Source organism: Sardina pilchardus, chromosome 5, assembly GCF_963854185.1.
Source record: "Sardina pilchardus chromosome 5, fSarPil1.1, whole genome shotgun sequence".
In the NCBI taxonomy this organism is placed as follows: Eukaryota; Metazoa; Chordata; class Actinopteri; order Clupeiformes; family Clupeidae; genus Sardina; species Sardina pilchardus.
The window spans coordinates 31,932,805-32,004,893 of NC_084998.1; the positions used below are offsets into that span (position 1 = coordinate 31,932,805).

The 72,089-nt window shown below is 40.2% G+C and overlaps 3 protein-coding genes across 5 annotated transcripts; 1 reads left to right on the plus strand and 2 right to left on the minus strand.

The window, feature by feature from the left end:
• The first annotated feature begins 1,252 nt into the window (after window positions 1–1,252).
• Window positions 1,253–6,868, plus strand: serpina10b (serpin peptidase inhibitor, clade A (alpha-1 antiproteinase, antitrypsin), member 10b). 2 transcript variants are annotated; one of them, XM_062537258.1, is made up of 5 exons: window positions 1,253–1,377; window positions 2,016–2,626; window positions 2,931–3,204; window positions 3,350–3,497; window positions 5,355–6,868. In XM_062537258.1, exons 2-5 carry the CDS (start codon window positions 2,035–2,037, stop codon window positions 5,544–5,546), a joined length of 1,206 nt encoding a protein of 401 aa, XP_062393242.1. In that variant the 5' UTR covers window positions 1,253–1,377; window positions 2,016–2,034; the 3' UTR covers window positions 5,547–6,868. The 2 variants fall into 2 exon arrangements, with proteins under 2 accessions (XP_062393242.1, XP_062393241.1); XM_062537257.1 differs by lacking the exon at window positions 1,253–1,377 and having other exon boundaries at window positions 1,597–2,626.
• A 3,085-nt stretch (window positions 6,869–9,953) lies between these two features.
• On the minus strand, window positions 9,954–51,806 carry atxn3 (ataxin 3). Of its 2 annotated transcripts, none has more exons than XM_062537260.1 (11): window positions 51,657–51,806; window positions 50,906–51,070; window positions 50,774–50,818; window positions 50,588–50,673; window positions 38,866–38,932; window positions 34,496–34,583; window positions 30,902–31,037; window positions 28,586–28,746; window positions 18,659–18,813; window positions 17,242–17,296; window positions 9,954–11,125 (listed from the first exon to the last, which is right to left on the minus strand). In XM_062537260.1, exons 1-11 carry the CDS (start codon window positions 51,678–51,680, stop codon window positions 11,109–11,111), a joined length of 999 nt encoding a protein of 332 aa, XP_062393244.1. In that variant the 5' UTR covers window positions 51,681–51,806; the 3' UTR covers window positions 9,954–11,108. The 2 variants fall into 2 exon arrangements, with proteins under 2 accessions (XP_062393244.1, XP_062393245.1); XM_062537261.1 differs by lacking the exon at window positions 9,954–11,125 and adding an exon at window positions 13,438–15,502.
• A 5,429-nt stretch (window positions 51,807–57,235) lies between these two features.
• LOC134080697 (serine-rich and transmembrane domain-containing protein 1) lies at window positions 57,236–62,336 on the minus strand. The gene is made up of 2 exons (XM_062537262.1): window positions 62,100–62,336; window positions 57,236–57,645 (listed from the first exon to the last, which is right to left on the minus strand). Exon 2 carries the CDS (start codon window positions 57,600–57,602, stop codon window positions 57,273–57,275), a length of 330 nt encoding a protein of 109 aa, XP_062393246.1. The 5' UTR covers window positions 57,603–57,645; window positions 62,100–62,336; the 3' UTR covers window positions 57,236–57,272.
• Between the last annotated feature and the right edge of the window lie 9,753 nt (window positions 62,337–72,089).

The following is a 72,089-nucleotide window of genomic DNA, read 5'->3' on the forward strand; positions in this document are numbered from 1 at the left end:
CTTGCTAGGCAGAGACGTGTGAATAAACAAATCCCCGTCATCTTCTGAAGGCAGATATTTCCCTTCAGAATCACTGTCAGTGAACAGAAGACCCAACACTTCATTCCTGGTAAACTTTTTTTTTATGTGTTTAGACAATTATCTAATGCTAATACTCGTTTACGTTCACAATTGTCGACTATAGTCGCCTGTGGCGCTTACACCGTGTCCTAATTGTAAGCGACTGCGCGACTGTCGGATAGTTTGTGTCCACATTGTATGCGTTAACATTCTTTAATGAACCTTTGTTACGTCGTGAAGAAGTTAATGTCAAGGCGACGCGACGCGACTAAAATAGAAACGGACAGCGCGACAAAACAGGGTTGAAAAAGTCGCGCAGCAAAGCAACTTGTCGCGTTCGATCGCATCGCATTCAGTCAGGACATTCCAATTGAAAATACAGGGATGGAACTGATTTTGTCGCACGCATTCGGTCGTGTCGCTTGCAGTTAGGACACGTAACACCTTGTCCTAACCAGATCCAAGCGAGCGACTGTCAATATTGTCTGTCTACACTGAATCCGTTAAATATGCCATTGTGTTGCGTCACGGGATTCCATATTTCTCATTGAAAATAGCAGAGCAATGCGAGCGTCAAAAAGAAAATAGAAACGGGGCGTCCGACAAAAGTTCTCTCAAAACGTCGCGCTGCTCGCGTCGCTTGCAGTCAGGACACTCCAATTGAAAACAATGGAATTTAACTGATTTTATCGCTAATGTTCGCTCGCATCGCGTTCGGTTAGGACACGGTGTAAGGCAAAATGGCTAGCGCGATAAAATTGCAGTGCCCCGACCAATACTGTCGTTTTCTACACAAATAACACGTCTGATGAGGGTCTTCGAACTTCCCTATGAACACCTAGACCCGTGAAATTATGTTCCTAACACTGACATTGGGCAAAGGATCCACGTTTGTGCAACTCAGTATTGCAAATTGATGAGGCCATCAGGTCTCAATGGAGTTTTATATACAGTATGACACTGTACAGGTTAAAGATTTTACCCCAAAAGGCTGTGAGCTTGGGACATGCCCAAAAAAGATGACCCAGGGTCCCATCACTAGCCTTACATTTATCACAAGTGGCAGAGACAGAAGGGGAAATCCTATTCAGTTTGTTTTTTTAAATATGCAGGCAATGGATGTGTGGTGCTATTTTGAGCATTATTTAGCAAATAGCCCTTGGGGTTCAAATTGGGTTCAAATTATTCCGGAATTACAGAGTAATACAACTCTGTTAATGAACAACACCAAAAGCACACTTGTACTTTGTCTCTCCAAACAGAGAATGTTCTGTCTGTTTGGCTATTTGTAACAGGAATCTGTCAAGGCAGTAAAGGGTAAGTTTGATCGTAATATTTTATGAGTGATATACTAAAATAAAGCATATATGTATCTTTAAAACAAGTCTAATATCATTGCCACTGAGATTTGCATATACAGTGTTTTCAGAAAAGGATTGGATTTTATCTTTGAAGATCATACTATTCATTTGGTAACACTTTACTTTTAGGTATCTATAAGAATGACATGACGCTGTCATAACCCTAACATCAAATGACTCTAACCCTAACCTGTCCTGACAAAAAACAAATGACACTTAATAACAGAAACATTGTCATATACGTTTTTGACTTGTCATGTCACGCTTATGTAAATACTTTCAAGATACTTTTAAAATGTAACCATATATTTATACATGCACTTCGTTAGTTAAGTGTTTCTTATGAATTATGATTTGTAGTATTTAGGGTTTTTTTTCCATTAGGCTATTAATTGAACTGACATTGTTTATTATTGCTATTCTCCTTAATATAGTCTTGCCAACATTTCTAAGTTGTTCACCGTTCATTTTAACTATTGTATTGTTTTTATTTGTATGTCTGGACAAAAGCATCTACCAAATCCCATAACCATGTTCAAATGAAAGATAACCTTGTGTGTAGATTAAAAATATCTATTTTCAATGCATTTAAAGGTAATTTGTACAAGCAGCAATGATGACAACAGTACTCTTCCTCATGGTTTGGACAATCTTGCTCACCCCTTGCCTCTTGGTTCAGGAGGAGCCTTCACCTAATATCACACACCTTACATTTAAAAATATGAATTTTGCCATGGACCTGTACAGGAAGATCTCTAGCTACCATGATAACAACATTTTCTTCTCACCACTTTGTTTGTCCACTGTGTTCACTGCCCTCTCCCTGGGTGCTCGTGGCTCTACCCGAGATCAGATTCTTAAAGGACTAAACTTGGATCTGTTAGAACACCAAGGCACAGGTGCTCTTATAGCGGAACTTTTTCAGCATCTCCAAAGGAACATAACCCAAGATGATGCATTAATGTTTCACCAAAGCACAGCCCTATTTGTGGGACAGGACTTTGAGATTGAAATGGCCTTCAGTGAGCAGATCAAAACGTTTTTTGGGGCCGACATCAACCATGTGGATTTTGCAGACCCAAAAGTTAGCATGGCTACCATTAATGAGTATGTGAGGAAGCAGACAGGAAATAAGGTGACAGAAATGGTGGCAGCAATTGAGCCTTTCACAAAACTCATGCTTATCAACACAATTTTCTTCAAAGGTGAGATATTGTCTATCAAGACTGTTCAGTTCTTTTTATTTAAAGCAATTTGCCTTATACATCCAGCAGGCATTGTAAGCCAGCCATAGCAAGATTGTTATAATAGACTGAGGTGTGATGGCAAGTGTACAGTAGCCTCCTTCTGGCTTACAATGGCCTGCCAGATGAACATAGATTTGCTCCTTTTATTTCTAAATGCTACTTAGAAAGAAATATATTAGGTTAAAATTGCCTTCTTTGTGATAAATACTCCTAACACCTGCAACATTTATTTTTGTCCTCATGCTATTTTTACATCACAAAGGTACCTGGGAACTTCCTTTTAGCCCAAATGACACAGAACATGCCCGCTTCTATGTTGACAAATACAACATTGTGCAGGTGCCCATGATGTTTAAGCATGATAAATTTTACATGACATATGACAAGGAATTGAAAGTCAAGGTGTTACATCTTCCCTATGTGGGTGGTTCAGCCATGCTTATTGTTCTACCTGACACTGATACTGACTATACTGAGGTTGACGAAGAAATTACAGCCACAAGGTTCATTAACTGGACACAAAATCTGAAGAAGACGTAAGTGAAAATTAATTTCCATTTACATAAATACACTATGATACGGTTAAAATTATGTTTTAAGAAGGAATTTGGCGTAATTTGTCATTTCAATGGCAAGGCTATTGATATTTCAAACCTTCATTCTTTCTTGTCTCTTTGCAAGGAAACTTGATGTTTACCTGCCCAAATTCAAGATGGAACAGTCATACACTGTGCAGAAAATACTCCCAGAGCTTGGCATTTCAAATATCTTTCAAGACACTGCAAACCTAACGGGGCTGAGCAAAAGTCCTGGATTGAAAGTGTCCGAGGTGTGTTCATTCAAAATTTGTTGAAAACCAAATCTAAAGGCATTTTATGGACCACACTTGCCAATTTCATCTCATAGCAGTCATTGCATAGCAGAACTAGAAAAGCACTCCGAGAGTGCAGATCTCCGCCAAGCAAAAACATAACCGCCTCCTGGATACGGATCAATAAAAAAAAAAAAAACGTTTTGAATTATCTTGCTAATAAACAAACAAACCCAGATGCAACCAATCATGTCTTGGGTCTACCTGTGCACTTAAAGAGAAACTATGCAGGATTGGCGATTTCATCTCCGGTTTTGTTTTCGCTCGTTTTATGCTTGCATATTTCTCTTCAGAGCTTCCCCTACAGCTTTAGCGTGTATATTTGTACATATAGGCTATATATATATTTATAAATTGCAAGCATGGTTCTTTTTGTTCCTTACGCGTCTCAGACTTCCAGATGTAAACAAGGAACGATCGCTTCCTGCAGAAACTGCAAGGTTGCAATAGCGGATAGGGACACTGAGGGCGGGAGGAAATATTATTGTTTTCGATGAAACTGGTCAAGCAAAACACCGATTTCTAAGCGATTTAATGATCATGAAAAAGTTGCATATGGTCTCTTTAACAGGTGATCTCATCAATTAGCTGCTCTACCTGGCTGAAGAGTTGAGCTAATTAAAATCAGCTGGTTTAAGAGAGTGGTTGGCACGGATATGTAATAGGACTTTTATTTTCTGAAGCTGGACTTTTCCACCCCTGCTAATCGGGAGCTTCGGGAGGATTCCCAGTGGGCAGTTAACGTTTTGGGCCGGTCTGAATATCATGAGCTTAAAGGGATATTCCGCCATTTTTTTTTTAATTAAGCTAATTTTCCACCTAATTTTTCACCTCCAAATGGGAAAACTACCAGAAATCTTAGTCACTTTTAAACATGAGGCTAGCAGGCAAGATGCTAATGGTCTAAACCGATTCAATGATCTATGCTAGGCTGAAGCTAAAAGTTGTATCACCAGACTCACCAGAATGGCTGGATGAACGGGGGAAAGGTAAATATCAATTGTTTTGCTCGAGGGGAGGCGGAAAATGTAGCTTAATTCCAAAAATGGCGGAATATCCCTTTAAATTTAGAAAAGTTTACAACAGAAGACTGTTAAAAACACTCACTTCACATATTAGCCTTATCTGTATTTTCCTTTGAAAGGAGCTGGTAAAGGGAGAGTTCTTACAGCAAGTGTTCTTAGCAGTCTTCTGTAATAAACTCCGGGTTCGCAAACTACATTGTTGGTGCTTCAGTTTATGTGTAGAGACACGGAGCAAAGCTACTAACGAGGTTTGGTGCTGTTTTGAGCAATATTATTGGTCAAAAATGCTATTTTTTTAAGCATTTGGCTCACCACCCTTAGCTAATCCACTGTTTGCAATTTTGGGCTCTAGTTATGCCATAGCTAGCACATAGTGCTTGATCAATGAAAAATACTGTCTCTACAGCTTATATGATGCATTTTCATTCAGAAAAACACCCTTTGGTCAATTTTTGCCGGAGTTACACTTTAAGTCTGTTACACAGAATGTTACAAATGAACATTACAGTATCTGATGGGCTGATGGGGCTTTATGTTTTTCCCCCATTAATGTGGCATATTACCAGACGCTAGCCTACCTTATGAATGAGACTACATTTTTAAATAAGGAATAATCACCTCGTTTAGACACTGGAGCAACACCTTCAGTTTCAACTTATCCAGCCACACAGCTTTGTCATAGGATAAAATAAACGGGTTAAACTGATTCAAAGTGAATTGAGATTATATTGTCTTGTATTGAAGAAATAAGAATTAACTGTAATCTTGTGTTTTATGTGTGTTTGTGTAGGTGTTGCACAAATCTGTGATTGAGGTGGATGAAAAGGGCACCACAGCTGCAGCTGCCACGACTGTGGGCATCACTGGTTTCTCTCTGCCTCAAACCTTCATGATCAACCGACCTTTCTTTTTCTTTATTTATCATGAGCGCACAAACAGCCTACTGTTCATGGGCAGAGTGATAGACCCTTCTAAATGTTGATCTTTGTGTTTTTTTTTTTTTTTTAGTAACTGCGTATTAAAATGTTTAAACAAAATTATCTTAGACAAATACAATGCATTAGATTTTTAAATGCTTTTGAACGCTAATTCATGACTGTCAGCTTCTTCGTTTTTCTTCAGCTATACTGCTTGACAGACTTAATCAATAAATGCAGTTGAAATGTGGGTTGAGACCTTCTGCCACCTGGTGGTTGTTTGGGTACATTGCCGTAGCCTCGAAAAAAGTCGGCTTGACAGCCTACGGGATCTCTGCGGGATTGCCACGGCAAAAGGTGCATTCTCAACCCGTACCCACCGTAAGTCTCTAACTAATACATTATCTGTGCCCCACCCCCAATCCGCATTTGCATCATTTTACCATTGTAGATGCAGTTTGTCGGTATGGTGGGCCACTGGTGTTGTGGCTTCGTCCTGATAGCTTCTCTGGCATGTACAGGCTCCCTGCCATGATCAACGCGGAGTTGATCTCACATCCCATACCGCATCACTGCAGATCTGGATTAAGGTGCAAATGAGGTTAATATGGCACTTAAGCATATTTTTTCTTACACTGAATATTAAAGCACTTTTACATAACATTATGCAAAATATTTTGAGATTTCCCATAATTAATGAGAAGCTTGAATTAGACTGTGCTGTGTGTTAGAGTGTTGTGTGTGGTGTGAGGTGTGTGTGTCACTCATTAAGTCCATGCCTGAGAGACTGCAAGCTGTTATAAAAGCCAGAGGTGGTGCAACAAAGTACTAGTGGTGCGTTGAAGTGTTCTTTTGTCAATTTGTTTTTCATGATTCCATATTTTTTTCCTTGGAATTGAGTGATTCCATATTTATTTTTTTCTTGATTTCCTTTAATGTGTCCTAAAGCCAGAAAGTTGCCATTTGAAATTAACCTAGTTTGAGTCATGTCTGTGATCTGGCTTTTTTCTAAAAAATTAAACAACTGGATTTATGCCAGGGGTTGTAGTTGGGGCTGTAGCAGCAATCATTTTATTTTTATGTTTATGTTAATGTTATGTTTTATGTTGTGTTGTTTTTTGTATAGCCTATGTTAACATAGAAAATGTAGGACTTCTTTTGGTAAGACATAGATATACAATGAAACACATAGTCACACAAATATTAGATGGAACACAAAAACATAGTTATACAACATGATCAGACAAATATATATTCACAGATATAGCAGAAGTCATTTTTGTACTTTGTGGATTGAGGACTGACTAAGCCAGACCTAGTTCTCATCCTCACAAAAACGCTTGGTTGGAATTGAATGTAATAACCAGAATACAGTAAAGTCACACAATCATGATTTACTAGTTAAGTTTTGTTTTCATCAAGACACACGCACGCACGCACGCACGCACGCAGGCACGCACGCACGCACGCACGCACGCACGCACGCACGCACGCACACACACACACACACACACACTCACTCACTCACTCACTCACTCACTCACTCACTCACTCACTCACTCTAAATACGGTTTATCAATTCAATAATCTAAAGCAAATATATTCATGTAAGCCTTACATGTGGTGCACGATTTACAGTACACCATATCAACATAGGTTATCATCTAAAATATGGATTCCCACTTAGATAACCCCATAGTGCACCTTTTGGTCTTTAAAACTATGCTACGGCTCTATGGAAATATAAAGCTTTTGTTCATATCTTTATCAGGATAATCAGTGTAGCCATTGCGATTTCAGTCATTTTCAGCCTTGAATTGTTGGATTTTTGCATACTATTTTTACTGCATAGCAGTAGGCCTGCCGATAATTTTTTTTTTCTAAAAAAAACCCCTCAATCTAGGTAATGCAATGAGGTTTCACAGCGAACAGTCATTGAATGAATGACAGCGCCTCCCGCAAACAGCGGGTGGAAATCCCTTTCAACGACATGAAACTTCAAATATAACAAAGAACCTTCAAATATAATAATATTTCAGTGCCCATCAGTCTCTACATTTAGCAACATCACCACATAGTCCAAAAGTAAATTAAACCCCAAACTAAACCGAAAACTACTGCTTTTAATAGCCTACCGGTGCCGCTAACAAAACGCATATCTCTCTCACAATAAAACGCACGTAACAAAAGTTCCTGCCTCGAAGTCTGCCTCAAATAAATGCTTTGCGCAGCCTAAGTAGCCTAAATAAAGACCATAATTGAGGGTTGATGGTACGATCTACCGTGCGTTAGGCTATTTTACGAATAGGCCTACTCGTTCTTTGTACATTTTTAGTTAGGCAGCCTACTTAAGCATCTGCTATCTTGTAGCCTTTATTGTAGCCTACTGTGTAATAAGTCCAAACTAGCCAACAGTGTGTGTATGTGTCGGATTATGAAGCGTAAGCTGTCACTTATCTAGCTATCCTGCAAACTATGGTTTAGTCTACCGTAAAACCATGTCCTTTCCGAGATTAGACTAACACGCACTAAATGCGCCCTCAAGTGGGTGATTTGAATTTCATTGAAGACACAGCAATTGAGATCAAGGTAAAACGCAGCAGCAGGTTAAACCACAGGTGCATATGACACAGCTTAAGTTGTCACGTGACTTCTTGCGTCACCACCGAGTTTAAAACCATGTTAAACTCGAAACTAGCGACAGAGCAATTGCCCAAGCTTGATTAACTCTCCACACCTTCGTAAAAATGGTGTTTCTGTATCAAACAGTAAACACAAGCCATCATTTACTAAGTAAGCACACAATGTTTCAACTACACACTGATTGTATGAATACAAGACACATCTGGCTCTTGCTTTCTCTGTGCACAAGGTAGGCTACAGTATGTCAGTTTGAGGTCATACTTTTGTCATAGTTCTGTAAACATACAGGGACCCAAACTTCAAGTATTGGTGTTCACACTCATCAAAATAAATACAAAGTCAAAACACTAAATAGTAATTTCACTGAGACAAAAAAAAAATCTGTCTACATCATGACTTCTCTCTGGGTACGGCCACAAAATTTCATCTACATCGCATGCAATGTCCTCCTGCCCAAGGCACCGGGCTCCTTGTCCTTGTTGTCCCCTCCCTCTCGCTCCTTCACCTCCTTGTCCTCTTCCTCCTCCTCTTCCTCCTACTTCACCTCCACGTCCTCTTCTTAGGCCTCCTCTAATTGTCACTCTTCCTGCTCCCTCCATTGTACACACGGATATCTTACCTGTGCCTTATTTACACTGCTTAGGCTGATTGCAAAGTGAACTAATGATCTAAAACAGTTTTCATGATGTGACAGTGTGCCATACAGTTGGTAAAACAGTGTAAATAATAATAAATGTGTGTATAATTTTGCTAGGAGTGTGTTGGACATTTGGAAATTGAGTGTAAGCAGTGAGTTGTTTAAAGTTCCGCAAAAAGAGTGCTGTGCAGTGAATTGTGCCTACAGTTTTGCAAAGTTTTGTACAGTTTTGCAAAATTGCAAACTGAGTGCAAAGCAGTGTTTGTGCTTTTAGTTTGGCTAACTCAGTGAGTGGTTTTGCTATACGTATTAATAGTTTTAGAAATTGTGCTACAAGAATCACGGTTCCGGTGGTAGATATACAGACATATGAATTCAGACAGCAGCACAACAACAAAAAAAAAGCCCCTTCCGTAAAAAGTCTGTGAACATTGAGGAAATGTATGTCTGTCTTAAAGCGGCTTATATCTCCGTTTCTAGAAGACAAACAGGGATTTTTATGAAAACCAGCCACTGTTTAGCTTGGGATTTCTCAGGAATGGAGACACATAGAAATAAACGGTTTTCACCCACTGAGAGCTCAGAGTCTCACCTTTCAAATGAGCCATAGTATGTGTCCATAACTATAACATAGAATACGCTGTGGCTCTACAAATATAGTCAAAAATGATCTAGCTTGCCGGCACTCTGGGACATAGCTTCCAAAAACAGTGCGGCAGGCATTCAAAGAGTTAATAACCATATCTACATTATCCATCTATACATTTTTGCATTTTAATGCATGGAATAGATTTATTTTCTTTCTTTTTAGGATATGTTTGGCTTTTTGCCTTTATTCGTATAGGACAGTAGAGAAAGACAGGAAGCAAGCGGGAGAGAGAGATGGGATGGGATTGGGAAATGACCGCAGGTCGGACTTGAACCTGGGTCCCCATGGGCACTTAGACCCATACATGGCAGGAGCACTGTAGCCTGTTGCGCCCCCAGGAATTGCATGTTATGTATGTTATGTTATGTAATGTTATAATTAATTTATGTTATATTTATTTTTGTTAATTCACCCCCGCTTAAAAAAATAGTTCTGATCTAAGACTTGGCATTTCTAAAATAGTTCGACTGGACCTAACAGTTGTATAACACATTATAGCTACACCTGTAGTAAATGTGTGGTGTAAATAATCAAGCACTTCACTTGGATAAAATAATTTTAATTAGCGGAAACAGTATGGAGTTAATAGAAATGACATCAAGAACCACAAAATCATAAAAATAATGACAAACATTTGCTTGTGACCAAAAGATGAATAAAGGGAAAAAAACATCCTAAATTTAATTTAAAAAAATGGTATGAACTGTTGCATTTTATCAAGCTGCAATATCAAATACATAAAACCGTTCTTATTAAAATGTCCATCTGTCAAGTTTTCCTGTGTTAACTTGAGACTTTTTCTGTATTAACACATCAAATCTTTGTAACTTGGTTAAATAATGTTTACATGCAAGCCAACCCCGTGTTCACAACTTTTTCTTCCTAAGTAGATAGATCTGCCCGTTTTATGCTTTACCCTCCAAAAAAAAAAAAAAAAAGAAAAGAAAGAAATCAGAATTCTTTCTCAGAAAAAATATTTCTGTGGTTAATCATAACAGAACCACAATGTTTGTTAGAGAAAATCATCTGACAATCAATGCTAACCCTCATTTGGTCAAAATCTATCTAAGCATCAATGCCAACCCCTCATTGTGAAGTTTCCAGTGAACTGAATGACTGACCAAACAGTAAAGAAAGGAAGAGGGATACTTTACATATTCCACAGTTGCCTCTTCAAGGTTCAACTCACCTAACACAACTGTCTAAGACTGTGTTCACTTATATCTACTCATGAAAGAGGTCCCCACAAAGTGTCAAATGTTGAGCACGGCCTGCCTCTGTGCTTCCAAAATGACTGAAGAAAGAACAGACTCAGATGAAGCAAGGACAAGACCATAAAAAATGTCTGTAATTGGGAGGATAGCATACTGTAGCAGTAGAGGTTTGAGGGACAATGGTGAAATTCCTGTCATGTTACACTAGGCTCTGTATACAGAAACAGCTCTGTATGAGAAATTGGTTTGTCCACTCCAGCTCTGTTGTCCACCGCAGTCTGAGTATTCAGCAGATAAAAAAATGCTCCCACTGTGTAGAAGTCCATCTATCCATCCTTTCTTTCTCTTGCACACACAGGTTTAAATCAAGAGCGAATCAGCTCCAAATAGCAAACATCAGTTCAGTAAAACAGGTGTAGTCATCAACCTAAGGTGTCAGCCATAACTACAACCTCTTACGTCACTCCTCGGCATTTGGTCTCTGCTACTGCCCATCTAAGCCTAACAGGACAAAGAGGGAGAGAGAAAAAAAAATTAAATCATACCAAAAAGGACAGGAATTTATCTGACTGAAAACCTGAAATGAACACATCTCATAGAAGGGTCATTCTGTGTCAAATCAGATCAGGCTGTTGCTTCATCGTCTCATATTTTGTTCAATCCTTGTCTTGATCATGAATGGGTTCCAAAACCAAGTCTTTTTCTAGCGCTCGAAATTACTGAATAGTATTATTCATAGCCAGCCCAAATTTTGTAGGGTAGAAGACAAACATGTTCTTAGTATGACTGAATCATTCCAAGTTTGTATGGCATGCTCACTGATCTGGGACCCTAGATTTGGGAAAAGAGTGCAAAAAGAGTGACATTAAGGGAAGTTTATGTACGCATTTGGTATCAACCATTATTTTATTTTTTTCCCTTTACATATAATATTTATGACCACCACTAGTACTAGGCTCCCCGAAAACAACTCTTCTCATTTGTGTTGATCTGAATGTTGAAATGGGCCTCTTTACAGAAACTCTGAAAATGTATATCATTTCAGTTTAGGATGCCATTTAGGACTTTGCTAGGGACTCTGATGGTCGCTATAGACTCTGAACAGGACGGTAGACTTAGCAAGCTAGCACTAGCAAAGTTGTTGTTAGTCTATATAGCAATATCCAATGTAAATGGATCATACCGTTCACATGTTTTCCATCCTTGATGTAAGAAGTAAGCATATTTATTTGCTGGACCACGTGCAAACTAGATCCACTGTTGTTCGATGAAATTTTCAGGGAAGGTCAGACATGACCAAAGGAAGAAATAATACAATTTTGGGACTGATCCGTAATTCTGTCGGGATTCCAGAGGCGTTTATGTATTTAGCTTAGTGGTGTAATGGCATGGTATGGCCACGTGGTGGCGATCTGAATAGTTTAGGTTCAAATGTATGACAACCTAGGAAGAACAATTCTGGCGGAGGTAGCTGCGCTCTCTGAGTGCTTTTCTAGTTAGAGGTGGGCCAGCCGTTATCGGCATTAACATGTTGCGTTAACGTGCGACTCTTATCGGGCAATAAAAAAAGATATCGGCCTTAATCTATTCTCAAAGTTGGGTTGGGAGCTGGGTCTATGCCACGTAAGCTATGATCACTTTCACATTGATAAAGCGTGAACGCCCAAAATGTTTAAGAGTGTTAAGAATCTAGGTCGCACTGGTGCACCTGATGCTGCTTTCTTTCACAAGTTTTCATTGTAGACTATGCGTGCAACTTTACCAAACTAGAGTAACCCCCCTCTCCTTGGCCCGCTTTCTCTTACTCTCCCACTCCCTCGCTCTCCCATGCGCGCTCAATGGACACCCACCCCTCGACATGCACATTTAAGAGTCATTGCATGAGAAAACCAGGCAGAGGTGGGAAGATGGGGGTCGGCCAAATCGGCTCATACTTTGTATATGTGATAAGTATGTGGAACTATGAACAGCCATATACTTAAAACCCTCCAGCTGTTTTTTGTTATGGAGTTCTGGGACCCCTCTCAGAGACCCTCAAAAATCCAACAATTCATGGCTGAAAATGACTGAAATTGCCATTTCTACCCTGATTATCCTGATAAAGATATGAACATAAGCTTTATATTTCCATAGAGCCTAGGTAGCATAGTTTTAAAGACCAAAAGGTGCACCGAGGGGTTATCTACACCACTGAAAGCAGAATTTTCCTCCCTCTAAATTTCGGTCATTTTTAAGAAGCATTCTCTCGTATTCGCAGTGGCTTTGGTGGATGGTTTTACTGTTGCTGGAGAAAGGAACATCTACTGATTCAAAAACAATTGTCGTCTAATTGGGCCACACATAATGTGTGCCGTGCCAGGAGGGTCTTTAGCAGGATTTGTCGTGTTTTGGCCTATGATAAACCATATTCAGATCGCCATCACATGGCCATACCATGGCATTACATCACAAACAGATGTAATGCCAGATGTTTGCGATGTAATGGCATGGTATGGCCACTCGGTGGCGATCTGAATAGTCTAGTTTCAAATGTATGACAACCCAGAACAACAATGCATGCAGAGGTCTGCACTCTTTGAGTGCTTTTCTAGTTAATTAAAGCTTTCTTTAACAATTTGTCATACAGTGACACAAAAATTGACCATAAATTACCCTATAGTGAGATATTATTGCCTGGTTTATTATACTCCAAAACCCGAAAAAAACCCATAAAGACCCTCCTGGCACGGCGCACATTATGTGTGGCCCAATTAGACGACAATCGTTTTTGAATCAGAAGATGTTCCTCTCTCCAGCAACAGTAAAACCATCCACCAAAGCCACTGCGAATGTGAGATAATGCCTCCTAAAAATTACCAATTTTAGAGGGATGAAAATTCTGCTTTCAGTGGTGCAGATAACCCCCTAGTGCACCTTTTGGTCTTTAAAACTATTCTACCTAAGCTCTATGGAAACATAAAGCTCATGTTCATATCTTTATCAGGATAATCAGGGTAGAAATGGCAATTTCAGTCATTTTCAGCCATGAATTGTTGGATTTTTGAGGTTCTCTGAGAGGGGCCCCAGAACTCCACAACAAAAAAGACTTCGAGGGTTTTAAGTATATGGCTGTTCATAGTTCCACATACTTATCACATACAAAGTATGAGCCGATTTGGCCGACCCCCATCTTCCTACCTCCTGTTGGTTTTGCCTGGTTTTCTCGTGCAATGACTCTTAAATACCTCCGCCAAGGAGGTTATGTTTTCATAGGGGACCGGCGTTTGTCTGTCTGTCTGTTTGTCTGTCTGTTTGTTAGCAAGATAACTCAAAAGGCAATGATTGGATTTCGATGAAATTTTCAGGGAAGGTCTGAAATGACCCAAGGAAAACACCATTCAATTTGGGAGTGATATGGATAGAGGATTCTTTTTAATTTAAGGATTCTTTATTAACATTGCGTAATATGGCTGTTATATCTTCCCCCATAGACTTGAATGGAGGTTGTGATGTCAAAATGGCCTAGTCAGCTGCGCTCGTTAAGCTCCCAGAGTAGTTCCCAGGCTAATCAGAACACATGTGAATCCAATGGTCTCAGCTTCTAAGCATACAATCTGGCTCTCCCTGAACTACACATCCTGTTGAAGTGTTTCCTGTGTGTCAAAATAAAAGTCACAGCCATATCTCATGCTTTGCGCATTACATCTCTATAACGGCTTCAAGAAATGTAATAGCATAAAACTGTTTATTATTTTTGGTGCAAACCACAAATGTGGGGGGAACTAAGGCGCTTGGCGGAGGTCTGCGCTCTCGGAGTGCTTTTCTAGTTTTCATAATTGAATGTCTGCTTTTTAAAACTATTAGAATATAAATTCGAATCTAGAATATTTGTTGACAGCCCTAATTGTATATGAGGTTGTGATTTGTCTTTTGTATTGTATTATTTGTATTATGTATTATTGTCATTTATATCTAATTATTATCATATGTATAACTTATTATCCATAGTTATTATGAGTTGCAAAGTGGATGCTTTAAAGGGGAATGGGAGATTCCTGCTTGTGCGCATTCTAAACTGCCCCATTCTGTGTCCAGTAAACAGAGTTGCAGATACCGCATCCTTCTGTGTGTGTGCACTTCATTCCGGTCCATTCAACTGGTCTGAAACGGTTTACATCTGTTACACACGCATCAGACAGCACCGACAGCATGTTTTTCAAATTTTTTCCGATCGACAGTATTCCATGAACATGATTAGCTGAGTGCCATGTTAAAATTGGCTGGAAATCTGCTTTAACGTTACTGTGCGTTCACACCGCGGGCGACTTGAGCTTCCAAAGATTCCGGAAGTCATTCATTTTTAATGGAAGCCGGCTTCTCTCAGCTGCCAGCAGCGACCAATCCGTCGGCGTCACGTTTTGGGCGTCTTGAGCGACTAGAGAAAGTTGAACGTGGTTTAACTTTATGGTAATGAGCTATGATGCGGTTCAGCGACCAAACGACCAGCAACGAACATGGAATGCTACTACGTCAGAGCGGCCAAAGCATCCAAGCTTCCCACGGCGTCCTTGACAGGGCGTCCAGAGCGATTTTGGAAGCTCAAGTCGCTCTTGGTCTGAACGCACAGTTAGCCACATTGTCATATGCTTGTTGCAACTTCCTACAATAACATACCAAGTGAAGGTTACATAAATTAGAACGACAGTAGATGTATATGGTGACAATAGTCTAACTAACAAAACAGTTAATCTAGTAACACTACATTTACCACACATTTAATGAGAAATAATGGAGACAATTCTGTACAACATACCTGTTGACTGATCCGTAGCTCACATAGACCACACTCTATGTACTGTAACACCACTTTCCATGGTCTTCTCCATCAGTGGTTGCTGGCTGCTGAGTTAATGTTGCTAACTTTATATATTAAAATCTCAACTTTAACTTTGTAACATTTTGACCTTTGTAGTATTTTTTTTTAATATATATATATAATTTTATTCTTCTAAAGTTTTCTTTTTATTGTATTAAATTTGCCTCCGGCATTGCTTGATCAGCTAAGGCTGTAAGCCCGCTGAACTCTACTCTGGACTTTGGACAAATGAGGTGGCAACATGTCATTGTATTATGCTCTACCTAGCAGCTATTATCCCCACATCGGACACAGCCAGGAACTGCTTCTGTAATAGGAAGATAGGATTTTTCCTATCTTTGAAACTTAAATGAAGATTGGACAAGCAGATGTTTTTCTGTAATGTGGCCCCACATCTCTCTCACACTGAAACATTATGTAGACAACCAAAATCTGACATGGTGCAACACACATTTTCCTGGATTCTGTCTGATTTGACATAGACTGACCCAGAAGTCTTGAAATTTTGACCTGACATTTAGAGCCCGACCGATATGGGGTTTTTAAGGCCAATACCGATTTTGATATGAGGACTTCAAAAACTGGTGACCAATATATCGTCCAATATTAATTTTTAAACACAATGTAATATTTAGCATATTGAAAAGTTTGGTAACACTTTACTTGACGGGTTCATTCATAACACATTCATAACAGCTGTCATGAACTGCACATGAAACATTCATGACTGATTCATGAAGCATGACTCAACATTCATAACAACACTTTCATGAATGTGGAAGACAAAATGACAAAAACTTGTCAAAATAAAAGTCCAACAATCTAGTAATCCATATAGAGGGTATTATGAATCCATTCCAGCATTTGTAAACATCTCATGAATATTTTATGAAGGCTACTTCAAATGTCACTTTACTATACGAGTTGTGAAGTATTCATCATACTGGGAAGTAAACTACTGACCATCTGTGGATCTCTGAATGGTTGACCATCTGTGGATCTCTGAATGGTTGAACATTCCTGTTGTATATATCTATACAGTCATTGGTGTAGACAAGTAGGCCTATGCATTCTTCAGAGGCTATTATCATAAAATCAACAAACAGACAAACAAAAAACTAAATTCTCCTGGACACTGGACTTCCCCGTTGACTAAGATGTGACATGATCAGGTTGGCTAAAACAAAAAAGACAGCAATGCTGCTTTGCGATTGTTGGACTTTTATTTTGACAAGTTTTTGACGTTTTGTCTTCCACATTCATGAAAGGGTTGGTATGAATGTTGAGTCATGTTTTATGAAACAGTCATGAATGCTTCATGTGCAGTTCATGACAGCTGTTATGAATGTGTTATGAACGAACCCGTCAAGTAAAGTGTTACCAAAAGTTTTGATCGAGGTGGGACATAATATGTTTAAATAGGCCTAACTATCTGATTATGAAATAATTGTTATGAATGAAGTAGTGTTAGGTCTTTGTTCTTTGAAGACTTCCATTGGCACCAAGTATTCAGATTTATGCTTAATGACACTAAATGCAAGGAAATGTCGGCAAATAGCTAAAATAGGCCGATAATATTGGCAAACCAATTTATCGATCGAGCTCTACTGACATTTATCAACATTTCGACATTTGGATTATTTTTTAAGTTGTCGGTCAATATAACACTTGAAGAAAGTGACTTGGGCCTGTCCCAGTCCCCTAAAGTTCAGTTAACATTGATGATGACATATTATAAAAGTGGTGATGTCTGTGGTCATACCTGTGGGTTTACTGTCCTGTTGCTGTGCTGCAGTGACTTGTGTCTGGAGCTGAGACTGCCTGTGTAGGCAGAACATTTAAAAAGGCAGAACAGTCAGACTTTTCTAGGTAACTTCCCCTTCACTTCAATGTAACAATAGCTTAGAAAGCTTGTATTTTTACATTTCTACAGCAGACAATGAAAATCCAAGAGTGATATTACTGCGCCGAGTCGAAGTGCTTGTTACGCCACACAGTGTAGTTATCCTTCTTACTCGCTTAGAAAAGCGCCACGTTTTTAAAATGAAAATACAGTTACACGAGTAGTCACACGACCAAGTATGGTCAGACAAAATAAAACGTGGTGCATTTCTAAGCAGGTAAGAGGGATAACTACTGTATATTGTGTGGCTGAATAACACTTGGGAGTACTTAGACTCTAGTAATCTAATAATATCCTCACTCCAAAGTGAAACTGAAAGTGCAAGAGTGATGATATTACTGCGCCGAGTCGAAGTGCTCCCAATTGTTATTCTGCCATAGTCTTCTTCTCTTCAATGCAGCTTCAACCGTTTAACGCAGAAACTTCATTCAAACTATGTTACGTAGGTCTTGCTTAGGGCATGTGATCAATATTTTAACAAATTAAAAACTATTAATTTTCCCCCCATAGACTTAACATTGGGCTGATGACATCACAATAGGGCCGTTAAGCAATTAGAATCCTATGCCAGGTGGCCAGAGGTGCGTTCAAATTTGGCAAAAAGTGGCGAACGTTTGTGGTGAACAGTTAAATTTGAATGATTTGGTGTTAACATTCCAATCTAACAGTAGTTGCAATGTTGCCATCATCAAACTCAGTAGCAAAAGGGCCATGAATTTAACAGTTCTAAAATAGTGATTTCCTTGTTGATAATCTGCTTATTTCTTTCATGTCTGAAACATTTGGTTCAGTGATCTTTAAAGTTGCTGTAATTTCTTGCTTTCCAACCGCGGTAAGAAAACATCCATACCATCCCAGCCCTAGTCACAAATCAGTTTTACAGTTGCAAATCATTACATACATGTGTAATACATGTGTGATCCCCAAGGTGGTGAAAATGTCTGTGTACATGTGGAAAAGATTTGTAACTGTAGAATATATTTGAATGGTAAAATATTTGTAACTGTAGGATGACCTGTAGCTGTAACACAGATCTGTACCCTTAGAATCGGTTTATAACTGAGGAGCATATTTGTAATATTAGAATATTAGCTATCCAAACATTTTCATAGTTACAAATAGTATCTTATAGTTTCAAACAGTTCCAAGTCTTGATACAGACATACAAACTTCTGATTCTGATTTGATTCCATATATTTCCTGCAGACATAGATAACATGTCAGTTTCATAGGTTGTAATTATTTCGCATAAGCAAGCACATATAAACACAAATACATGCCTGTCAAAGTAAGCTTGTCGTCTCCTGCGTAACTCCTCAGCGCTGAGGTTGTTCTCCTGGGGACTACCTATAGTCCCTGTGGACAATGAGCCTCCTGATGTTACAGGAACACTGCCATCTTTGGGTATGGTGGAGGGTGTAGGAGCTGCACCTATACGAGGGATGATGCCAAACAAAAATTAGATATGGGACTTGTGTGCTGTCATTTTACTACATTTGGTATGTTTTCACAGACAGCTTGTTTCAATTCCATTGATTCATATCAATGCAAGGGCATATATGGAATGTGAATGTTATGGTAAAAATTAAACAAAGTAATTACAGTAGGCCAATACAAACGAAAATGATAGTAGTAGTGGTATAAGCGGGATAACGAACTCCGCGCCATGCGTTTATAGGAAATGAATGCACTTATCGAAGTAGATACAGTAGTTATTTCAGACGTATTTCGGATTCATAACAAGGTCTTTTAGGTTTCATAATGTTAGACATTTTTTATCTGACACGTTTGTAGCTGCAGCTGTCTATGGTGGTAACTAGCAGAGCTGGCAACCCGGATTCCGAAACACTACTTACTTACTTACTTACTTACTGCGCTAGCCTGGCAAGCCAAACTATACATTAAATGTATACTCTAGAGTCGGACCATTCACAGAGCTGAAGCCTGTGGGTGGGATGAACCTTTGTCTTTCAAACTGCCTCTGCACGTAATAGGCCAGCACTTGTGACCAATCGTAGCCGGTCGGCAAAACGGCAAATACATCCTTCTTTAAAACAAATGACTTTGAATGCTTCTTTCTGCTCGACCTTCAAAGAAAAGCCCAAGTCTAACTGTGCGTTCAGACCAAGACGGTCAAAAGCGTCAAGAGCGCCGGAAATCATTAATTTTCTATGGAGAGTCAGCGTTACCGGCGTCAAAAGCGCTCTGGGCGTGAGCGTGGCTTCATGAGCGTCACGGACGTCAAAAAAAAGTTGAGCCTCAGTTAACTTTTTTTTTTTTTATAACTTTTATTTTTGGTATTTAGCAATGCATACACAAATACAATTCAGAGTAAACCAAGCCTCAGTTAACTTTATTGTAATGAGCTATGACACGGTTCAGCGTCAACCAATCAGAATGTGGAACTCTCAGGATTGCTGCTTGTGGTTTGTTCGAAGGTTTCACGTCGTGGCTTTGATGCTTTCGGCGCTGAACTGGGTTGAGCGTCGGGCTATGAGCTTCACCAGCGACTTTGACGCTTTTGACGGTTTTGGTCTGAGCGTACAGTAACTCTTCCAAAGTCGATGACAAAGCCGATTCAAACGAGTGTGCGTCATTAGCCTCATCCACCTTCGTTGTTCTCTATGGTTGTGCTAAGGCGGGCTCAAGGACTCGGTACAAAGATAGAGCGTTCTGATTGGACCGACTAGTGTCGGACGCAGGACTGGCCTTAATGGTGTGACGCTAGACAAACCCGCTAGGCAAAGAATATGTTTTGCCGCTAGGGTGCGTCTAGATTTCTAGGCTAGGGCTGCGCATCAAACCAAAACAACATCAACAGTTGAGGGCTGCAACTTCACTTTTAAATGACGATATCTTGGCTAGACTACTGTTGTCAGTGATATAAGTATTTGAAACTAGCATGATTTCTTAATGTCTATAGTGACCTATCAGGGCCATTTTATGAATAATTGAAATACATTTCTTACATACGGTTCCTTTAAAACAACCTGATGCATTGCACATTCAGTGGAATTGCAATCAGCATAGGCTTCAAGATGGGGAAACCAATGGTGCGTTCATGTGCATGGGGAAAACATTTGGAATTTGTAGTTCAGTGGATTGTGTTGATAGCTTGCTACTAGCAATTTGCTTTGGCTGGCCAACCGTTCGTTAAACTTTTTTGTAAAGGGTTCTTACAGGTCATGGAATTTCTGGAATACAAATATTTCCATAAAGAACTGGTGTACATCTGGTTATTAGCTTTATATTATACTGCTTGCTTGAGTAGCACCACTCTGTTTATAACATGCCCATTTATTCATCTCCTGCTCTAAAAAAACCGAAAGATTCTTGAATGCTACGTGGCTGCTCTGAAATCATTGATCCGTAAATTATATATATAGTTAGTCATGGAAATTCTTTCTTTTTGTCTGTGAAAGTCAGGGAAAAGTAATAGAATTTGACATTTGAGTGTGGGGACTCTGTTTGTAACAAGTCAAATTCAGTCAGTGTTCATGGCAGTCTTGGATAGCGAACGTTAGCTGCTAGCAAAAAACATACTGAAAACAATAACCGCTCTGACAGTTAACTGAATATGCTAGTAAACGTAAACCATACAGTAGGTAGCGAATGCAATTCACGATAACATGATAGCTAGCCTCATATGCTACACTAAATAAAAACACGAATGCACGAATCATATTGCTTAATATAAAACAAAATGTTGACATAAATGTTTGCATATGATGAAGTTTGCATGTCTGACAGGTGAGGAATGTTTAGGAGACAGACTATGCATGTGTGTTTTAGGCATAGTGCAGGCTCTAATCTCTGAAGCTTCGCAGAACTTGTGCATTTATATAATATTCTAACTTTTGTAGGCCCACGAGAAAATGTCTGACCCCTCGCAAGTTCACTAAGCTCTCGATCTCATTCCAAAAGCCTAAGGGCGCTTTCACACCACTAATTCGACTATTTGGTCCGCTTCGGGCAGTGAAATTGTTATTATGTAGCATATAGACTCCAGTGAGGTCCGCTTTCACACCAGAAAACGAACCAAAATTAGTCTGATTGATTTTTTTCTCAATGTTTATCTTCCGGTAGAAATCGGCGCCAATTTTGACTCACTATTTTGACCTACAGTCTATGGTTTGGACCCCAGTTCGCGTTCTCACCAGAGGGACCGCACCAGAGGTCTACTTTTGGTGCGGAGTCAAGCGGACCGAGACCTCCTCTTTTTGGAGGTCTCGGTCCGCTTGTTTTGGTGCGCACCCGAGTGCGATTAATGCTTTCACACCAACGAAAACGAACCAAACTAGAGGTTTTGGTACGAATGGACCGTTTGGTGCGCACCAAACGATGTTGGTGTGAAAGCACCCTAAGAGTGCCCTCTCGTGGCCGTAGACAGCAGTGTTGTAGTCAAGTCACTATGCCGAGTCCGAATCCAGGTTCGAGTCTCCAGGGTCCGAGTCCAAGTCGAGTCCACAACTCATCCGAGTCAAGTCCGAGTCGAGTCAATATTGATTCAATACGAATCCGAGTTCCAGTAAGCATAGCCTATAAGGTTTTAAACTAGAAAAAACATAGCCTAGTTGTGGTGCCGCATACTAATAGGCACATCCTAATGATGGCCGCTATGAACTTTTATACAGCGGCGTCTGCAGGAATGAATGGTAAGCACCATCTATTTAATCTAGCTTTGCTGCCTCCATCCTTTTCGTTTTCGTTGTTTAACACTTGGAGGTCCGGGGCCTTTTCAGACACTTTGAGGCAGTCAGCAGTATTGATTTTAAGTTTTTCATTTAACTAAAAACATCTATGCAAAAGTGGCACATATGGTTATATTCTAGAGGTCCTCAACAATAATATGTGAGAGTAAAGTGGATGTAATGAAATTACTTTTTATTATAATTCTGTATAAACACAACTATTTAAAAAAAAAATTCAAAGGTCAGAGGTCAAAGGTAAAAAACACACTATAAATATATCAAGCTAAGACTTTTGAACTTTGAACCTGAAAAACAACGGTGTTAGCTCCATATAAGTAAAAAGAACATTCAAAAGTGTTAAGTAGTTTTACTACAAATTGGAAAAAAGTCAGACTAAATTGGTAATTTAGTGAGTGGCTCTTTCAAATGCAAATTAAGGTGAATGGGCCTTTTGAATGGGCCAGCTGCAGGTGTGAGGACTGAAATCCTAGGATTTTCTTTTATTGTTTTTACAAAGTACCATTGATACATTGTCTTCTAAAACATATATATTTGGAAACTAGTTGATTAAAGGTTTCTAATGGTGTTTCTAATTTGTTAACTTCACGCAAAAAAGATCTTCTTGGAATGAGATGGCTAGCTGTAGTAGCGTTTAGTCCACTGTCTTTAGCCTAATTTAAAGATGCCTTTTTTTTTTTTTTTCTTTTTAACCGACTAGCAACAATTTTGGTCGGTTAACGTGGATACGGTCAACCATCGGTCAAACAGTCACCGGTTAACATCCCTAGTCCCTAAGCCACACCCTAGGCCAGAGCTCTGTCTCTGACTAGTGGCAGCAATAACACACAAGCCTACCTAATTGTCGTGGACGTATGTGTCAACCATAGTAGACAATGTGCTAGGTGGTGCTATAGAGTCCCTAAGCCGGTGTCTCTTAACTGGTGGGTCGCGGAGGTGTCCCGGGTGGGTAGAGAAGGGATGTTGTAAAATATGTATATATATACAGCGCCCTCCACAATTATTGGCACCCCTGATTAAGATGCGTTAAAAGCGGTTAAAAGCCTTAAATTAAATACAATTTTTATTGTAGAAGCATACTCTCACACTGAAAATTTAAAGTCACCGTACAGGATCTACAGTAAGCGTTACTTGAGAATGGCCATTTCACTCACGCTTTGCCTGATTCACGTTCGCCGTGAAATGTATTACAGCTGCATTACAACTTACCGCCACTAGGTGGCAGTACAGTCCGCTGTAGCATTGCTGCGGTGTGATTGATACTGAAGCCCAGTTCTACTCATTCAATAGGCGGCCAGGAAGCAACCTCCAGTGGCCCAGCCCATATAGTAGGCTATATTTCGGAAATGCCAACAGAAATCCCTAGGAGCCTAGTCACCTACAGACTGCAACAATACAACTCTTTTATTGTTTTGTTTTTTCGGGTGTTTGTAAATTCAGTCTGGCACTCTGAAAATGTTCGCAAGGCTCTGCACTTCGAAAAAGACGAGCATGAACGAACAAACTATTTGTCATAGTTCAAAATTGCCATTAACACAAGCAGCAGATTGAAATAACACTTTATGTTTCATTCGAGAGTTTGACAACAGTGAGGATGATTAGCACTATGCAAACAAGTTTTATTGAGTTAGACTGCTTCTCTATAATAGTTCCGTAATCTGACGTAGGCTATTTCCTCATGAATGTAATTCTGTAATTTCTCTTTGGATAGCTATCTATCTTTCCAATGGCGTCAGTGTGGTTTTCAGGGGACAAAACCTATGGACAAAACGCTATTTTACAGCTTGGTTTGATAAGTGCTGGGGACATACATTTTATATGATCTTAACGATGTTGAGGACTGTTGCGTGTCTGACTCTGCTGCGCTGTTGTCGCCAGAACTAGGCTATATTTAGGTTACTTTATCAGCTTCGTACTTAAATGGCTCATTCCAAGGAGAATGAAGGCTAGTTCGATGGTTTCTATCATGTCCTCAGGACTCGGCTCGCCCAAAAATAACGAAACCAGAGCCAGAGTGATGCTGAAATCGATGTAGTCATTCTAACTCCACGAAAATTACCACCGCTGGTTTGCTTTGGTTTGTGGAGTAATCCATATGAATTTGAGAAAATGTATAGGCTTTAGACCTACTTTCTCGGGGGGCAGAGACATTTTTAAAGGTGGTCTAGGCCCTCTATGAAATACAGTAGCCAAAGCATAAATCTTTTAATCGTAGTTCCGTGGGCTATTCGAAATTACGCTCTAATCAGCGGAGGACGGGAGCAGTGAATCTAAATATTGGTAGTTTATCGAAGAACAGTAGCCTACCATGCCTTACCATTATCTTTGATATTTCAGTGCATGGTTTTGAATATTTCAATAGTTGCCAAAAATATAAGGGATTCAGTCAGTCGAGTTTATTTGATATTCGCGGTAGGCTATACACTTAACGCACGATCAAAACTTCTGACATGCATACTGACGACTGTCCATCAGATCAGAGTCTATGCTCTGTCAATCTCAGACTCTCACAAAATTAAGGAAGCAAGTAAAACGCAAGATGCACGGGAAGTAGGAGTATGAATGATGTAGCCTACGTTTCTTAATGATTGTCGAAATGTTTCTTTCGGGGGGAAACACGTCCGGCATGGTCCAGCGACATCGTTATAGTCATTCATTCACCACATGATAAAATGCAGTCTAGCTTGACGTACAGTAGACAACGGTAGGCTTATGCCTATCTCTGAATCAACATGAACATGAGTATACCTATATAAGTTGCTAGAACTTTATTTTGCGTAGCTATAGGTCTAGTCAATGGTGAAAATGAATCACCGCTCACTGTCCTGTCAAGCGTAGCCATGTACTAAAGACATTTTATTTTCAGTTGGCAAAAGTGATGGGGACAAAATCTGTGATGACAAAAAGTGTTAAAATGACGCCTATCTATCTATCTGTCTATCTATATCTATCTATCTATCTAACGTTCAGTTTCACTTGCGGAAAAAGACGAGCATGAGCTTTGCGAGGTTATCCGGTTCCTCAAATTGGTGAGGGTTCTGTTACATCTGCGATCAAGTGATTTGAAACATAGAAAATATTATAACGATTAGTCTAGTCTAGTCTTTGACTTTTGAGTCGTTGTCCAAGCATCTATGCCGTGCCGACGATGGCTACCACAAAGCCATTCTAAATGGCTCCGAAATGGGCAGCAGCATCAAGTGTTGGAAGCTAACTGTACCATCCCCCCTCTGTGAGCTGGCCTCTGCTTAGAACACGAATTTAAAAATCCCCCACCCCCCAAGAGCAGTTTCACACATCATTAGCAATCTTTTGTAGGCTATATGTTGAGTGTGCGTCTGCAACAGTGAGCCTACTCCTTTTCGGCTTTCGGAAACAGCATCATTTTCGCCGGGGACCGGGTAGCCATGTCTCCACCACTTTTTATGACGAACGATTTTGTAACCACCACTTTTTAAATGTTTATCAATTCATCGAAAAAGTTGGTGCCCACCAGTGATGCGCGGGTACGTGTCTGAACGGCTCGCCCCGCCCCGCCCCGCCCCGCCGTTTACAACTAACCCGACCGCAACTCGGACCACAAAAAAGAATTATTGAAATATTATAGGCCTACCCGACCCGCTTCCCGACCCGCTTATTGTAAAACTTGGTCTAACTTAGTCGTAGCGTCATTGAGCTACGCAAAACTGGTATCTCATGCATGTAAACAATATAGGCCTAACAGTCTAGTGATTGCTCAGAATTTGGGAAACATGCATTTAGTCTAGGCCTTTTTTTGTTCCGTGTCAGCGTTCATCCAAAAATTAGACTATTTCAACATTGAACATAATTAGCCTAAGGATTTTCCTATACAAATTCTGTTTCAGCCGTTCCTCACGAATGCGTTGAGACTCCCAAGCATGAAATGCAGGCACAGAATATTACCGTATTACTAACTCTTTATTAACGTCTTCATCAATGGACCAAAACAAAAATCAAAACCAAAACCCATAGAGCCCGATTGAGTGCGTCATTGCTTGCTCCGCGAAACCTTTATTGCACGAAAGAGCAGACGTAGGGCTTTCCAACGAGCCACTTTATAAGTTGCGCAAGGACACACATTGCATGCTCATACCAATTGTAGGCTATATGCCTTGATGACATTCAATTAAGAAGTATTTCCTGATTGGGGACACTTTTAGTTTATTTGTCTTTCAGTCCATGGTTCCACCATTCGATCTTGCTACAAATGATCAGACTTGAGAAGCACGCATCGCATCAGCAACTTCGCTGCTCAGTAGCCGAATCGAAGGGGCCAGCAGTTCGAGAAAAAAGTTGCAGATCATAGACAAAGAAAGTATATGCTCTGAGAACAGAACACAACTGCATGTCAAGTGTAGCCGAGGGTCTGTCTACGCAGAAACAACAAGTGCACATGTTCGTGACAAAATATGGGGAATAGAATCGCGTTTCAGTGGGAATGCTGCAAATTATGTTTTCCTCTTCTAAAGACAATTATGTACGATATAAATGACAAAAAATTAACAGCATATTTTTTTTATACCGACCCGACCAAACATGACCCGAATAGGCTATCATAAAAAAATATGTTTTCTTGACCCATAACCGCGGGTGACCATATTATGTGCAAATCTAACAACTGAGATGCATCCCCTATAATCATTATAGATCAAAAAAGACAAGTAGAACACACAAACAACCATAGGATTCATGAGGTCATATCATTTTTAAATAAATTAAGTCACCGTTAATGCGACGGGGCAAACATGTGTTTCTTAGCGTCTTGAAACTTTCTTCTGAGAACTGAAAGTCCGATCAAACGTCATTCAAAGGCAGTCCATAATTCAAATGAAATTGTTTTCTAACGAAAAAGTCCTACCTTTTATAATAGGCCCAAATAATAGAATATTTAAATAGACAAGATGGGTGTGATGCCTAATTGTTTCCCGCCTAATCAAAACCGTTCAGGAATTATTTACGCAAAACTGAAACGTTCATAATTCATTCTCCCTCCTTCGCTTTCGGTTAGGAATGAAACAGCAGAGAGCATAAACCATATAGTTTCTCCTGTAGGCCTAGGCCTATTTTAGGCTATTTGACAACAGCCGGCTATACATTTCAAATAAACATAGGCTATAGCCCAATGTATAGCCTACATAGGCAAGAGGTTTGTGGTGCGTCGGAAAATGGGACATTAATTGTTTCCCGCATTTAGAATCAAGAATAACATTCGTGAACCATTTTGTTTTGTTGCCAGCATAAAAACAAGCGTAGGCCTACCATCAGCCTATCCGCACATTTGAAATAAAATGTATGAATTGACCCAAAAACGAGAACACAAGGACACTTGAACAATCATGCACGAACCGAACCGTATGGGACAAACACGGAATGGGCACAGAACTTTAGCGAAGACATCTCCATTTGCTACACCAGACGAGCGAGCTTGTTTTTTCTGCATGTGTGCGAGCAGCATGTATATGCGCTCCACTTCCATTCCGTTCCGTTGTTTTAGCCAAAGGCTATAAGTTTACCAGCTAGGCCTACAACTTAAGGTATCACCACCAATATCAAGTTAATGTTAATGTAGTTAAGGCTACAGATTGTTGTCTACATACATTCTTAAAATGGTTTAAATGTAAAAACGTCACAACGGAGGATGTTTTTAGAGCGTGATCTGCAGACGACTTGTGGGCTATTTTTAGAAGGTGCGCTGCGGGCGCCTCATATGCGTCTCGCGGGCTACCTGGTGCCCGTGGGCACCACGTTGGAGACCCCTGCTATATATATAAAAAAGATTTTCAGCTTGCTTCGGGATTTAATTCATTCAATGCAGACATTCCTAACCCTGCTCACAAGTGCCACCTGGTGGTTGCTTTGGTCATTGCAGCTTCACAGGGGCAAAATAAATATACGTGTGATTCACTCATGAAACCGGCCAAATGAAAGTGGTACCCACTGTAATAAGCATTATTTGATGCAATCTTCCGTAATATTTTAGAGGAGGCTGAGCTTCCCCTGTACTCTTAGAGCAATCGCTTCTGTTCTGGTTAGATGCAAACTGCATTTTGTTGTCTTTATACTTGTACTCTGCACAATGACAATAAAGTTGAGTTTAATCTAATTGTATATAATCTAATCTGACCTGATCTAATCTGAATGCAGTCATCTGTTAACAACACAATGATGATGATCATCATCAAGTTTCTCTTATCACAGAATAAACCACATTTGCTTCACTTACAAAGTATATAAATAAGGGGATGAGCTTGGGGTTCATCATGTAGGCTAATGGTGTTTTCTATCACATTCGCTACCCTGTCATTTTTAAAAATTCTTTATCGGGATGTCTGTCTGCGAGGTATTTAGCCCTTTGTCTAACTGTCTTTGAAACATCGTCTACAAATGGCCCTGGGTGTGTTTGTGGGCTTGCCTTCACTACCAATATGCAAATTAATTGTCTGTGTAATAAACAAAGAATATTTTCCTTCAACCTTGCATGCTGAGTTGGATAGCTCTACGGAGGTCAGCCTCTTCATCTTCCACCTCCATGTCTTGTCGACTCAGGGCCAGGGCCTTCCTCAATTCTTCTTCATCTGAATCCAATACCCTCTCCTCCAATCCAAGTCCATGGTCCTTGACTTTCAAGGTGGCTCTGCAGGTCACCAACAACATCAAAATAGAAATTTGAAACTGGAAACAAGTTAAAATGGTCATTAAAGGGACACTTCCCCGATTAGCATTAAGCTTTGTATCTTTAGAAAACCAGTCATGTTTTTGAATGGTCGTGCATCATTTCCTCAGTTTGCCTTGAGACGGGAGAAATACAAATTTCAATGTTGGACTTCCTGCTTTCAATGATGTAAAAATCATCATTTTACATCATTGAAAGCAGGAAGTCCTATATCTTTGTCGAGTAGGTGAAACTACAAATGCTTTCCTAATTTTTCAAAGGGCGCTAGGGGTGGGACTTCACTTGCAGAAACTAAAATATAAAGCCGCCATCTTTGTTGGAAGCTAAGTTAATGTGCTAGGCTCCCGATCTGTGGTGAAAGCTGATAAGTAACTACGATTTAATATTGCATATAAATCAATTGAATGCTGATATTGAAACTGATATGGCAAATGGGGATTCTGAAGATCTGGTAATGTGAATTTGTACGAGCCGTAATACAGCACAGAACAGGAGGCGTCCATCAAGGCCTGCAGCAAGCCTGGCTGTCAATTGGGATCACTGGCTGTCGATTAGGCTTTGCCCGGGCTGGCTCAAACTAGGATGGACTAGCTCTCACAAGGTCAGTTAGCCTAATGTTATTCACAAGTTATTGCACAAATAGTATTAGCGATACTAATACTTGTTAAAGGTCGGGTATTATATGCTGTCAATTTGCGGGACATTTGACACGGAAATATGTAAAATTAACATTCTGTTTTTTTCCGGGATTTATTCGCGAATTCCTCTTGAAGAACAGCAACATTGATATATGGCCACAAGATTGAGTGCAACATAAAACAATGATTGTTTTAATTTTTAAAATGTTACATTAAAGGTATACTATGCAGGATTGACGATTTCATCGCCGGTTTCGCTTTCACTTTTCGCTTTCGCTCGTTTCATGCTTGTATATTTCTCTGCAGAGCTTCCCCTACAGCTTTAGCGTGTATATTCTACAACACTCCTCAATCGGTCAGTCCGCCGTGCCTTTTCATGAGACTTTACATGACACTTCCTGGAGTAGAGCATGGGTGCGTGCCCGAGGTCTCCTGAAGTTGTAAGTGTGGTTCTATCGCTACAGACCACTAGGGCGGTCGAAAAAAACACTGTTCGACCGGTCATGACTCATTTAATCATATATAACAGTATGGAACGAATTCATTAACTGAAAAACGTTGCATAGTTAACCTTTAATCAGTCCTTCTGGGTACTTGTAGCTACTTCCTGGTGGGTGGCTTGGTAAGGCAGTGAAAGGCAGTGAAAGGCAGGGAATTCTGGAAGTTGTTGGCTTTTATCCCCATGACCCAAAAGTACATTTTTGGCTTTTCTCCCACCTCAGGGGAAAATGAGGGAATGATGCACGACTATTCAAAAATATGACTGGGTTTCTAACAATAAAAAGCTTAATGCAAATGGGTGAAATGCTCCTTTAAGGCAGTATTCACAGACACACTTTTTCCACCTCCAAAACGTGAGTATCCCAAAGTAGTGAGTGTGAAAAACATGCAAAGTGTAACTTGACTGTATTGAATGTATCCCAAAGTAGTGAGTGTGAAAAACATGCAAAGTGTAACTTGACTGTTTACATGTTGTTGCTATGGCACATTATATTTCGCTAAATAGCTAGTTCCCTGACTTGGCTAAGGCAGACAACCAAGTCACGACCCATAGCTGAACAAATGCAACCTCAAAAGTTGAACTATTTTTAACTTTCAGCACCTTTGCATTTTCAGAAGACTCACATTTTTCTGCTTGCGCTGAGGCGTGTTGCAATGGCCAATAGCATAGTTCCACTGGGAAACGAGTGAGTTCAAGCTCCTGTCATCTGCCCCTTTTGTATATGCAATTTGCAGTGTATTCATACTAACGAAGTCAAATTAGTTCACTGCTGGCAGAGGCCTCAAAAATGACCAGTATCTAACAGTTTTTCATATGCAGTAGCCATGTTACAGTCTTGGACTGTAATAAAACTGGTGCCGGGAGAAAAATGAGACTTACTGATTAAAAGAATTTGAAAAAGTAATGTGAAAATAGAAAAAATCATTCACTGAAGATTTTTTTTTTCTTACCATATCTACCCTTTACACTTTCTCACCTTTGGCCACTACTTGTCTGGGCATCATCTTCACCAATCAGCTTAGGTCTTTGTTGTTGTTCTACACGTACAATCCCCAAAATTTTGTCTGCCTCACATTCGGGCAAATTTCCTCGGATCACAAATATAGAATATCCTGAGAAGGATCAGTAAAAGGCATATACTTTAAGATTATACATCATTAAGACATAGTCAGTGATAACAGAGGAAATTAATTGGCCTGTAAAACCAACAACTGGTTTGTCTTGGCTCAAAACAGAAAGATTGCTCATCACAGTTAGCACTTGAATAATTTTCTGAATCCAAAAACCAAAGCATTAGTACCACTACTAAAGATATAACCGTATGAAAATTTAACCCCACGGTTAAAGTGACCAAAATTATCACGGTTTTCGGTATTACCTTGGTATTTAAAAAAAAAAAAATGTGTGTTCAATATGTTAAGAAAGCACTGATATGCCTACACAAGCTGAAATAGTTTTTAAAAATAGTTTACAAAAACAGTGTGACAGTGTTTATTACATTACAAAAATATAGACAAAACCTTACTGCCTTAAGCAGGATACAGATCATTCACAGCAGTGGCAATCCTAGTCTCTGCTCAACCCTCCACACACACAGAAGACGATGGCTTGTCTTGTTCCTAGCTCATATTTTGAATTCATAAACTTCACATATTTTGCTAATGATTTATGGTATTTTAGGATCTGCATCATTACTAATAGTTACAAATATTCAGTAATTTGAACACTTCATATTGATTTTTAAACTATTACACTTGACTTGCATTTAATGACATTACAGGGGTGTGTAGGTCTAATTGAGTAACCCTATGAGCCGTACGGACGCAAAGTGCGTCAAAAAACGCCCACATTCTTCTTTGTTACATTGCTCCATGATTATTAGTCACAGCAGACTTATATTGCATGAAAGAGCAGAACCGGGGCTTTCCAACAAGACGTGTCTGTATGATCAAGTATGAAAATAAAATAAAATCATGAAGTTAAATCAAAGTATATCATATTTACAGTCTATATTGCTCTGCGTTCACCCGCGCATCCAGAACTCTCGCTTGAATTACTCGTGGACCCCACATCGCACAGACATGACACGCATATCAAATGAAAGAGGAGAAGCAGCGCTTTCCATTGATACCATATATCGATCATTTTGTATTATAAAATCAGACGAAGTGACAAACAAATAATAATGTCATATAGCTTCAGCTACCATTACTCTCGTTTGATTTACTCGTGAAACCTCCATCAGAAAGATATGGCACGCATGTCAGATGAAAGAGGAGAGCTAGAGCTATCCACAGATACCAAATACAACATTCTAGGCCATAAAACAGACGAAGTGACAGCAAAATAATAACTTCATTTAGCTCCACTTACCCCATGTTTTTGTGTGGCATAATAGCCTATGTTCATAATCCAACGTTATCATGTGTTTCTCTATGGCAAGTCACGTTCATAATACGGTTTTGAGATCCTAGCAAACTCCTGTATGGTATCCAATTCAAGACTCATACTGCATCCAAATTTGTTTGACAAATCAACACTTTTTTGCCTTTACTTTGTTCATTGCAATGCAGTAAAAAATATTATAGAGAATCATCATCTGTGCACGTCATGTGTGCTACCACGCAAACAAGTCAGGTCAGATCAGCTAGTGTCACAAATATGGAGCGCAAAAAGTGTCAGTCATTTCTCAGCACTAAATAAAAATTGACATTTATATCTGGAAGGCACACACCACATATTTCAGTAAATTGCTCAGCCCCAACGTATACCTCCACCATGGTTCTTATATTGCCATTTTCAGGGCAGTCAGGCCTACACAACCATGAAAGTCACGTCGAGCGGTCAGCTTGCTGTGGTGAGATACACGTCAAAATGTAAGAATTTGTATAGTACACTTTTCACATTTTTATTATTTTATTAAATAAAATCAATGCAAGTATTTATACATGCTATTGTGGCAGATCTGGGTAGCTTAGACTGCTGAAAAAAACAATATGTAGCATGTGTGAATACAATGCACTTACAATGACCAGGATAAATGCTTCTAACGAGAGGTAGTGAAAATGCCCAACATCTTAGGGCTCATAGTGTTAAGAAGTACTTGAAAGCTTTCATTCCGTTTTATATTAGGAAAAAACGCATAGTTCAAGGATTCTCCTGATAACGTAGTGAAATGGATTTAATGTGAACGTGTACATAACAAAAAGACAGCACACGCTTTGCGGTGAAAATGTTCCGCCTTTTAAAAGCAGGTGTAGCCTAATCCGAATCATGGTTAAATCCATCAATTGGACAACAGAATCAGTAGGGTACCAGTTTTGTTTAGTCTACCAGGCCTATGTCAAAAGCAGACTCGGATGAAGCTGGGAGGAATTAAACACACGGTTTCCACACTGTGGTGATCAACTGTGATAATGATATTTGAAATGAACACGGTAATTGTTATCGTCAACATTTTTATCATTGGTTACCGTTACACCGGTAATCGTTACATCCCTAACCGCTACTCTGAAATTGAAAGCGTAGAGGGCAAAATTAAAGTCTCGTCTTGCTGATTGCAAACTCAAGTTCAACACAAAGCCTCTGACACAGCCTTTTCCTATGCCATCTTCCTCAGCGTTTGTGGCAGTGGTGTCACTAGACCTAAAGCTACACAGGGGCACATGCCCTCCTAGGGGTGTCCGGGGACATGCTCCTCCACAAGAACATTTTATATATTTTCATGTTTAAATACATCAATCTGGTGTATTTTGAAAAGAAAGCCTAAACCATTTTGCACTTCAGAACTGTAACCATGCACATGTGGAATGGTTATGATGATAGGCTACTGCAATAAATGAACAGCACAAACAGATCAAAAATAGTGTACATTTAAGAATGAAATTATGCAGTAGTGATCACCTGTATTAATCTAAAAACAATAGTTAATCTAAGAATAATAAGATAAATTAGTTATCTAGGTCATTGCAATGACCATCTATACATGCCATATCTTCCATATGTCTGGGCTACCCAAATCTGGGAAAGTACGATGTGATAATGTTTGCATGCGTCTTAGGTCAGCATTTGTGTCTCATGATTTCTTTCTTCGTATTTTCACATTAATTTCACTAGGAAGTATGCCAGTAGATATACGGTCATGTTGGAACAGGAAGTGGCCATCCCCAAACTGTCCCCACAAAGTTGGGAGCATGGAATGGTCCAAATTCTCTTGGTTAATGCTGAAGCATTCAGAGTTCCTTTCACTTGGGGCCAAGCCCAGTTCGGGGATGGCTCCTTCCTGTTCCAACATGACTGTGCACAAGTGCACAAAGCAAAGTCCATAAAGACATGGATGACAGAGTTTGGTGTGGATGAACTTGACTGGCCAGCACAGAGTCCTGACCTCAACCCAATAGAACACTTTACGGATGAATTAGAGTGCAGACTGAGAGCCAGTATCCTCATCCAACATACTCACAAATGCGCTTTTGAAGTAATGGTCAAAAAATCAACAGTAGCAGTTGGTAGAGCCACATTGTTGTTCTTTAACTTTTAAAACATGTTAACATAGTTTTAAGAAGCTTACCTTCTTGCTGTAACTGTGCTAAGAAAAGAGCCAGGTATGTGTCCGATATCAGCTCTGGTCCAGTCAACAGTGAATTCAGGTTAAACCACTGAAACAACAATAATAGGGATCTCTAATTATCACAGTCTCACGGTAATGATCAAGCATATTCAGTAAGCTTTTACTTAAAGGAACACACCACCGTTTTATGAAATTGGATTATTCAACGTCTCCCCTAGTATTAAATAAGTGAGCAACAACATTTTTGTGTCTGTGCATGTATTGTCGTAGTCCAGCAGCGCCCCTGCTAGGTTAGCTTAGCATAGTGAATGGAATCCTTGTTGCCAGATGCATGTTGTGATTTCTTAACTGCATTAAGTTCAATGACAATGAAACCAGCTAATAGGCAAAATGAAATAAAACCATGCCAATCTCTTGGTATGGTGAAGGGTATGTGTTGATGTGGGGTTATTTTAATTCCTAAGGCCCAGGGGACTTTATCAGGGTGCATTGTGTCCTGGATACATGAAATAACTGGCATTTAAAAAATAAAACCAATAAAAATCTGCTAGCCTCTATGGGAATTTTAACACATAGGCAGTCCAATACTTATGACGCCTGTATTTTAAGGAAAACATTTATTTATTTACAATACATTATTCATTCACAAAGAAAATTGATCCTTAAAGGTTGAATATTTTCAGATTTTTTCCATTTAAGGCATTAAGATCGATTTCCAAAAGATGATTTTATATTGTGAACGTTAGCATGTGTTCCAATACTTTTGGAAGGGACTGTATAATACTCTGAATAACGGTAAATATGAATAGCATGATTTCATAAAATGGTGGCATGTACTAGGGAGGGGATAAACGGTTATTTTTTAAATGATTAATCTAGCGATTATTTGTTCGATGCATTGATTAATCTAACGATTCTTTTTTTTTCAGTTCGATTCGATTATCTCCCCAATTGACAAATTGACTAATAACTATATATACATGTTGATTTACATATCTGAGTAAAAATAAAACATGAATTTCTTAACATTACAATGTATGTTTATTGCTCTTAAAATTCTAAAATGAAAAGAAGTGCAAAGTAATGCATTCTAAGTCAGAGGTAGCATTCAATAAAACCTTGAAGCCTTGAAAACACTGGGAGTTGAGTTAAAGAGACCCTATGCAACTTTTTCATAGTCATAAATCGCTTAGAAATCGTTTTGCTTGACTGACCAATTTGATCGAAAACAGTAATATTTCCTCCCGCCCCCAGTGTCCCTATCCGCTATTGCAACCTAGCAGTTTGTGCAGGAGGCGGTCGCTCCTTGTTTACATCTGGAGGTCTGAGATGCCTAAGGAACAAAAAGAATCACGCTTGCAATTTATAAATATATATATATAGCCTATATATGTATAAATATACACACCAAAGCTGTAGGGGAAGCTCTGCAGAGAAATATGCAAGCATAAAACGAGTGAAAACGAAAAGCGAAACCGAAACCGGAGATGAAATCGCCAATCCTGCATAGCTTCTCTTTAAGTAGGCTTATTTTAGGTCTTTGGGACTTTGGGGCCATAGGGCCCACCTACACATAGCCCCATCCCACCCCCCATCAAATAATCATTATGATAATCATTATTACCTCCGCCAAGGAGGTTATGTTTTCATCGGGGACCGGCGTTTTTTTGTCTGTCTGTTTGTTAGCAAGATAACTCAAAAAGTGATGGATGGATTTCGATGTGATTTTCAGGGAAGGTCAGACATGACCCAAGGAAGAAACGATTGAATTTTGGGAGTGATTTGTAATTCCGTCGGGATTCCGTCGGCGTTTATGTATTTAGCTTAGTGGTGTAATGACATGGTATGGCCATGTGGTGGTGATCTGAATAGTTTAGGTTCAAATGTATGACAACCTAGGAAGAACAATGCAGGCGGAGGTCTGCGCTCTCTGAGTGCTTTTCTAGTTACAGTGCATGCAAATGCACTGTTCTGTTCTTTCTGGGCTTCTTATTATTATTACAGTGCATGAAAATGCACTGTACTGTTCTTCCTAGGCTTCTTATTATAGTGCATGAAAATGCACCATACTGTTCTTCCAAAGTATTCTTATTATTCCACTACTTCTAACGCACGCAATTCAGCTTGAACCGTTTATCGTAGAAAGTTCATTAAAACTTTGTTACATAGGTCATAGGTCAGGTGCTTTGTATTTTTCAACTTTGTAACTTCTATACTTTTACAATTACAATTACAATTTCCCCCATAGACTTAACATTGTGATTATGACATCATAATAGGGCAATTAGAATCTTATGCCAGGTGGCCAGTCCAGGTGCAGCAGATCTCTCTCTCTCAGGCTTTAAGCATACAATCTCATTAAGACTACAGATCCTGTTTCACTACTTCCTCTGTCCACAACTTTCAAAATAAAAGTCCTCACTGCAATAATACACTATTAAATCATTTAACCATTGAAACTACTCAACTATTTAACTGTTCAACAATTCCAACTGTCAGTTATCATCCACTATGCCTCCAGTCAACTACAGTGCCCTCCATAATTATTGGCACCCCTGGTTAAGATGTGTTCTTTAGCTTCTAATAAATTCATTTTTTTCCCAAATAATATAGGACCACAATTAAAAAAACGTAAAATCCAGCCTTTAATACAAGTGCATTTATTTAGAAGCAAAAAAATCCCACATTAAGAAATAATTATTTTACATCAAATCATGTGTGCCACAATTATTGGCACCCCTGATGTTAATGCTTTGTACAACCCCCTTTTACTAATAAAACAGCACCAAATCTTGTCTTATAATGTGTCACAAGATTAGAGAAAACAGAAGGGATCTTCGACCATTCCTCTTTGCACAAAATCTCCAAATCATCCAACGACCTGCTGGGTTCTCTCCTCTGCACTCTCCTCTTCAGCTCACCCCACAGGTTTTCAATGGGATTGAGGTCTGGGAACTGAGATGGCCATGGAAGGAGCTTGATACGGTGTCTGGTGAACCATTTCTGTGTAGACTTGGTCATATGTTTAGGGTCATTATCTTGCTGAAAGACCCAGTGACGACCCATCTTCAGCTATCGGGCAGAGGCCACCAGATTCTGATTTAAAATGTCCTGGTATTTCAAAGCATTCATGATGCCATGCACCCTAACAAGATTCCCAGGCCCTTTGGAAGAGAAACAGGCCTACAGCATCACCGATCCTCCCCCATACTTCACAGTGGGCATGAGGTGCTGTTCTGCATTCTCATCTTTTTGATACGCCAGACCCACTTAGAGTGTTTGTTACCAAAAAGCTCTAACTTTGTCTCATCTGACCAAAGCACACAGTCCCAGTTTAAGGCCCAGTACCGCTCCAGACGTTTGTGCTTATGATTTTGAGTGAGAAAGGGTTTTTTCCGTGCATGCCTCCCAATCAACTTGTTGCCATGTAGATAGCGCCTGATGGTTGTTTTGGTGACTTTGTGACCCCAAGATGCAACCATTTGATGCAATTCTGTAACAGTGAGTTATGGAGATTTTTTTATTTCTCTTACCATCCTCCTCACTATGCGTGGTGGCAAAATAAACTTGCGTCCTCTTCCAGGCTTGTTTACCACTCTTACAACATAATCCTAATTCAATCAGATGTTAACCACAGGGCTTGTTCTTGGGTGGGTATGGGAGGGGTGGGTGGGAAGGGGAGGAGGGTTTCTATGCCTTTGTATGTGATGTAACTGATTTGTGCATTATTACAAAATTAAAACAATTGTTCACAAAAAAAAGACCAATTGAAAATGGAACCTGGTGTTTTTCTAGGCTGATTTGACATGGAACTACTCTCTCATCTGGCGTACTAATCAAGGCAACTTGCAAACTACTGGCACTACTACTGCTTGTTGTCTATGGGGACTATTTTTTAGATGATATCACTGCGCCCATGGTACGTTTGCAAGTTGCCTTGATTATTAAGCCAGATGAGAGTGTAGTTCCATGTCAAATCTGCCTAGAAAAAACGCCAGGTTTCATTTGGTCTTATTGCACTTTCTAACTTGAGAGGAGACACGTTTTAAATGGGAAAATTACCGGAAATCTTAGTCACTTTTAAACATGATGCTAGCAGGCGAGATGCTACTGGTCTAATCTGTTTCAATGATCTATGCTAGGCTGAAGTTAAAAGTTATATCGCCAGACTCACAGAATGGCTGGATGAACATTAAAAAGGTAAATATCAATTGTTTTGCTCGAGGGGAGGTGGAAAATTAGGTTATTTCCAAAAATGGCAGAATATCCCTTTAAATGTGTGAATTTCAGAAATCACAAGATTACAAATTATTTGATTTACTGGATTATGCATAAAAGTAAATTTGGAACATGCCAACATGTGGTAGTACCTGCTGTCCAAGTTTTCGCACTGTGAACCAATGTTCTTTGTAGTTGCATATGAAAGCCTTCTCATTTCTAAAAAAAGAATAAAGAGAACAAATAATTACACACAAATTACCATGGCAAAAAAGATAGCTCACGTGGCAAGAATTGCAGAGACGTAGAATTGCAATACATTATAGCAATGTCTTCTTCAATTTAAGTCAATCTCAAATATGTAAGCCTTCGGCTTCGTGCCTGCGGCGAACCACAGCCGTGGCGATATTGGCCAACAACACCACTCCCACTCGTGTGATAATGCTTGAATAAGCCATGAAGACAGTACTTATCGTTGATCAAACACTACAGAGCTAGCAACGGCATACACTAGAGCCCAAAATCGCAAACAGTGGATTAGCGAAGGCCGATGAGCCAAATGCTTTCAAAATAGCATTTTTCAACTAGCAATATTGCCTTTCAGCTCCTCTGGAAAGAAAGTCTGCATGTGTCAATTATCAAACGCAATCTTAAATGGGCTCCGTCATTGTGCATTGCGTTCGATAATGGACAGATACAGACTTTCCTTCGAGAGGAACTGGAAGGGGTGCCGTTGGTAACTGAACTTAAAAGTTTTCTATTATAAACTCCAGGTTCGCGAACTACATTGTTAGCGCTTTGTTTATGTGTAGGGACCCAGAGCAAAATAGAGACAAGGTTTGGTGCTGTTTTGAGCCATATTTGAGCAACGTTTGAGCACCGCCCTTAGCTAATCCACTGTTTGTGATTTTGGGTTTGGGTTTGGGTTTCTAGTTTATAACGATGCTAGCTCTGTAGTGCTTGATCAACAAAAAAAAAATACTGTCTCTAAGGCTTATTTGATGCATTTTCATTCAGAAAAATACCCTTTGGTAAATTTTCGACGGAGTTACACTTTAATTGACTGAATGGCGGGCGATACCGAAGGTGGCAACAAGGAGGGCCCGACGATAATTGTAATTTATAAAAGATTCATTGAATGAAAATGCTGACTACAAATGTGGACAATACAATGCAATCAAGCATTTTGGGCGATGTAAAGATACAAGCTGGCAGCAGAGCAAATGTGGCTACAGTACCTCAGAGAAAGCGCGAGAAAAAAAAAAGAGGTGCGTTTTAAAAGCATGCAAATTTTGAACAACGATTTACCAAGGAAGCTACCCATATTTTAGAGACTATTAACATGCCTTTCTTAATTAGTACGGACTTTTAATCTGGAAAGGCAAGTTATTCAAGCAGCACACAGAATTAAAAACAACAGAACAATTTAACACAATCATGGCCATGTCTTTTGAACTTAAGTTGATTAAAAATGGGCAAGAAAATGCATTGGACTGCTGAGTCTCTGAGGTTTCCTCATCACTTTTCCTCTTTTTCCTCTTTTACTCTTGCCACTTCAGCTTCTGCCATATTGTCAAGTATATTCAGTTGCTTTATGGCGTATCACATAATACGCAAATGTGTTGAACTTCAGGGGGCAATTGCTCTGTCTCTAGTTTGGAGTTTAACACGGTTTTAAACTGGAGTTGGAGTTTAAAACCACATTAAACTCCAAACTAGCGACAGAGCAATTGCCCCCAAAGGTCTTGAGCAACCTCTAAATATTGATTCATATTTATACAATTTTGCCCATTTGTTTCAATTCCAACATACTGGTGGGGTGAGAGCATGAACTTTTAAAAAAAAAAAAAAATAAGGACCACCCTAATGTACACCTTAAAGGGGACATATTATACCTCTTTTTAAGTTAGAATTGGTCTATGGGCTATACAAAACATGTTCATCAAGTCCTTTGCACAAAATCACTCTCACATAAAGAGATTTCACCAGCTCTATTCTTGCCAGTTTCGGTCTCTTCCAAATTGAGCCGTTTAAGGGCTCTGTCACTTTTATGCAAATAAGCTGTTGCTGGCCACGCCTCCGGCTGTGTGTACTGTCAGAGAATGTCTAATAAGGGGAGAACGACCACTCGCTGAGTACTTCCGCATGGTACTGCAACTAGAGGGCGATCGCGAGCAAGTGGAGAATGAATGGAGGTGAATGGAGTTTCTCCTAAAATCCACTTTTCTCTGGGTGTAATTTTTTGTGTAGAAATCGGAATATTGCATGTGAAAGGGGGGGTCAAGGAAAATACACACAGCTGTGTATTAGATTTTTTAAGTCCCTTAATTGCTCTAAAAAGCCTTTCAAATGTGTCAATGACGTCATTCATTAGCAGGGTGCTAGTGTGTTATGGGCAACAACGACCAAGCCTGTGAGAAACCAAAGGGCCTTTATTAATTGTTCATTCAACTTTCGACCTATAACCCATATTGAGCTTGCAGAAACTAAAATCCAATCTTCGATTTTTAATGATAATCAGGTGAAACAGACCAATTTAGCCATCTAGCCCCATAGACCCCCATTGTTAGATCACTTGCTCGTTATCGTCCCTAGTGGAACTGCAGGTACAATGCAGGTACAATGGAGTTAATAGCAAGTGGACCGGCTCTCCATAAATGGGCTCTGGTACTGTTTACGCTGCTTGTTTCACACAGAGCCGGTGTCCAACCACATATGATAGACCCTGGTGCCAGGGTTGGTCTATGCAAATTCCCTTAGTATGACATCACAATAAGGGAGCCATCCAAATGGCTCACAGCAGCATACTATTCTTGACACCAAAGTCTTTCTACTGACCTACAGAAAACGGATGGATGTTTTTTTTCGCATTTGGAGTGTTTATAAGAACAGTAGAGGCCCAAATATGAACACAAAGGCCCGCAAAAAGTGAGTTTTGCATAATATGTCCCCTTTAAAGGAAACATGATGAAGCAAAACCAACCTAGTCAGAGCAGGACTCGGATCAGCAGGTGCCACAGTACACACACAGAAAACTGTACTCGGATCAGCTTGTGCCACAACACACAGAAAACTGTAGGCCTCACTCAATCATGTCCATAGAGCTCGACAGTCCTGCCCACAGCTGATTCCAGAAGTAAGAATTCAGTACCATTTCTCCATCTCCAGAGGGGTATTTCACAAAAGTAGAATTAAGACATCTGAGATAAGGGATAATGCCAGGTTTGGCATAGCGTTGTCTAGTCATCCTTGCTCAACTCGTTTCACTAACGCTAATCCAGGATGAATAGGAGCGACTATATCAAGCCAGGTGTAAGTTATTCGGAATGTGTGCACGTTCTCGTTTCTCCCCCAAATAACTCAGGGTTGGAATCAAAAGACACGAAAAATAGCGTCTTTGCACACAAGGTGAACAACCGCTTTTGATATAGACCAACAACGAGGTAAAGTTTTACTTTTTTGATTGGGAATCATGATTATTTCTCTTACATAGCGGGAGTAGGTGTGGCAGACCAACTGAATGCAAATTTACATATGCACCCACGTGTGAGAGCTTCCTTGTCTCCGCACGTAAAGTTATTAAAAAAGCGCTTGCCACCGCAAAGATGCACAAAGTATGACTATATATATCTTTATTTTGTCTTAAAACCAAATGAGTTGAAAACACCTTAAAAAAAATGTCCCCTCCACTTCCAATCAACTAAGTACATTAGGCTATTCATCAAACCTCTATCAAAAAAAGAAGCAAACGACAAGTGTGTTATTAATTATGAGGCCACCATAATTTAAATGATATCCATATGGTATTGGGCAGACTTCCTGTTGTGTTTTGCGAGTAAATGCAAGTAGAATGATAGCTAGCTGAACCAATCAGATAATGGAATTACCATTAGAATTAACTTAGCTTGGCTGTTAGCCTGGTCAGTACCAGGCTAGTTTCAGAGAATACATTCCCATGGCAACTTATGTATGTATCTCTTTTCTGAAAACAAGCCAAGGGTAAATTCATCCAGGATAACCAAAAAATCCCAGCTTAATCGATGATCTAGGTTTTGTGAAATACCCCTGAGGTCCCTCAGATCCTCCAGCCAAGGCCTCCACCATGTCCCACGGGCCCGGCTAAAGCAAAAAGGTGGCAGTGCCTTTTCTGTTGCTGGCCCCCAGCTGTGGAACCAACTGCCACTTGACATCAGAAATGCCCCCTTAATAACCCTTTTTCAAATCAAATACACATTTTACATTGGCCTTCCCTGTGCATTAATTGTCTTATCCTGTTATGTCTGTAATTAAGTGTTGTCTGTTGATGTCATCTCAGCCTAAATCACTGTTCTGTATATGTATTTATTTGCTCATCTATTCTATTTTATTCTATTTTATTATTTGTTAGCGCTATGTACAGCACTTTGGACAGCGTGAGCTGTGGTTAAATGTGCTCTATAAATAAACTTTACTTACTTACTTACTTACTTACCGACTTACTACAACTGGAGAATAAGCCATAAAATTGTAATCGTCCATGGTAGACTTAAAGGGATATTCCGCCATTTTTGGAAATACGCTCATTTTCCACCTCCCCTCGAGCAAAACAATCGATATTTACCTTGTTCCCGTTCATCCAGCCATTCTGTGAGTCTGGCGATACAACTTTTAGCTTCAGCCTAGCATAGATCATTGAATCGGATTAGACCATTAGCTTCTCGCCTGCTAGCTTCATGTTTAAAAGTGACTAAGATTTCTGGTAATTTTCCCATTTAAAACGTGTCTCCTCTCAAGTTAGAAAGTGCAATAAGACCAACTGAAAATGAAACCTGGCGTTTTTCTAGGCTGATTTGACATGGAACTACACTCTCATCTGGCGTAATAATCAAGGCAACTTGCAAACTACTGGCACTACAACTGCTTGTTGTCTATGGGGACTATTTTCAGATGCTGCGTACGATATCACTGCGCCTATGGCACGTTTGCAAGTTGCCTTGATTATTACGCCAGATGAGAGTGTAGTTCCATGTCAAATCAGCCTAGAAAAACGCCAGGTTTCATTTTCAGTTGGTCTTATTGCACTTTCTAACTTGAGAGGAGACACGTTTTAAATGGGAAAATTACCAGAAATCTTAGTCACTTTTAAACATGAAGCTAGCAGGCGAGAAGCTAATGGTCTAATCCGATTCAATGATCTATGCTAGGCTGAAGCTAAAAGTTGTATCGCCAGACTCACAGAATGGCTGGATGAACGGGAACAAGGTAAATATCGATTGTTTTGCTCGAGGGGAGGTGGAAAATGAGCGTATTTCCAAAAATGGCGGAATATCCCTTTAAAACCAGCTACAACTTGACTAAGCGATTATACCTGCTGCTCATAGAGATGCCAAAAGTTAATGGGGCATCAGCCTTGTTTAGAGAAAAAAAATGTTTTATTCGCGATTTAACTACTACTTTGATTGGTAGAGATCGCCATTGCAATGGAAAAATCAAACAAAATCTGTCAACGTTTCCCACGCCTGTCGTCTCATTAGAAATTGGAAATCAAGATGGGTGCCAGGACTGTCGGAACCGATGTGTGGCCATCCAAAAAAGAACAGTTCTCATCTTTAAAGGGATTATCCGGAGTAAAATGCACTTTAGATCAATTTACGGATGATTGGGAGTACATACGTTGAGTTGACATCAAATCATGTCATTCGGATGTGTTTTGAGAAAGTTCGATTTTACCGTTTTCAGCCAAAAACTCGTTAGCCTGGAAGTGAACCGGGCATGTCCTTTCGCCGCTACAAAACGCTATTTGTATACCTCTTCTACTGCTCCAAACAACATTACACTTACAGTGGGTACGGGTTGAGAATGCACCTTCTCCCGCAGGACTCCCGAAGAGATCCCGCAGGCCGTCAAGCCAATTTTTTTCGAGGCTAAGGCAATGTACCCAAACAACCACCAGGTGGCAGAAAATTTCATCCCGAATTTCAACTGCATTTAATGATGAAGACCGCATATCCGTCAATAGTCGACTCCTTAATCTCATTTAATCATTACAATGAAGGTGATGACTGGCGAAATTATTCAAATGACGTTTCAATGAACCATTGTTGAAATTAATGAAAATGGTTACAGAAAATCGCCAACAGCCTAACGCCGACACAGCTGATTCTTTGATTGATTCTAAGCTGTTTTGATGTAGGGGATGGGTAAACTGGCACGCTACAAACATGCTACCAATCAAATGTAATATTAGTGGGACTAGCCTACTTAGACACTTTAGTCATAGGCAACGTTGCCATGTTAATTTGGGCTAGAAGTGCTTGCTTGTGGTGGCGCTCCTGTCCGCTGCTTCTCCCAAATTGTGTGGCAAATTGGTCAACAATCAGCTTAAATGTCAAATCATATTTATTTCTCTTTGTCGCCATGGTATTGGGGGAAACACGGAGAAACGAGATGGTCAGTCCTCGTATTTTTTCTTCGCGTTTCGTTATAAGAAATATATAAGTAATAGTTAAAATCTTCTTCCGTATTGAACAGATACGGGACGCTCTTTGTTCCGTATTTTAAGGAACTACTCAATACACACACACTACAATGAAAAACACACAAAGAAAACACTAAACATATAGCCTACAACCTAATGACACATTAATGCAGCGTTTCTCAAACTATGGGCCGCGAAACGTGGAGGCTGCTGCTGGTCCGCGAGACATGGAGTGAAATTAGGTCCGGGGCTTCATCTGATAATTTGCTGCGCAATTGACTAAGCAACCGCGGACCGACAGAAAAAGAAAGCAAACGTTGCTGCTATCGGGAGGAAATGCTTGCTAATTTGATGTGTTTAAACATACAATTAGGTGTGTCTGTTATTATGATAATTTTCGAGCATAACTGCTTGTGACCTTGCTTGCTGTTGGCCCAGAACAACATGCTCGGATTCACCAACAGAGTCGCGGCCAAGTTGGTAGATACGGATGCCTGCTCTTCAGAGCCATCACCTCCAAGGAGCACTACACAGCCTGGTGCAAAACCACCAACTGGGATGGATCGAAGGGCAAGCAAGCACTACCACACAACAACATATTCCTACGATGGGGAGAAGTGGCCGCAATTGCATCGATAAGATCAACGAATGCCTTCGCAAGCCCCGAAACCCCGGCGATACATTTTCTTTCCTTTAATTTAATAAAAAAATGTTTATCTGAATAACTTTTCCGAGGTTGTCTTGTCTACCAAATCCTAAACTTAAATAGCGTAAACATTTTATCTTATGAAAAAACTCTTAGGGGGAACAGTCAGGCAGCCCTTCCTCCATATCGTAGTAGGCATATAGGCAATTTATTAGAGGGGTCAAAAAAACTCATAAAGTAGGCTAGCCTGCTACTTTTTCCAGACTAAATGTGTCACTTTAGTGATTGGCTCTTTCAAATGCAAATTAGGTGGATGGGCTTTTGGATGGGCCTGCTGCAGGTGAGAGGACAAATCCTAAGAATTTATTGTTTTTACAAAGTGCCATTATCATTGCCATATTCTCTTAAAACATAGGCTATATATTTGAAAACGAGTTGATTAAAGGTTTCTGGTGTTTCTATAATATGATAAAAGCAGAGATTGAGATTTGGAACAGTTTTTCAAATCCCACGGGGGATATTTAGACTCCAGGGTGTTAAGCACTCATTCACAACTGTCCCATCGCTAAATGCTCTCTTGTGTTGCGTGATCACACAAGTATACCTGTCGTAGTGTAGTAGTAGCCTACCTTTTAATTTGATAGGCCTAATTATTATCTCCGCCAAGGAGGTTGTTTTCATCGTGGCTCAGTGTGAAAGGAACAGGTCAACGCCGCGATTAGGGGTGTGTGACTGATGACTTATTTGGCAAGGCTATCATTAGGCTTACTATGCATGGCTGTAGGCAGCTATGAGGCCACTGAGATCTGGACCTCATCGGTTTTGAGAGCTGGAAATATGTGTTTGCTAAATATCGGTATATTGTTGTGCATGTTGCGTTCGCGACTCGGGGAAGTGAAAGCAGTTCTGTATGCAAGTTTTCATGGTGATCATCAGCGCAGCTGTAGCTGATTGTGAAAGCCGATTGGAAATACATAAGTTTAGAGCGAACGTTTCAACTATGTTTGCCATGGTAGACAAAAACACTCAAATAAAACAGTAGCCTAAAAAGTAACTGTAGTGCGTAATGGACACGGCTCTATATCCTAAATAATTTTCGAGGTTCGCCATTTGGTAATATGACCTATCCTTACTGACAATAATTTTTTGGGCACGAATGAATGGGTTTGCCCTTAGTTCAAATGGGGGCCGGGGATGCGCGCGGCAGCTGTTGTTATGTATGGAGCTGGCTTAACAAAGTTTTGTGCGTTATAACGCATAAAACTTTGTTAAGCCAGCTCTATATATATAGATAGATAGATAGATAGATAGATAGATAGATAGATAGATAGATAGATAGAGAGAGAGAGAGAGAGAGAGAGAGAGAGAGAGAGAGAGAGAGAGAGAGAGAGAGAGAGAGAGAGAGAGAGAGAGAGAGAGAGAGATTCATGCATGCTGCATTACCGTGACCCTATAGCTTGTGGATGTTTTTTTTTCTCATTGGAATACAGCAGGACAGGATGCCTTTTATCTACCAAACGCAAAAGCTGAGATTGTTGGAAGGACTAGGCTACTCAACAAACTTGTGTTTCGTTTCTGGGAGATCTCGTTATCGTTTTGGATTGTCGGATTTTATACTTATTGTATATATAGGATGAACAAAGTCCATGGATTTGCTATATTAAATCCAGTAGCCTAATAATTAGGCTATGTGCCACGTCCGATTTCGCAAGTGGTGTAGTAGGCTACATTTAAAAATCGACAGCCGTCTGTGAGATCCATTTCATGAAGAGCAATTGTCTTGTGCGATCATTCCCCCTCCCCCACACTCGTCTAACCAGTTCACTACATTACAGCCTACCGGCACTGAGGACGACTGCCTCCCCCTCTTCTCTCTCAACAGTGCACTTGAGCCCGACACTATGTCAATGTAAAAATGTGTGTGAGTGTGCACTGAACCACGAATTCACATATTAACTTTTCTTTTCAGCAGACATCGCAAACAGAAAAAAAATCGCAAAACAGAAAATCTTTCATTTTTTTAACAAAACGATGACTTTCCTCTTGATGGGTTCCGGAGATGTTCTTCGAGTGAGATCCGAACCCTGGTCGCTAGCGTACGACGCATGTGCTTCAACCAGTTGCGCCACAGTTCGATTGTACTCATCGTTCTGCTTTATTCGGACCATGGAGTTGAAACGCCGATCAAAAGTTCTGACATGTTAAACTGACGTTAGTTATTAATTCACCACATGATAAAATGCTGTCATATAGCTTGACGCCCAGCAGCCTATGGTAGTCTATGCCTATCTCTGAATCAACATGAACATGCATACGATGCATACGTTGCTGGAAACTTATTTTGCGGAGCTAGGCCTGCTAGTCGATGGTTAGGGCCTACAATGAATCACCAAAATGTCCATCTTGTCCATCTCTTTCGTCTTCACCTTGACATTGACAATAATAGCCTATTCACGGAAATGCGGTCTTGTAACCGTAATGAATTCATAAATTAATCTAAGGTTGCCTTTCGAGTATTTCAGGTTGAATTGAAGGCTATTTCCTTCTGATAGGCCTATAGGCGATTTTCTAAAACCATTTTCATTCATTTCAACAATGGTTTATTGAAACGTCGTTTGATTAATTTCGCCAGTCATCACTTTCATTTTAATGATTAAATGAGACGGATATGCGGAGCATTTCTCTCCCTCTCCATTGACCAAAACGTTGCTCTGGCATCTCTGCTGGACTGACTGAGTTATAGGCTACGTCGAGTGAGAGAGCTGTGAGGTAGGCTGTAAAACATTCGAAAACTGCAATCTAACATGCCGAGCGTCATGTCTCTTTTCTCCGCTTGTCACCGGCGTCCTCGGGTTTTTCCATGAGCCGAACCTTCATATTATTAGGGCGGTCTATGTTGCCCCCTTGCGGTTGCAGTTTTAATTAGAAAGTCCCGATGCTTCGGGACTCCCGATGTGCGGGAAAGAAAGGAGCATTCTCAACCCGTACCATCTGTACGTGGTAGTGAGTAGAGGGTCCCTAAAGTCAAACCGAAGTATCCCCAGGTCTTTATGTGGTCTGATAGAGAGTCCAGAATGAATTTAATCAGTGGTGGACGAAGTACATTGATTATGTACTTAAGTGAAAGTATAGATGCCTTGTGTCAAATATTACTTGAGTAAAAGTGAAAGTACCCACTTTGAAGTTTCACTTAAGTAGAAGCATAGAAGTATTTGCCTTCACATATACTTAAGTATTAAAAGTAAAAGTACTTCAATGAATTATGGTTCTAAAGGCTTAATTATAGTTATAATTTATCATTTTCACATCAAAGCTCCTGCTAAATCAGCTTATATAAGGTGAAATAATAATGCCACTCTTCAAATAGTTTCTTACATTTGTCTATTTAAAAGAGTATAAGCACAAAGCATTAGAAGAGAATATGTATTTGATACCATGCTAAAGTTGCCTAAAAAGAGGAATATAAAATCATCAATTGACAATTGATCTTAATGCCTTATTAAAAAAATGCAAACTGCAAACAAACAGATTGCCATGGCGCTTTTTCCAGTAGGCCTATTAGCCTGTTTGATGCTCATTGAGCTCAATGCAAATCAAACAGGCTAATAGGCCTACTGGAAAAAGCACCATGCCAATATTTAGCTATGGTGAAGGGTATGTGATGATGTGGGGCTATTTTAACGGCCAAGGGAACTTTATCAGGATGCATATATCCTGGATCCATGAAATAGGTGGCCTTTAAAAATAAAAATCTGCCTGCCCCTATGTTAACCCTATGTGTTAAATCCCCATAGGGTTACATAGGGGGTCAAATACTTCCTTCCCCCTAGCATTTAGGAAGAACATTTATTTATTTACGACACATTCTTCAATCACAAAGAAAAATATGATATTATGATAATAAAGACAAAGTAATTTTGTTGTCGTTTACTACGGTAAATATGATGCTCTTTAATTCATTTATAAATGGTGCACTGTCACTTTTAGACTCTTGCCGGCTCCACTCAGTGGCTGCCCTCTAGTTTATAAAACGATATAGTTATCAACAATGCACTCTCTCCCTTTCATGCACGCTCACACCTTCCCAATTAGGCCTACGTTATGAGTAACGTTATGAGTAACACGTAAATTAGATTTACTGCAATAGAGATTAAAGAATAGGCTTTCATCTCTAGGTAACATGCTGTTTTGATATTGACATTGTAAATGTAAACATTCTCTAAGAAGAGTGTTAAGCAGTTTGCAGTAATGTTAACCACAACATAAAAAAGATAGCGAAAAGCCAATGATAGCTTTAGTGCGTGGCGGGCCAGATCGGCGGGCCGCATTGAAGTGCGTTCGGGCCGCAGTTTGGACACGTGATTCGCTTTGCCAAAATGGAACGAGAGGGTTTTTCATAAACGTAACGGAGTAAAAGTAGAAATGTAGTGGAGTCAAAGTACAAAGTCTCACCAAATATAAATACTTAAGTAAAGTACAGATACATCAATATGCTACTTAAGTATTCGTTACCGTCCACCACTGAATTTAATCGAGTCAGTACCTTTCTGGAAATGTTGCTAAAGTGTTCCCCAGCTGCAGCTGGGGCATGGCCTAAAACTCTTTGTATTTCCAGATGGCAATTGGAGAAATTAATGAGAAACTTACTTTCGGAAACTAAGCTCTCTCGGAGGAGGGGCAGGATAGTCGAGCTCTATTTCCAGTCATGTTTTTGCAACAACATCAGAAATACCATATACTGTATAGCCAATATCACAAATACTGTCCTTACATTGGGTCGATCATTAATCGCTGGTATTCCCGGCTGTTGAAGAGGATCAGCTCCAAACCCCATACTCCAAGAGCATTACTGATTACCTTCAGAGTAACAATCACAGAACAAAAATTAAAACAAAAAAATAAAAAAAGGAGTAAATAGGGACTTGTGTGAGAGTAAAACTGGGAATTCATAACTTACTTGAATCGAAAAAAACCCACTATCATCCATATTGCCAGAGGGTTGCTAGGAAGGACAGAAAAGAATATAAACAAATTGCAATCACCAATAGCAATAACCATTAGCTAATAGATTAAAAGAGCTGGAAACTACCTGCAAGAAAGTTCTGTACTCTTCGCTGGCTACACCACCCTCTGCCATTCTCATCCGCTCCTCCTCATCCAATTGATGAGCAATTGATGACAGTTCAATTGGCGTGAAATACTCTCCTTGTAGAAGGTTGTTCAGGCAGTGTTGGGCACATAACGAGCCCTCCTGCTGTTTACCAACAAAAAAAAAGACTCTGAACTTAATGAATTTGGACAAAATACAACGCAACAAATTATCATATCTGCCATGCAATCAGGACTGTAATTATTTGAGTTGTAGTCGCCAAGCAGTAGGCTACTAGGCTTAGATGACAATATCGTAAATTCACATACTTCATCCCCTATTATGTTTAAACTAACAGCCCCACAGTCTATAATTGTAATCATTAACTCCAATTCCCAGTGACCAATGCATATCAGGAAAACACTTAATGAACAAGGTGCAACTCGTGATCTGAACGTAAGTTAGCGTTGTATGAGGAAATTGTTGGAGTCTGAGATGAATCATAGGCAACCAATAAACATGTTAAAACGGGTCTAGGTTGAATAGATTAACCTTAATGTTAGCGGTTAACTGACAGAAGATGTACTATAGGGTTTGAGAGCATATTAAGCAAGCTATCCTTGCTAGCCTATTGGCTATGTCCCTGCAGCAGCTAACCTAGCAGCCAACTGTCTAACCTACCAATAGATTAAGAATAATCAACATGTTTAACAGATTACAACTGCAACTGATATGACAAATTGGGGCTTACTTTTTCGTGAAAAATCGTGTCCATGTTCAGGTAACTTGTGCGAAGCTTCGAAACTACAGAAGCGCACTAGGTAAAAGCCCTTCTCTTATTGGGCCGTCGACTGCGTTTCTCATTGGTTAGCTACACGATAACACAGCCTACAGAGTAGCATGTGAGGTTTGTTAGGTTTCCGGTGTTCTATTTAGAGTTCCGTCATATAGCAAAATAAAAGTGCGGATGGATGTCGTGAAGAGAAGAAGACTTCCGGTTTCTGAACTGGTTGAGGTTCCCGCTCTGGTTCCACGTGAGGGCGCTCGCGAGCTAATACAGAATGAATGGTGTTGTGTAGTCTGCACAGGTCATAAACCTACTTTTTGATATATATATATATATATATATATATATATATATATATATATATATATATATATATATATATATATATAAAATAGAAATAGGCCTACAATTTCAGGAATTACCAGTGTACGGAAGCATATTGCATTCATGGGGAAAAAAACGGATCCTGTTTTTCTGAATTAACAAGTTTATTATCATTCCATGTCATTCCAGAAAAACAGCCTAGAATATTCCCAGAAGCTACAAAAATATATGGCGTGACACTATTTCATATCAGCTGGGTTTTCTGGAATACTGTAGGCTACCTTGCAGTCTAGGTATAGAAATGATGTTGAAATGTGAATTTAGCCATTTCCTTTATTTCCTTGTTATACAGCAGAAATTGATTCAGTCTAAAGGCCATATACAACCCAAGAAGTGCTACCTAACCTAGTCCCATATAACCCACCTTGACCTTTACGATCACAAAATACTTGTAATCCCAATCATTTCAAAAACTACAGTAGGAGCCAAAGCTTTTTGTTACCGTGCACCCCTCCTCTGGAATAATCCCCCTCAATTCGATTAGCAGACACCCTCCCTATTTTAAGTCTAGACTTAAAACATACCTCTTTGGTGCTTCCCATAGGTATGGTGCAGTGTGGAACTTCAACCAAGCAGGGTCTTCTTGGAATGGACCACCTCTGTGCTCATGTGACTGGTGTAGCCCCAGTCATGCGTCCCATGGTGGCCACTGACCACACCTGCGTTGGTGCTGACTACCCTCCATCATGCCTTAGTTATGCTGCTATAGCACTGTCATGGACTTTTCATGTGTCACACCGTACAACTCCTCTTCTCCCCTCTCCCTCTGTCTCTTTCAAGTCTCCCTCTTTCCTCCTCTCTCTGTTTTGTCATTCAACTCCTTCTATTTCTCCCTCTCTCCCATCTCTCCCTCTCTGACTTTTTCTCTCTAGTATAACATTATATATTACCATATGCTTAATACTAATCATCATGACTTATAGTACTAACCCACTCTGTATCTCTCTTTCTTCCCCCATACCTCACCTTTTGTAAACCATTACCTGTCATCAGCCATCCTTGTGCCTGGTCCTCATTACACCTGAAGTCTCATATGACTGCCCTACCATTGCCTGTTGTTGTCCGCTTGCCCGGATTCACACATTTCTTCAGCTATGAGGTTAATACACAGGGACAGTCAATATGGTATAATATGATTTTGTTTTTCTTAACTTGCATAATGCACTGTCCAGCAGCTTATTAACAATGTGGCTAATACACAGGACATTAGTATTAGCATAGGATTGTAAAATGTATTTTGAATAAGGCCTTCCTCGCCTCACAATTTACTTTTAGGCCTAGATGCCTGATGACCTAACCTAGGGCGTAGCCAGCATTGGTCATGGGAATTGTTTAGCCTAGCCTAGCCTAGCCTACTTTATTATCTATTGCCACGAAAGAAATGTGGAAAGTTTATGGTTGCATGATCATGGTAAAGAAAACAGCAGGCTACTTAATAAAATGAAAACATTCTAGAGATCCATTAAGCATGAACCTGCATAGCCTTTTTGATAGATATCATTGCATCAGAATATTGCATAATAAGGATTCAACATAATACATATTGCATAAAAGATTGTAAAGTACTGGAGCCCACCAAAGAAAAAAGAACATGTTTTAAATTACCGTAGGTATTTTGTACACAATTTAATTCTTAAAAAATATCACAAAATATGTGTACTGATTTTCAACACTGAGTAATTAGTAAAGTCAGATTATATTCATTTAAATGTTAACCATGTTATATTTAATTGCTTTAGAAGAAAAAAGATCATTAATTGATTCATCAAGTAACAAAATCAGCTTATCAGAAAATCAGAAAATAAGAGGATATGCATACTGTAGCAATAAATCATAAGAGGATACCTTTCTCTGTTAGGCACCAAATATTATGAAATACCAAATGTACTTATTCTTATGATGTCATTTTCTATCCCAACCCAGAAGACATTTTGAGTTTACAGTAGATCCATACGTACAGTAAATACATTTTCAGCCAGGCACCATCCCACTGTTTTCATTGTGGTTTGGAAGCATTATTGAATTTTGTCATTGTCATTGTTAATGGCCAATGGTCCAAAATATTTAACTCATATGTTGAAAAAACTAACAAAAGTTAAACTGTCAGTGCAAAAATTGTCTATATGTAATACGATTCCAAATGACATTTCTAGATAAGTCATGACCTGAGCTATTTGCGATTAAACTGCTTCCTCTTATCACCTAATCACCTCTCCTCTCGATAGCTCAAAGGATTCCAGAGGCTTAGGCTAACCAAGAGGAGATGTGTCATTTTGACACATTTATGTGTGTGCTCAGGGACGACACATTTTGTGTCAATTTCAACACAGCAATTGTGTGGCTAGCTTGGTGAAAAACAGAGTTTAGCTATCTCAAAACAACAAACAGAACATGTATCTTCAAAAATACGTACCTTTTTGTCTGTTTTTTACCAAGCCAGCCACACAATTGCTGTGTTGAAATTGACACAAAATGTGTCGTCCCTGAGCACACACATAAATGTTTCAAAATGACACATTTCTTCTTAGAGTAGACTATATCTGACTTACTGTTTTGGAAAACCACCGTTAGGTGCTGTGTCCACCAAACGCGTTTTTTGCGCCGAAGGCGACAATTTTCAATGTAAAGTCTATGTAGCTCAGCGCTCACAGCGCTGAGCGCCCTCGGCGGAAAAAAACGGTCGGCGCCAACCTTTTTTGTTGCAGCGCTCAGAGCGCTCAAATTTGAAATCTGTTCAACTTTTAGAACAGCGCCGGGCTCGTCAATGGCACTTCTCGTTATAAACCGTCTCTGGTTTTGGTAACTTAGCAACAATAAACACTTATCGAAGCGCCGAGAGGAGGAGGTTGTGGGCGCTCTGGCTGTAAAAAACGCGTTTGGTGGACACAGCACTTTATAGTATCACACTTGTTCATTAAGTCACATTGTAGGCCTATCCATTAGCCTACTGATGCTCAGGGGTGGACAGTAACAAAGTACAAGTAATTCGTTACAATACTTAAGTAGCATATTGATGTATCTGTACTTTACTTAAGTATTCATATTTGGTGAGACTTTGTACTTTGACTCCACTATTTCAAAGTGAAAATTCATACTTGTACTCCGTTACGTTTGCACGCAGTTCAATGCGGCTCGCCGATCTGGCCCGTCACGCACTTAAGCTATATTGGCTTTTTGCTATTTTTTTTATTTCAGCAACAACGTTGTGGTTAACATTACTGCAAAATGCTTAACACTATTCTTGAGTGTTTACATTTATAATGTCAATATCAAAACAGCATGTTACCTAGAGATGAAAGCCTAGGCTACTCTTTAATCGCTATTGCAGCAAATCTAATTTACGTGTTACTCATAACGTTACTCATAACGTAGGCCTAATTGGGAACGTGTGAGCGTGCATGAAAGGGAGAGAGTGCATTGTTGATAACTATATCGTTTTATAAACTAGAGGGCAGCCACTGAGTGGAGCCAGCAAGAGTCTTAAAGTGACAGTGCACCATTTATAAATGAATTAAAGAGCATCATATTTACCGTAGTAAACGACAACAAAATTACTTTGTCATTATTATCATAATATCATAATTTTCTTTGTGATCGAAGAATGCGTCGTAAATAAATAAATGTTCTTCCTAAATGCTAGGGGGAAGGAAGTATTTGACCCCCAATGTAACCCTATGGGAATTTAACACATAGGGTTAACATAGGGGCAGGCAGATTTTTATTTTTAAAGGCCAGCTATTTCATGGATCCAGGATATATGCATCCTGATAAAGTTCCCTTGGCCATTAAAATAACCCCACATCATCACATACCCTTCAGCTAGATATAGGCATAGTGCTATTTCCAGTAGGCCTATTAGCCTGTTTGATTTGCATTGAGCTCAATGAGCATCAAACAGGCTAATAGGCCTACTGGAAAAAGCGCCATGGCAATCTGTTTGTTTGCAGTTTGATTTTTACTCATTTTTTTTTATTAAGGCATTAAGATCAATTGTCAAATGATGATTTTATATTCCTCTTTTTAGGCAACTTTAGCATGGTATCAAATACATGTTCTCCCCATCTCTAGGTAACATGCTGTTTTGATATTGAAATTGACATCTTGAATTTACCCTTGGGGATCAATAAAGTATCTATATATCTATCTATCACTGTAGATAGCTTCTAATGCTTTGTGCTCATACTCTTTTAAATAGACAAATGTAAGAAACTATTTGAAGAGTGGCATTATTATTTCACCTTATATAAGCTGATTTAGCAGGAGCTTTGATGTGAAAATGATAAATTATAATTATAATTAAGCCATTAGAACCATAATTCATTGAAGTACTTTTACTTTCAATACTTAAGAATATGTGAAGGCAAATACTTCTATACTTCTACTTAAGTGAAAATTCAAAGTGGGTACTTTCACTTTTACTCAAGTAATATTTGACACAAGTCATCTAGGCTATACTTTCACTTAAGTGCATAATCAATGTACTTCGTCCACCACTGCTGATGCTAACATATGATAAGCAGTTGAAAAGAGCACAATAATGAAATATGATGGCACAGTGATGGCACAGAGTGGGGGGGGGGGGGGGGATCAAGAATTGATTATGGTGTCTTAATGGGAAAAACTAATTGTAGGTATGCATTTAAAATAAATCTCATGGCCATTATACTTAGTTCAATGGTGCCAAGAGTTTATTATCATTATAATTATTATTATTATTATTCCTGCCATGTTTTCCAACCAACAGAAAACTTAAATTCACAATGTCGAATGAGGCCAGGCAAAACCTTTTCAAGAATGACATATTTGCTTCAAGAGTTAATCGACTGGCCATTAACAATATGACATATAGAACATTAACAATATAAGGACTGATATATGAATTAAGATGGTAGACAACTTTTCTGGATGACTCTTGATGTATCCCTTATGAATCAAGGTCTATTACAACAATATTCTATTCTATCTGTTCTCTTAATTCAATCTGCAGCAGATACAAAGGTCGTTGATTGAGTCATTGATATGGATTATGGAACAGATACGCAAGCTATTTTTGTCATCAACGTCGCCGGATATCCTTTGTCTCCCCAATGTGAATGAGGTGTGTGTGTGTGTGTGTGTGTGTGTGTGTGTGTGTGTGTGTGTGTGTGTCCTCATGGGCATGTATGTTATCTGTGTCCACAGACATTTAGCAGTCCTTCAGGATGACAGAGAGGAAATGGTTGACCTTTGTGAGGACAGGCTGCAGATCTCCATGTTGGTGAAGGAGCTGCCTCCTTCGCTGGCATACTCTGGGTATGAGGAGCTGGAGGAGATGATGTTCTTCAGCCTGTAGAGGGCGATGATGAGCAAACTCAGCAGGAAGACCAGCAGGCTCAGGAAGATGGACACATAAATGTATACATTCTCTGGGCGTTTCGACGAGGTGGCAGCCGCCGTGGAGACAGAAGTCGGGGAGAAGTTCAGAAAAGTCCCGTTTTCTAATAGTGTTCCGTTTAGTTCCTCAGCCAAGAGTTCCAGTCCAGACATCTTAACTGAGGGGATGGTTCCTAGGTTCCTATGTGCTTCAAGGCTTATAAAAAAAGACACAAAAAGTTTGAATAATCAGTGGTCAGTTAACATTATCATGTGGGCTACTTTAAGCCCAACGCCCACCAGAAACGGTGTTCAGCGGTGTTCGGCGGTCTGGGCTTGCCGCGCAGGATTTTAGAATAGTTTTCTATCTCTGTGCGGCTGCTGCGCGGCAGACGTTTCCAGTGGGCGATGCTCCATTGAAAACAATGGAATTCTATTTTTTTTCGCGGCGCGCCGCGTACGCTTCTGGTGGGGGATGGCCTTTAGAAGAAGTATTCACCTTCATTACATCATCAGAATGTAATTAGTCTTCATGAGAAATGAGAAAAGATGAGAAACAATGCACATGTCCTTTGTCAAATGCTTTACAACTTTGTGTTAACAATGTTAGCATTTTTCTTAAAGTTCTAACCAGATGGGTTGTTCCCTAAGGAAAAAATGGTCCAAAAAGTTCCATATTGTTATTTTCTACCCAGCTTCCCATGTTTATAAAACTGGCTCCTAGCCTTCCTTGTCACTGGCATGACGGTAGTAAACTAAATATCTAACCACTACTCTTCACAAATAAGACAAGTCACAAGTGAGCAGGAATGTGACCAGTGAGATGTGACCATTACAGTTTCTATGTAACTTCTATGCTTACATGGCATGAGTGAGTTCCAAGTTCAAAGTGTATTGTCATGCACTCACAAATAAGCATTTATAAGTATTGACGTTCCTTGTGCTCAAGTGTCCATCCAACTACAGAAATTAATTAAAAAGAAAAATAAATAGATACTATAAAAGAAAAGGGTTGGGGAGCACAAAGGGACACCCAGGAGCAACAAGGGCAAGTAAAAACTCCACGGCTCAAGGTGCCAACCCAACTGCCTGGGGTTGTGCTAGTAGAGGGAGCATGTAAGTGTGTGTGTGTGTGTGTGTGTGTGTGTGTGTGTGTGTGTGTGTGTGTGTGTGTGTGTGTGTGTGTGTGTGTGTGTGTGTGTGTGTGAGGGGCAAGGGAATCCTAAGGGCAGGCATTGTGATGTCTTGGGTGGAGTGGTGGTGGGACAGCTTAACAAGATGCTGGTAAGGGGCAGTGTGTGTGTGTATGTTGGGGTGGGGCAGTGTGCTGTGTGTGTAGGGCAGTGGCATACTGATTATTCAGAGAGTGGTGGGCAGTGTGGCTTAATAAGATGCTGGTAAGGGGCAGAGTGTGTGTGTGTGTGTGTGTGTGTTGGGGAGCTGGCCAGTGTGCTGTGTATGTGTGGCAGTGACTTATGATGATACAGTGGGTTGGTGGGCTGTATGTTGTCTGTAAGGAGTGTGGCTTTCTACAGTATGATGCAGTGAAGTGGGGGATTAAGGTAGCGTAGGAGGGCAGTCAGGTGTGTGTGTATGTATGTGTGTGTGTGTGTGAGGAGGAAGAAGGTAATAAAGAAAGATATAAATAATAATAATAAATAACAATAATAATAAAATGATAAATAATACACACACACACACACACATAACCTGTGAGATGTGAGAACTCCGCCATGACAGTAATAGAAGGGCCGATCATCTCCCATGCTCAGTTTCTATGTTTGTGATGTGCCAAATTAAAGCCCTTTTTTGTTATCCTTTTAAAAATCTCTATCCCATTTTCCTCTCTTTCTAGTTTGCATTGTGCATAGGTTCAGTTGTTGTTTATGAAAACACTTATATACTCTGCTGTCTGTGAAGAGGGTGATAATCATGTTTAATTATGCTTTTTGTATCCTGGCAACGTGAGCATTTCTGTGATCATTTGATTGTTAACTGATTTTACGGGCAGTAATAGTCCATTAGGGCGCGGCAGTGACAGCCGTGCTTGTGTCAGGGGGAGAGAAGGTCACTCTCTCGTTGTTTTCCACGCTCATTTTAGCAAGTCATGAATAATTGATGGCGAGTCATCTGAGTGGGCAAATGTCATGACATTCCAGGCGTAAGTGTGGGACCTGTCCCAAACCAGCTACGTGACAAGGGTCCGAGCTCACGCCAGTGTTTGCTCACAAAAGTGCATACAAAAGGGAGAATGCCTAAAAGGAAAGGAACGTTTACAGAGTGATTGTTTGCAGCTTTCCTGATAACTATTTTCAAATGCAAACACTCAAGGAAAAGTTCATCGGAAGCTTATAAACTGTGCTGAATTTGAGCCATGAGCATCACTCAATGGAGGTATGCTTTGCGGGCAAAAGCTCATCAACAAATAATTGGTCATGTCTCCCTATGTGGTCAGATCTTTGTTTGAATAGAAGGGATGATTGGAATTGTGTGAAAAATAAGGAGAATTGTAAATTCAACTTCAAACTTCAAATTCAAAATCAACTTTTGCTGATCACCATATCCCCCAGAATTATGAGTTACCCTTTACTTGCATAATTCGACTATATACTATCCAACTCTAGAGTAAACGGCAAATAAGCTGCTTTCTAAAAATGTTGACCTGTTCTTTTAAAGCAGCTCTAAAGCACATTTCCTCTGTCGCACGCATGTTATTTGTTTATTCAGCAAATACCGATGTCAAGAGACAAGGTAGAGTATGTTGCACGATTTTATGATGTACGTATTGCGACATCGAAGCAAGTCAAATTTGTAGTTTCTTTTGTCTCATTTCATTGAACTACAGACCTGCTACCTGATCGTAAACTTACATAGTGTGGTTTTAACCGATAGAGGGCCGTGAAGCAAATGCAGAGGTGCTGTTCATCCTGTGACAAGTTGATGAACCACTGAAATGATTTTGGAAACATTATTTTAAGGTAGGCCTTCAAAAAACTCTTCAGTGTTGCTTTAAAGTTAGGTTAGGGGTTGGATTTGGTTAAAGGTGTTTTTTTGCTATTGGACTCACCCAACAGTTGTTGAGTATTGATATTTTACACAAGATACATGTGCATCTGTTTACAAATTGGCAAAGATATACTCCAAAGTCATGTTGACTGATAAACAATTTGTGATTCTCCGTGTCGGGAGAGAAGATATTTGGAAGGCTGGCCCTCCATAGACAGGGTACGGCTGGGAAAGTGCACCATTTTCCCTAATGCAAGTTAGTTTACCATCAAACTGCCTTTGAAGCTGTTATATTAAGGTGCAAATAGGATGCCTTAAAGTTAATGCTCAGTAAATGTTTGACAACAATTACACATACTGAACTTGAATCTTATAGATGATGTCTCTGTCGGTGGACTATCCAAGTAAAGTCTAACCGAATCATGTATGGTACTTCCAGAATGTCTGGCTGTGGCCACCATGGTTAATATTTGTAAAAATGTGGGCATGAAAGCGTTCCATATGTATTTTTTCTCATCCCTCATCCTCTTCTCCTTTTTGTGACAATCGAATCCAGATGCATAGGAATTCCTCCTGAGTCGCTTTTCTTTAATGTGGTCTGCTTTGTTCCCTAAAATAAAAGCACTTGCATGTTATGTCTGTGGTGGCGTTCTCATGCTTTTGTAGCCCGGTTGGCTGGTGTGAGTTGGAGTCTGAGTCTCCAAATAGCTATGTGGCTAACACAGTGGGTGTCTTTTATGTGTTTCCCCTTTTCTGTCCCATTGAATTTCTGAGCACAAACAAGTCTCTTCATACCTTCCTCACTTCATTCCCTTCTCTCTCCAGCCATTGGCCATCTATTCCTGCATACAAGTATTGCGTTCATCACCCCTTTCTTGAACATCTTTGACGTACATGACATCTGTTTTGGATTTATTCTAAGCATGGCATCACGTTTTCTTTTTAAATGTCCATATCAACCATGATTTTTAATCCCTGCTTCTAATCAGTCCCTCGGTGTCTATCACTCTCCCATCCTTTCGTACTTTCTCCCAGCTGGAGTTGTAGGAGAGAGGAGGATTTTTCCCCCACCAGCACTACAGAGGAAGGTCTGTGGGCTGAGATTTAATTTTGGAGGGTTGCATGACTCAAGTGGGAATGTGGTCATTATGTTGAGACCCCATTCAGAAACAGAGATCAAAAGATGGAGTGAATGAAACCGAAGGAGAGAGATGGACAAAGAGAGACACACAGAGAGAGAAAGGACAGTGACTGTAATACAAAACGAACAGCTGTATTTAAATGAAGAACGTCAGGATGGCTGGGTATGGATGATAAAACATAACAGTATCAATATTTGATCTCTCATTCTGCTAATGTCTTAATACACCTGTGTGTGTGAATGTGTGTGTGTGTGTGTGTGTGTGTGTGTGTGTGTGTGTGTGTGTGTGTGTGTGTGTGTGTGTGTGTGTGTGTGTGTGCGCGCGTGTCCATAGGTGAATGTACTTTGTTTGTATTAATCATTTTGTTCAATATTGCTGCATGTTAACATATTCCAAACACATTACACCATCTAGAGGCTACGCCTAATGTGTGTCAAAAAAATATTACTGAATACATGAAATAGGCAGCGTTGACAACATGTCCTAATTGCTTATACTAATGACAATAAAAGTGAACACTTACCTGTTAACAGAAGATTCTGCTTTGAGGAATGTTGAAATCCATTCCGCATTGTTCCATAGTATCTGGTAGCCTGTCTTGAATCGAACGAAAAAGGAAGAGAAAGAGAGAGGGAGAGAGCACTTGCTCTGTAGCACTGATTCACAACTGTGCCCAGGATATTGACCGTACAGCTGTTCTGCTTGAATTCTCCCTCCCTCTCTCCATCCCTCCCTCCTCCTCCTCTCTCTCCTTCTCTCCCCATCCCTCTCTGCGCATTTCTTTCACCCTGCTTCCTGTATCTCCTGTTTTTCATCTATTTTTCCCTAGCTCTATCCCTCTCTCTCTCTCTGCTGTCTCCAGTCTGTCTCCTTTCCCCCTTTATCACAACCTCCCCCTCCCTCTGTCCCCATGAGTGATCCCTCACCCCTTTCTCTCTCTCCTGCTATGCCCTCTATGTTTACACAGACGTGCGCACGCATGCGCGGGCACACACACACACACACACACACACACAGGTTTTTTGGAGTTCAGGGGCCTTGTTGGAGAAATTCCATAATTAAAAAATGTACAGTATGCTTTTGATTAAGCATTCTACTCTGCTTGGCATATAACTAAAATAAAACAGATCCACATCTCATCAGAGCAGGTCAGGTCATACACTAATTAGGTGATATTACTGTGCTTCAACCTTCTCTCTAAATCCACCACAACATGAAGTTTCTACTGCGGCAGCACTTCACATTGACAAGATGGCGTCCACCTCAGTAGTCCGCTCCAGTGAGCGTGCTCTGTGAGGGATAATCACCACCCCTGGGCCAGGGATACATCTGCAGGGCCTCTCAGCGGCTCGCCCTCTTTGTTGTCGGGGTTTTTATTTTGCCAGCTGAGTGGGCCGTAATGAGAGGTGGATAGCACCACTCGCTGAGAGAGAGCACCGGTTGAATGACTGTATCCTGCTGGTCCTCCTCAGAAGTTACGCTGGGGATGAATGCTCTCTTAGTAGTTGTATGTGTGTGTGTGTGTGTGTGTGTGTGTGTGTGTGTGTGTTTGTGTGCGTGCCTGTGATGTTTGTGTGTGTGTGTGTGTGTGTGTGTGTGTGTGTGTGTGTGTGTGTGTGGTATTTGTTTGGTGTGTGTGTTTGTATGCTTGTGTATGAGAGAGAAATATGCTAATACGTCATGCTTCAGTGCAATCTTTTGTTTTATTTAATTTAAGTAATATTTGTCATTTGGTCATTAATATCGGCCATCTCTCCTGCAAAAGTAGCAATCCTTTATTGTTTTAAGACATTCAACCAGACATTCAAACATAGTTTTTGGAAAACCCAGATACTGTAACACTCGAGACAGTTGCATTTTATTTGGTGCTTTATCCTCTCCGAGTCTCATTCTGATTAGCTGCAATACCACTCATGGGTATAAACACTAATGTGGTTGAGGGACCTGAGATAACATGTCTGTAGGCAAACACTGATAGGACTTGCAGTCCAATTTAGAACCATATTTACAGTCTTTCCACTGCTCCCTGCTGTAGGAACCACCAATCACAAATAAGTTGCAGAGGAAAGGACCTGCATATCAATGTGTGTGTCACAGTGGCAGTAGTGCTCTACTGTGTGCAGCAGTGTGTGGAGAAGAAGACCGAGGAAACCCTTACGGACAGAATACAATGACTGTCAGCTGGAGAGTGGAGGTGTATCCACAATGGTAATACAAGTCTTGTATCATTAACACATGTAACATTTTGCATTTTAGACACCACATGCACACTCATCATTACATTACACTATTGCATTCTTTCAGCAATGGAATTGAGAGATCCGTTATGAGAGTATATCCATCACACATGCATACAAGGGAAATGATAGAGCATAGTCTCTGTCCATAGGGTTTATGTTAGCATGTGCTTTAGTCATAAAGGGAATATTCTGTGGAAGACAAATTAATCTTACAGATTCTTGCCTTCGTGCCTAAACCAAATTTGGCAAAATGCTACTGAGGGAAGAGATGTAGGCTACAATAACTACACCTTTTCTCTCAATACCTCACTTGGGCCAGATGAAGTCAACCTTTTCCAATCACCTTACACACAGCCTGAACCCACACACAGGGTCGCTTAGCCCAAGAGAGAGAGAGAGAGAGAGAGAGAGAGAAGAGAGAGAGACAGCCAGACAGCCAGACAGACAGACAGACAGACAGACTTCTCTCTCCCATCAGGGGAGCCTAACACTACTTCTCACATCATAGCAGGTGCTTCGCTGTCACAAAGGCCCCAAGGTTGTGAGTCAGATTTGGGCTTGGTGAATGAGGACAGCAGGTGTGGGAGCTGGGCTGCACAGATAAGGCTGAAACCCTCGTAGGCCTTCACTAATCTCAGATGAGTGTAGGAACAGCTTGGGATCCCACTCCGCTGAGCAATAACTGCTTCTGAATAGCTTTTGCTAATTTGATTGAAACTGCCCGGTATATGAGGTCTAAGTTGATTATAGCTGTCCTGTATATGAGATTCTGGGAAAAGTAAGGGTAGGAGTTATGCAACACACACACACACACACACACACACACACACACACACACACACACACCAGTGATGCGCGGGTACGTGTCTGAACGACCCGCCCCGCCCCGCCGTCTACAACTAACCCGACCGCAACTCGGACCGCAAAAAATAATTATTGAAATACAGGACCCGACCCGCTTCCCGACCCGCTTATTGTAAAAAGTAGTCTAACTTAGTCGTAGCGTCATTGAGCTACGCAAAATTGGTATCTCATATGTAAAACAATAATATATATTGCCTAATTATATATAGCCTATAATTGCTCAGAATTTGGGAAACATGCATTTAGTCTACCTTTTTTTTGTTCCGTGTCAGCATTCATCCAAAAATGTGGCTATTTGACTCAACATTGAACATAATTAGCCTAGGATTTTCCTATACAAATTCTGTTTCAGCCGGCCCGTTCCTCACATGAATGCATTGAAGCTCTCCCAAGCATGAAATGCAGGCATAGAATATTATTAAGAAACTCTTTATTAACGTCTTCATCGATGGACCAAAAGTCCATTGCTCCGCGATAATAAATTGCAGCGAGATGAAACCTTTATTGCACGACGTGGGGAAGAGCAGACGTGGGGCTTTCCAACGAGCCACTAGGCCTATATAAGTTGCGCAAGGACGCACATTGTATGCTCATACCTAGGCTATATGCCTTGATGACATTAAATTAAGAAGTATTTCCTGATTTGGGAAACTTTTAGTTTATTTTTCTTTCCATAATACCATTCGATCTTGCTGCAAATTATCAGACTTGAGAAGCACGCATTGCATCGGCAACTTCGCTGCTCAGTAGACGATTCTGCCACTTTCTGCTGGCCAGTTCGAGAAAAAAGCTGCAGATCACAGACAGAGAAACCATATGCTCTGAGAACAGAACACAACTGCATGTCAAGTGTAGCCGAGGGTCTGTCTACGCAGAAACAACAAGTGCATTTCTACATGTTCGTGACAAAATGTGGGGGATAGAATCGCGTTTCAGTGCATGCTGCAACCTATGTCTTTCTCTTCTAAAGACAATTATTTACGGTATAAATGACAAAAAAAAATAACGGCATATTTTTTTACCGACCCGACCAAACATGAGTCATGACCCGCATATCATTAAAAATATTTTTTCTTGACCCATAACCGCGGGTGACCGCGGGTGACCGCGGTCGCCCGCTCGATTTGGATCAGCCCGCGCATCACTGACACACACACATTTGAACACAGATTATGATTATCCACCAATCAAATGTTTTATAGAAAGGATTCAAATATTCTCAGAGTTGACATTCAAGAGTATATAACGCATCACCTACGCCACACAGCAAGACTGCCTATCACAGCTGATATCGAGTAGAATTTTGCCAGTTGTTTAGACTTTCCTTTTGATAGCCCTGACACACAGTCTATTTGTATACATAGAGATAGATAGATAGATAGATAGATACATATCCCAAGCTACCAAATATCAATGCCACACTTACAGTACATGCACAGCCATACTGTAGATCACAGGCCATATGAATGCAGTCCATTTACCATAGTCTTGTAGTAGTGTATGTCCCACATTTGGGACCCCCAAGCCAACTTCTTTGAGAGTGAGGAAGATTATGTCCCTGGTGGAATGAGAGTTCAGTCCCAGCCATTTTCTGATTTAGTGGCCCCTTATTGTTCATGTCCCTTGCTTGGAACATTGTGTGGAATGTGAATGAATGCAAAGAGGTGTTGCTAGCTAGGGCCACTTCTCTAATGACCTCTAGTTTCATGGCTACAGGTACTGTAGGTGAGAGGAGTCCTGTAACCCCTTTACCTGGTTACCCCTCTCCCCTGCAATGTTGAATTTATGCTTGAGATAGGTATATGTGTCATGATGAGTAGATGATAGGCTGTCCCATTATTGTAAAGGAGGGGGGTATGTCAGATTTGGATTTATACACACACACACACACACACACACACACACACACACACATGTGCTCAGGTTGCTCGGGCAACTGCCCATATGCCTTTCTTGACTCACGTTGCCTTTCCTAGGGCAAATAATAATAATAAATCGTAGGCTACAATGGATGCAGAATTTCACGTGGGCCTAGATTTTTAAAAATCACAAATAAAGGTAGCCTCATTCACTTCCATGGGGGCACCGAGAGTGATAGTCAGTAGGGGGAGGGCAAATTCTGTTTACGTAGCTGCAGCGCTGCACGCAACCGGCACCTGAGCTGAGCATGCATGATGGTCTATCGCGGCCCTAGACGTAAGATATTGTTGCGGTTGTCTGGTGAGACCGACTGCCTCCTCAACTTTGTCGGAAAAGGTGAGTTTGTGATGTATAACAAACGAACAATAATCATAATAATCATCAAGTTTTATGACATTAATTAAAGTCTTCATAAATCCAGCCTGAGTTTGCTACGTTTAGCCTAAATAATCAGACAGATAGGCCTAGCATGCAAGCAGACAAGCAGCCCTATTTTTTTTGGTAGCCATGTCTGCTGATAGTTTGTTTCTCACATTTCGTTTTAGCAAGAAGAATGAATGATGGAAGTAATGCATTACTTCATTCAAAATGGTTAAATGCCTAAATCCTATCACTATTTGGGGTATTGTTTGAAGTGAAAAGATTCTGGAGAGGGAGAGACAACTCAAGTAGGCAGCAAAGGGCAGCACATCACTGCAGGGTTGGCTTTGAAAAAGCCAACCAGCAGGTGAGACAGAGACTATACACTGTGATGATGATGACATAAAGATGACACTGCTTAGGCGAATTGATTAATTAATCAGTATCAGACTCATATTTTAGGCTACTAATTACAATTTTTCATAGGCTATCTAAGATGAGGACCAGCCAAGCCTCCAGACCATGGAAAATGTGGACCAGGAGGAGGCACGTAGGGCAGAGAGGCCTATAGTGATAAGTTGTGGAGGGGGGGGGGGGGGTCAGAGCAACCAAAGTCCTTTAAGGCAAGTCACGTCACTCGGCAGCCATATTGGCCATGGGGTCGGGCAGCGACTTTGACCGGAAGACCAGACCCTATCTAAATGAATAGGGAGAGAGCTGGATGTCCCGAGGTGTAAGGGACATAAAAATCACTCGGGCCCGAGCACCGAAGTGGCTGCACCATAGGTGCAAGGCCCTATTGTTTTTTGCTCAGATTAAATTTCTTCTGGGCCACGTTTTGCCTTTTTTCACCAATTTGGCATGCTCTAAAACTCTTGAAATGTATTAGCTATGTGTGGAATTGGTAACGCTACTGAGCAACACAGCTCTGGCCAAGGGCGTGGCAGCCGTGGTGTACTGGTTAGCGCACCGGGCTTGTAACCGGAGGGTTGCCGGTTCGATCCCCGACCAGTCCACCATGGCTTGAGCAAGGCACCTAACCCCTCACTGCTCCCCGAGCGCCGCTGGTTGGGCAGGCAGCTCACTGCTCTGGGTTGTGTGATTCACCTCACTGTGTGTTCACTGTGTGCTGTGTGTTCACTAATTCGGTTAAATTGGGTTAAATGCAGAGAACTGAATTTCCCTCACGGGATCAAAAAAGTATATATTCTATTCTATTCTATTCACCCATGGGAACTGGACAGCCCGTGACTCCAGTGCCTTACAGAGAGTGGCGCGATCTGCCAAGCGCACCATCAGAGCCCCTCTCTCTATACTACTTTGTAGGATGCCTACAAGAAAAGAGTACATACCAAGGCCCAAAGTATTGTAAAGGACTCCTCACATCCTGACCACGGACTTTTGGACTGACCACAAACTTTTTCCAAACACTGAGGTCAGGCAAACGTCTCTGCTGCTTCAAGACCAGAACACAGAGACTGAGGAGGAGCTTCTTTCCTCAACTCATCCATGTCCTGAACAAGCACAAGACTAAATAAGCTGTGCTTACACAAATTACTTATTACACACTTGCACATGAACTGTAGGCTACACTCACGGCACTTTATACTAAAAAAAATCTTGATCTTTCTTCCTCACACTCGCACAGAAAAAGCTGAACACCACACAAAATGTCACTACATGTTTTACATTATATATGTGACAAATAAACATTCTTATTCTTGTATACTTGTATCAAATATAAATACACAACTCTTTGATCCTGACCAAAGCAAAGGACCTCAGTTAATTTCAGATAATATTCCATTTTTTATGCAGTATACTCCCCCCCAGCACACAAACACACACACACACACACACACACACACACACACACACACACACACTCACAGAGGGCCAGTGATTTACCATTATTTATCTTGCGAGACCATGGCATATGGTGATGATGTAAACAGCCCCTGGCCACTCATCACTCTCCACAATGAAGCTTAATTGACATAACTGAGGATATCTGGAATTGCATGCCAATTTTATACCTGGCTGGCAGACTGGGACACAAAGAAGGCTTGCTTAAACTAATTCAAATTCAACGAATGTCTCTCATTCTCTCTTTCTCTTTCTCTCGCTCTCTCTGTCTGTCTACTTTCCTATCTCCTCCCTTTCTCTTTCTATCTCGCACCACCTCAGTGTGTGTGTGTAGCTGTGTGTGTATCCATGTATCTATCTGAGTGTGATTACTGCGAAGACAAACACTTACATTGCAATTTTGCCCCCATTAGTCCTCCATCATGTCGCCCGGTAACCTTGAGTGGAGCTGCTCTGGATGTAATATTATTTCATATTTTCTGTGATGCAACACACACACACACACACACACACACACACACACACACACACACACACACACACACACACACACACAAACACACACCATTTTCTAAATGGAAGCGATGAAAAAGAGAAAGGGTCTGCTGAATTGGGTATTCGATGTTTGTGGAAACAGCCCACTGAGCTTTCATCCGTCCATCCGATGCATTGTCTTCATTGTCTCACTGTGACACTTACTCAGGCTTAAAGCCTGCAGATGGCTCCAGGTGAACATGAAAGGTCTCTCTCTCTCTCTTCTGACCCACTTATACCTAGAAGCATCGCGCCCCGGTCATTTGACCACTTTGACGACGTACTAGAAGCGCCGTGCTGGTGTGAACTACTTAAAGCGCGGCTGAGGCGGTCAAATGACCGCTGAGTCCTTAGACTGGGACGCTGTCACTTACACATAATGATAGCTAGATGGCGCTTCGTGCACGAATCAAATCGTTTGGTCATACATTCAGTTTGCACTAAGCCATGTCTCATTTGTGTCAAACCGTGTTGATAGTCTGTGGTTGTTTCATTTTGACATACAGTACAGCACGTTTGAGGTAGGCTATCTGTTCATTTATTTGTGTTGTCTGAGGTAAGTTCTTGAACAAACCTTAAAGAGGAACTATGCAGGATTGGCGATTTCATCTCTGGTTTCGGTTTCGCTCGTTTTATGCTTGCATATTTCTCTGCAGAGATTCCCCGACAGCTTTAGAGTGTATATTTATACATATATAGGCTATATATAAATATATAAATTGCAAGCGTGGTTCTTCTTGTTCCTTACGCGTCTCAGACTTCCAGATGTAAACAATGAGCGATCGTCTCCTGCAGAAACTGCAAGGTTGCAATAGCGGATAGGGACACTGGGGGCGGGAGGAAATATTACTGTTTTCGATGAAACTGGTCAGTCAAGCAAAACAACGATTTCTGAGCGATTTTATGACTATGAAAAAGCTGTATAGGGTCTCTTTAAGCAAACTTGACTTTCAACTTTTTCGTAGTATTTTATTTTTTTATAGGCCCATTTCGTTTTTAATAAATATGAATATTAGTTTTGAATATTTTGGAGATTATTATAAAGATGATTAAATCAATGTCACACACGGTAGTTTGAGTGCAGTTAATCTACGAATAGGCTATAACATTCAGTTATCGGCTGAAAATAATCAAGTCGTTGCACCATAAATGAACCGTCGGAACGATCAAAAAAAGTGCTGAAACGTTGACCATTGTGATTCAAAATTGACTTGCTTATTGCTGTGACAGATAACAGTTTTGCTTTGGAGTCGTGGGAGAGGGAAGTAGCGGGCTTCTGCGATGTTTTCCGAGGGAAGAGTGCTTTGGAAGGCTAATAATAAGGTTAATAATTCCTCCCAATAATATCAAGCTTTACACAAGCAGTTTAACAAAAACAACTAGCCTATCTAATCGTAAATTGTTTTTGAACAACAGTTGTAACTGGCAGCTTTAGACCTTTAGGCTGCGTTTAGACTGCAGATCGGATATGCTCAATTCCGATTTTGTGCTCATATCCGATTTTTTTGATTGCATGTTTACATCTCCTTTCGCCAGTGACCCAAATCCGATCATGTGTGTTTACATTTGCCAGACACTTGAAATGGCCCGCATGCGCATGGGCTAAAAGTTTCTTGTAGGGGAGAACCAGCACAATCGTAACACTTTTTTATTTTCTCAGTTCAAACTAGCTTTACACAAAGACGATAGCCTTGAGAGCAGTGAAACTTGACCAGAACAGAGTCATACATCTCTACTACATGAAAGTTGAAACAGAATGTAACAGTAATGTAAATATAATGTTGCAGTTTGTTAATAACTTAACAGTGACATGTACCTTTGTTCCAAGCTACGCGGCCATAAAAAATTGCGGTAGGCTGCAGTTGTAACAGTATAGCGTCATGGTTGTAACAGTGCTAAAAAATCGTGAATCCTATAACATATTTTAACACAAAACACTGCTGGCTTAAACAAAGAACATCTGTTTTCATATATAATCAACAAAAAAGGTCCAAATGTATGACTGTTAAAGCTAGTTGTATGAGCGATTAGCCATTGCAAACCCTACGGTATTATGCTAGCTCACAATAACCTTTAAATAGGCTTATTTTGGTCATATCGACTTGATAAAACCTGTTAATATAGTTGATGAACTGCTTATTTCTTACATGTCTGAAGCAATTGGTCCAACACTGATATTTGAAGTTGCTGTGTTAACTTTCATTGGGTGTGATCGCGGCACATAAAAATAATCCATAACTCGCAATCATAATTGCCCGCACATGTGCGATAAAATCAGTTAATTTTGCCAGAGACGGGTGTTAGGCTACAACTAACTCTTTTAGGCTACTGTCTATGCAACTAACCCGCACAGGTCTAGGTCATGTTTTTTATTTTCATTTAATTGCATTTGCTGTGACTATATCAAATGGCACTCATGTTAACTTAAAACAGATTGAGGGACTGACGAAATGAATGACATGTGATTGAAGTCTACACATTCAAATTTCACTAAGCAAAGTTAAACAAACAGAACTGCAGTTGCAGTTTTAAAAATAGGCTAATAGCCTACAAATCGCGATGCTTGAATTTGGCACTTTTTTGCTTAATATCTCTGGTTGTAGGCTATTTACAGTAGACCATTCATATTTGGATGGCTATAGGCCTACGATTGTAGATAATTAGGTAGGCTACAAATGTTTTATTCTCAATACATGGTCTACGGAAACGTAATAGTCTATCAAAGTATC

Excerpts from the sequence above, each read along its gene's own strand:
- serpina10b (XM_062537258.1), top strand. The coding sequence starts at position 2,035 with ATGATGACAACAGTACTCTTCCTCATGGTTTGGACAATCTTGCTCACC. Across the intron at positions 3,205-3,349 it reads ACACAAAATCTGAAGAAGAC|GAAACTTGATGTTTACCTGC; the intron begins GTAAGTGAAAAT and ends TCTCTTTGCAAG. Across the intron at positions 3,498-5,354 it reads CTGGATTGAAAGTGTCCGAG|GTGTTGCACAAATCTGTGAT; the intron begins GTGTGTTCATTC and ends GTGTTTGTGTAG.
- atxn3 (XM_062537260.1), bottom strand. The coding sequence starts at position 51,680 with ATGGACACGATTTTTCACGAAAAA. Across the intron at positions 34,584-38,865 it reads TGCGAAAACTTGGACAGCAG|TGGTTTAACCTGAATTCACT; the intron begins GTACTACCACAT and ends TTGTTGTTTCAG. Across the intron at positions 18,814-28,585 it reads TATCCAACTCAGCATGCAAG|GTGCAGCTCCTACACCCTCC; the intron begins GTTGAAGGAAAA and ends TCCCTCGTATAG.
- LOC134080697 (XM_062537262.1), bottom strand. The coding sequence starts at position 57,602 with ATGTCTGGACTGGAACTCTTGGCTGAGGAACTAAACGGAACACTATTA.